The sequence below is a fragment of the Microchirus variegatus genome (genome assembly GCF_963457635.1).
Source record: "Microchirus variegatus genome assembly, chromosome: 10".
Classification (NCBI taxonomy): Eukaryota; Metazoa; Chordata; class Actinopteri; order Pleuronectiformes; family Soleidae; genus Microchirus; species Microchirus variegatus.
This window is the reverse complement of record NC_139811.1, coordinates 21,389,839-21,461,927: the sequence shown is the minus strand read 5'-3', so window position 1 is coordinate 21,461,927 and position 72,089 is coordinate 21,389,839. Positions and strand designations below refer to the sequence as shown.

Genomic DNA, 72,089 nt, shown 5'->3' with positions numbered 1-72,089 from the left:
TATGCCCACTCATTTTATTTTACACTCTCTTTTTCCATTTTTAAATACTGTGTAGTGGTTTGTTGTTCAGTATTACTTCTGGTTGAGCTTGATCAGTTAATCCATCTCACAATATAATGATTAAACAAACATTTATTTTAGCAGGAAATGGCTCCTTCAGGGGTTTCCTGAAAGTGTCAACATTGTGTGCCAGGCTTCTTTACCTGAGGTGACAATAAAAAAGATGCTTGTTGCTCGTGAAACACCTCCACAACGGACGTAATTCTTCTTCTGCGGTTCAATGTACAATGATGTGCCCGGACTAGTGCCCGGAGCAGGAGGATCCGCTGTTCCGGAGAACCATTGTTTATGTAACCGGACAAGGTTTTTTCAGAGATCTCGCTGAGCCCGAGATTACAATAAAACACAGCGTTCTCAGCAGTGGCTGAACTGTTTGTTTAGAACCTTCAGGGCTTCAAAAACAAGGTAATGACGCAGATACACACTAAAAAACAGCGTTAATTGGAACTTCCGGTCTAGGTCCACTTTAACAGATGAGCTGCAGTTTAGGGGAGGAATTGTAATTTATGATAAATGTGCAACAGCAAAGACATTTAAGTGACATTTTGCTTAACAATTAGTTTGTATGATCTAAAACTAAACGTGTGTATATTTGTTTGGCAAAAAAAATTCCTGATGCCAGTGGCTCTGCATTCAAAGACTTTGTTTATTTATGAGATACTTGATATGAATGTTTCATAACAGATGAACTGACCCATTTTTGTCATTTTATTTTTCTGATGACAGAAACAGTTTTGACTCAACTTTTTGTCATTTTCTTTTCATTTTCTCGTCCATTTGGCTTTTGTTGGATTTGTTTTGCAGTTTGCTGTCGATAAATGCCGTGGCGTAAAAACAACAGAAACAAAACAGAACAGAAGAAAGAAGTAACAAGAAAGTGAAACAAAATACACGTGGAAGTGAATCAAATGTAAATCAAAAGTGAAGTGCTTCTTCTGACCTTGTGGTCCTGCAACAGCGTCCCGGGAGCATGTCACAGTTCTGTCTTCAATGCAAGAAAAAGTATAACTAATAACCAAAATCATCTGTTGCTGCTTTTGTACTTTACCTCCAGACCTTGTTGTTTGTATTCTGACTCTCCAGTGCATTTGACAGTGGAGTTGGAAGAGGCGATGAAAGATTGAAGCTTCCCTCCCTTTTTTTCTCCTGTTTCTTGATATAGCGGCTTCCACACTATCTCCTGTGACACTGAATGTGGTGTGTTCACCCTCAGAAAAGCTGCAATTCACAGTCAACCCTGTGTGAAACAGACAAACCAGGCAGCAGCTAAATTGAACACCAATAAAAAACTGCAACACTATTAGTTTCAATGAAATATTTTCACTGATTCGGAGGCTCCGTCTCAGTCGTGTATGTGGTTCAAATTTACCTGAGATGTGATAAACGTACAAGGCTCTAATGGGAACATAATGTGATCCCCCCAAAAAGGGCACTGATAGCCTGTTGTACAATTAAATGATTCACCGACTTCCATGGTCATTGCCCAGCACCTTCCCTCTCAAATTCCGCTGTCAGTTATTTTTTTTAGAATTTGAGCGAGATTTCTGGAGGATAAAAAACTAAAAAAGGTGACAAGTCTGAATGGATAACAGTAAATGCGATGTGAATATGTAGCAGCGACCGAGACGGATTTAAATATAAATTATGGATACCGCGGAAATTTAGAGTGCTCTAAAAATTCCCCCCTCACACTTCAATTATAGATGTGGTTCAGTGCTCCAGCTGATCCACATTCATGCACTGGTGTTTGTGAGAGAAACGGCAAGTATTCACACCTCTGTTTTACACTGTAACAAATACATTTCCAGAAATGTATCTAGGTTTTACTGGTGAGTAGAATAAAAACTGTGACCCCTTTTGATTTACAGGCTCCGTGCTTACAACAGTCATTAACCTTCCTCTGGTGTTCAGTCTAATGTGACCCATTTTACAGCTGTCCTAAATGTTGTGGTTTTCATCTTCCACACCAAGCATCTGAATAAATAGAGTTGCCGATCGCCACGTCATTGAATTTTGAGTGGTTTATTCGACATAATCTCACCCAGTTTAAAATGACCACAGTAGGAAATGGTCAACAAGCGAGGTTGTGAGAACGAGGTTGTGAGAAGTGAGAAGTACAAGCTCAAAAAAATTTGAAACTCGAGATCTCGACTTTGAAACTCAAGATCTCGAGTTTCTTTTGACAACCAATTGTCAATTGCGTCCTGTTGAGGGCTTCTTTGGTTCAGCACCATGGACAGCGGTGAGAGAGAGAGCGCGAGAGAGATCCTCCTCATTAGCAAGAGGCATTTTGCTTATGCAGCAGCTGGATTTTACAGCCAGGGTCACTACTAGTTGTGTGTGTATAGGCAAACAAATAACAACCACAACGACCGTTACTCATTGCGTTGTCACAAAATTATAATATTGACAGTTGAAAGCGTGTTTCGTGTGTAGTAGGCAGTGGCTAATACATTTGTTGAATATGTATTACATTGGTGGGATTATTGCAACACACGTATCTGTAAACACACAAACAGATAAACACACTAGTAAAGTTGTAACAAGTATCCTGTTAAACTGTAAACTTCACCGCGACTACTGCTAGCTTGGTTGTAAACTAGCATAAATAAAACAACTAATGATGATTTCAAGAAGAAAAATCAATGCCCAAGAGACATTAGCTCTACTTCAGAGCATGAATGAGGCTGAGTCTGACGGAGATGGAGATGTAAACACACTAGTAAAGTTGTGACAAGTATGCCGTTGAACTGCAGCAACTTTGATCGTGGTCGCCATGACAACGGGACAATCCAGCTGCCTGCTGCTTGCGTGCGGAGTGCTACGTACACTTGAACGGGGCGCACTTGAAAACGTTCGAGCGGCTGGCAGTCAAAAGAAACTCAAGATCTTGAGTTTCAAAGTCGAGATCTTGAGTTTTAAAAAAATATATATATTTTTTTTCATAATTTTTGGGAAACTCGAGATTTCAAGTTTTTTTTTCTCGTCATTTTTTTTTTTCTCATGTCACTTCAGGGGCTAGTAGATACAAAAAAAACAACACATTTCTAAATATAATCTATGATATCCTGTGGAGAGTGCTGGGGATAAGCAGTGAGTTGCAGGAGTTACATATCTGTGATATGCTCTAACACATAAAGTTGCTTTTTACAAACACGTTCTCCAACAGCTGCTGAGAGCTGAGGTCTCACATTTGCTTTCACAGTGGGACAATCCTCAAGTGTAGACATGTGAGCATTACAAAAATGATTGTTCCAGGAGGCGCATGCTGGAAGTGAGTCAGTGTCAGATATTTTTAAAATAAACAAGTGAATACATGCAGATAGATGCTCAGCCACGTCAGACATTACAGGTGAAATGTTCAGCCTTTTGGAAGGGGAAGTGGAAATGACTTATGTGTCATTTTTAGCACACACTCATCATCTATACACGACGCGTTAATGCTGTAATTTCCCTTTAATGTGTTTTTTTGACTTTTTAAATGAAGCCACACAGTTTAGACTCCCTGTCAAGGTGAACAGCACGATACGAATCTGCTATTTCACTGCGTAGGGAAAGAACACAGGAGCCGATGACCTGCTGAGCTTTTCATTTGCTCAAAAAACAAGCAATAAAAGTAAAACATATATAAATATGTGTGAATTAATAAAATACCTATGTCTCTGATGTAACCCATGTTGCGGATAAATCTTAATAAGACTATGGTGACTATAGAAATAAAGACCTAAAAACAGCAGCTGTATGTGACTTTTATTCCTCTTGCAAGAGGGACAAACAGAATGGAGCATCAAGGCTGTCTGAGCAGTATCACAAGGTTTTATGGAAACACTCTTATGATTAGTTCATACATATGAGTTTTTTTCTATAACTGAAACCACCTTGCAGATTCAAAATAAAGAAACTGTCAAAGTTCTGGTTTTCTTCTTACTTAAGGAATTCCAAACATGTCAGTTTCCTTCTGGGTGAGGCTAAGAACTTTTTAAAGTAATCCTGTAGCCTCAGCTGATGCAGCTCTAGGGCTCTAAATCTCTTTGCACCTTTTCTAATTTCCTCTCCACAATTTGTTCGTTTAGGAAACCATTTGATCAAAGAGGGGGAAGGTTATAATACTCTGCTTAAAGGGACAATATGTAGTATTTATGGGTTTATATAACCCAAAATCCACTTTTGTATACATATTATGTGTGCCTGCATTGTCTAGTCGCCGTATAATAGTTTTTGTTTCATTTTCGTAGTGTTTCAAAAAGTCATGTTAAATAACATGGTCGCGGGCCGCGGTTGCATAGCCACTGTTAGCAGTGAGACGCCATGTTTCTACCGGAGCCTGTAAGGACAAACGCGAGAGAACAAATCAAGCGTCTTTTTACTTGTAGCGGAAGTCCCGCCTCCTCTCTCTCCGCTTCGTCTGCTACGGCTGCGGTAGGTCGCAGAGCATTATCTGTTAGACAAACATCCCGCAGTTTTGGTTGAAGCCAAATATCAAAATGATGCAATCACTTTTCATTCAAAAAGTATGTCATTGAACATTTGAATCAATATTTGTCTAGGCTAACGCTCTCTCAAGGCCTCAAATGGGACAAGTAAAGCTGAAATGAGTTGTTATCGACTCTGAAAGTTAACCAAATTTTGACAAGCAAGAGTTCAAGTTAACATCAAATCAAAATATTTACAGATATAATAGAAACTAACACAGGCTGAAGAAACATGTTGTTCTAACCAAGGAATGGCGACATGGAGTGTTTGCAGAGACAGTGCTGTGTTGTGTGTCATTATTATCTATGCTTTTTCCTATTTCCCAGCCCAGGGCTGGTCTGAGATAAAGACTCCCACTGAGACACAGTTCTCATTTTGTCTAGATTCACGAGTGTCGAGCGTTGGAATAACAGCAGGGATTAGATACGCCCTGTTTATGGGCTTTTCACGAAGCACTGGACATCGAGAATAAAGAATTTGTGGAGATACAATCAAAGAGAATGAATTCTAACGCCACTGAAAGGACATTGGAATCAACTTCACAGGCATCAATCGACTCATGTCGCGTTTAGGAATCGGAAACTGGGGTGTAACCATCTATGCGTGGTCAATCAATCACTCGCCGAAGCAACCCTTTGTCCCCGAAATAGAACGCACACAGAATCCATCAGCCATGCGGTTTTGTCTCACTCAATAAGCAGCCATGTTCAGAAATTCTTCAAGCAAATAAACTGCATCATTTTTCTCTAACGGCAGCTGTCCGTCATCAGCTAATCAGAACAGAGCGACTTTAACTTGTAACAGTGACAGACATGTTAAAGGGATTGTTCGGAATTTTGGACATAAGACCTATTCTCCAACTCAGCCGGTGTGATGGAGACTTTTTCAAGAAATTTCATTCAGTTCTTCTAGTTGCCGAGTTCGCTGGTGCTATGGCTAGCGCAAGTCAATGGTACAATTGTAACAGCAGACTATCGATGTACATATCTGTGTTGATAGAATAATATTTGAAACAAAAGTAACCTCGCATCGCATGAATTTGAGGGACTTCTTTCTCAGCACTATACTTCCGTCATACTTCCGCCGCTGCCGGAAGTATGACGCGCTGCTGCTGCTGAGACATAAATCCTTCAAATTGCAAGGTTGGTTTTATTTCAAACATTCTATCAACACAGATATGTACATCGATAGTCTGCCGTTACAATTGATTTGCCTCGGGTGCACTGTGGAGTCAGTATTTGTGTTTCTAATGCCATGCTAGCAGGTACCATTGACTTGCGCTAGCCATAGCACCAGCGAACTCGGCAACTAGAAGAACTGAATTTCTTAAAAATGTCTCCATCACACCAGCTAAGTTGGAAAATAGGTCTTATGTCCAAAATTCCGAACTATCACTTTAAGATGTGTTTTATGATGCAGGGACATTTTATATTTAGATGCTGTGTGACATAAAAGCCCTTAAACTGACAAATATTTAAAATCAGGCCACTATTTGGAATCAGTAATTTCTATTTAAAAGAAAATAAAAATAATTAATCTTGGATACTTACTTAGCCTACCAATTTGAGCATGAGTCACAGCTGCTTGCAGTTTGTTGTTTTTCCAAAAAGTTCTGTCTCACCGGAATAGTTTGGATTCTCCCTGACAGTTAAGACTTCCTTTACTACCAAGTGACAGATCTGTGAGACTCGGCGGACTAAATCCTCATCATAAGAGGATCGGAATCCGTTTTCTCGCTGTTTCCAGAAAACTGCAGAGTCCTGTCAAAACTGACGGTAATTAGAACGTCTTGTCAACGATCAAGACACTCTGCAGACGACAGAGAGGGTTGGCATTTCTAAACCATGTCCTCTTGTTGGGAGGAAACAAAAGGAAGCAACACACAAAAATAGTTTGGGTTTACACAACACAGGCAAAATGTCAGCAGCAATTAGCTGACACCATGGTTGGTGAGGAGAGAGGTAACCTGCTGTTCAATGGCCTTTAGTCAGAGCTTGACTTTTGTTCTCGTTGCATCTTTTCTCAACAGATCATCAACAAATACACTCAGGAGCAAGACGAGGAAGGAAGAAGAAGAAAAGGGCAAAAAATGCGTAGTTGAGTGGTTGTTGTGGCAGCATACCATGATTTTGATTGAACTAAAAATATTCAAAAGTAGAAGTTATTGGAGCAAAAGGCCCACAAAAGAGAAAAAAACTGAAGTTCATCATGTTGCAAGTTTCATAATAAAATGAAAGCCACTATATTATCATAATCTCAAGTGTCTGACGCAGTGCAATCACTTTTTCTCAGTTTTACCCAAAGTGCACCAAGCATTTTGTTTTGATACACGGAAAAAAATAGAGTCTGAAAACAAAAGGCAGCAAGTGACACAATTTTATTCATCCTTGTGATTAGACTGAGGAAGAATCATGAAGATGGCTTCAAAGAGGAAGGAGTGATGTATTCAGACTTTTCTACTCAAACGAGACAGAGATTGTTTTTCTCTTCTCTGTAATCTGTCTTTTTTTAAGTGCAAGAAATGTCTTTGCCTTCCATTAAAGCTCAATAAAGAAATGCTGATGCCCAGGCAAGCACAAAGGAAGAAAGATTGCATTAAAAAGTGAACAAATAAAACTTAATTTGATTCATTCAGACTTATGAAGGCTCACGTGAGCTGCAGATAAAGGACTGTGGATATCAATTACATTAAAGTGTTGTAAAACACAAAGACCTTTCGTAAATCAGGCTAAAACATTCTCACTGTAAAGTAATAAAAAAAATGGAAGTGTTTGTTTCATGACAAACTTGAAAAATTAAAAACCTTATCGTTCAAACTTTTTTAATCACACACTTTCCTACTTTCCTGCTACCAAGCACAGAGGAAGCTCCAACGCAGTCACTAATTAGGTGAAAGGATGTCAATGACAATGACAAGTGATGAAAATGAAAAAATAAAGTGAGTGAGCAAGTCAGTGTTGTTGTTTTCTTTGTCCTGTCCTTACGACACCTACATAAATCCTGAATATCATTTAATTTTCAGATTAATTTCAGCCGCACAGTGTATGAATGAGGTCTGTTGGTGTGAAGGCAGCTTCTTAACTTTTTTATTCCGTCAGTCTGTGGGCCCAGTTTAATTAATGAAACAGCGCAGAAGTGACTGACACTCAATTAAAAAACCTGGAGACTAAGACTCAATTAAAAAAAACGGGAAACTACTGTTTTATGTCTTCTCACAGGAGCGGGTTGGCGGCGGCAGCAATAAGATCCTGTCACTGCTCGTGTGTTTATAGCGAAGACGTTTCACTGAACTGGGTTTGTTATGAGCCGCGTGACACTGTTACGGAGTCAGTGGAGGGGGAAGAGGCACTGTAAACCTATGTCGTGCCTCTAATCAACAGCACTTAACTTCAAGTCTTTGAGGATTCTGAGTCCGAGTCGAGCTCAGAGGTGGAATGCAGTGCTCCTCCTAGAGCTGAAGTAATAAAAAAGGGTTTACTTTAAAGGTCCAGTGTGTAACATTTTAGAAAGGGTTTATTGGCAGAAATTAAATATACTACCCATAGGTGCGTGTTTGTATTAGCTTATTAGTCTATAAGCCTTCAGGTAAGGTACTTGCTTTATGGAGGCTGCCATCTACCCCCACCGTTGTTCTAAAGGAGCCTGAAATGGACAAACAATCCGTCAAACAGCCAGAAGCTTAATCTTACCCCACAGAATGCTGCCTTGCTTCCCTGATGTGCTCGGGAAAGGGAGGGCATGAGAGGAGTCTCACCATTAGGTGTCACTCATTCTTGTACACTGGACCTTGAAGGTCCGGTATTAAAATAAACCATGTGTGATTCTGTGTGAGAATCATTACAGAAACAGTGACATAACAAATATAAATTCCTTGCCGTATGCCTTATTAATATGGCAATTTAAAGGTGAAGTAAGTAGTTTATAGTGCCATCTAGAGGAGAGGCTGAAATTTACAACAAAGAACTGCTCCTCTGCTCACCCCCTCCCTTCCCTGAGCGCTACGGTATGTTTGTCTGTACAGGCTCCGGTAGAAACATGGCGTCGTGGCAATGCAGTAGCGGCCCGCGACCATGTTATTTTACATGACTTTTTGAAACACTACGAAAATGAAACAAAGAATATTATACAGCGACTAGACAATGCAGGAGCACATAATATGTATACAAAAGTGGATTTTGGGTCATGTAAACCCATAAATACTACACAGTTTCCACTTGCAACTGAAATGAGTGCTCTAGTATTGGAGTGAACGCAGACCTTGGTTGACATCAATCAATTTCCTCAAATTCAAGGACCAAATGTGCTGACGCAGCTTAACATGGGAGGGCAACTCGTAAGAGCCGCTTCGCCCGTGGCGTCCAGTTTTATTGATTTGCAGCAAGCTCTGCAGCTGGAAAAGTGATTGTGATTGGGATCTTGGGCAAAGCCAGTTTTTTATAATTTTCTTTGATGAGTCCGAGATGTCACTGTCCAAAAACATGCAATATGGGGATTAGGTAAATTGGACACTGTAAATTGACTGTGAGTGTGAGAGTGGATGGTTGTCTCTAAGTGGTCCTGTGATGGCCATCTGTTCAGGGTGTATACCCCACCTTTCGCCCTATGTCAGCTGAGATTGGTACAGTGCCTCCCACGACCCTCACGTCCCGCTAGTCATTACTTTCTTGCACACAATTCAAGCACTTTCAATGACCCATGTCTTTTTAGGGTGATTTTTGAAAACCTTTCAAGCACCTTGAACTTTCACAAACTTTCAAGGAGTCAAACTTGGGGTCAAATTGAGCCACGAGTCCTGAAAACCTCAACTATTATATATAAGAGCTTCTGTTCTGAAAGAAACAGCTTGTTGCGAGCGCACATGCAGTTTGTCACTAACTGACCTGCTTACCTATGCACATACAGATGCGCCACCCACTGTCTGAATGAAAGTGTTAGTGATGTTTTCGTACAATCAGTGTTACAGACACTGGCCTATTTTAATCTTTTCTTGCAGACACATTTAAATAAAAATAAAAAGTGATGATAGCTTCTGTTTTCATATTCATGAAGCTTTGAGTTTTATTGTTTCCTTGTTACATGTCCATTTTGATCTTTCACACGCCTAAATCTAAAAACACTTGTGGTGAAGCTTTAAGTTCAGAATCAACTCACTTTTGGAGTTGTGATGATACAGAGTTTACTCTGAGTACCAGCAGGCAGATGGGAATCTGTAGGAAATAGTGAGTGGGTGTTTACCAAAAACAAATAAAAAACAAAGATGAGACATTTTTTTCCCAGCATCATGAATTCTGTAACTCAACTTTTTTTTTTTTGTCAAAGAAACAATACTTTTGTCCCTTTTTTTGTTTTGTTTTTTTGTTTTTTTACATAACAGCCTACAGCGTGCCACATAATTTAGCAGTATCATGTCAGGTTTTAGCACATAGTGTGGGTGGAATAACTACATTCTGTCAAGTCCTGATATCATACTGAGATCCTATATTCTCTGAATTAATTGATAAATAAATAAAAAGAAATTAAAATGTAAGACATCAAGATAATGTGGGCATTATAGGGCATTTGCAAGAAGGAAAAAATGGAGAAGGTGTCTCGTTCCCTGCAGATGCCTGGTGAGGTTACTTCTTCTCAGCGCCTTAAAAGGAGAAATTATTATTTTGGATCTGCTGGGACAATCCTGTGAGATCCAGCCAGAGCACAGTTCAGCCGTGTTAATGTGCCACAAAGAGACGTGGGTGAATTTAATTGGCACAGTGAGCAACACGTGGTCAAAGTGGAAAATGTTCATCCCTGCATGGCGTTGAGTTTGCTTAAGATCTAGTTTGTGACTAGGTCATGTTTGTGTTTCCTGTTCTGCAGGATGTGTAACTTACAAAAGCACTGACAGCACAGCGGGAGTCACGTCGTTGCCCTACAAACGTTGTATATTCTGAGGGCTTGCTTCATGACAAACTATCGCACAGAGCAGGAGCTTGTAATATGGAAGCAGAATCTGGGATTTCTGCACACATCAATCACTTTATCTTTCTTTTTTTATATAATATTCTTCTCTATTCATCATCGGAGTGGGACTTTTTTTTGTGTGTGTGAAATACATAAAACTTTAGCTTCATCAAAGTTCTCCCAACTGGGTATAGTAAGAACAAGATGTGCCCTCATTCCTGATATTTTATGGTGCACACAGTTGACGAGTAATATCAGAGCTCATTAAAACCTAAAGCTGTCCCTTTTGACTCTTAATGACAGGGACGTCTTTAGACAAGTGCAATGTTGTCCGCAAATGTAAGTGTAAGGGGAATAGTTATGAAATAGCTCCTGCTGTCCCTGTGAGTAGATTTTAAAGTGTAACTTTATCACAAGTTGTGAGCCTAATACCATTTATGTTTGTATGGTTGTGAGGGGGTCGCGAGTGTCAGTTTTGTCACTTGTGTTTGTGCACATACTGTATGAGTGGGCACTTGTGTGATTGACAGGCTGGTGTCTGGTTTCACAATGGGAGTTCAGATTCTTATGGGTGACGTCACGATCAGTGGTAACTTTCCTTAAAGGTGAAGTAAGTAGTTTATAGTGCCATCTAGAGGAGAGGCTGAAATTTACAACAAAGAACTGCTCCTCTGCTCACCCCCTCCCTTCCCTGAGCGCTACGGTATCCTCAGCCGGTCAAATGTCGTCCTCGTCGTCTTTCTCCGTGTCAGCAGATGAGGTTCGTGAGGCGAGGGAGAGGGCGAGCTACCGCGGCCGTAGCAGACGAAGCGGAGCGAGTGGAGGCGGGACTTCTGCTACAAGTAAAGAGACGCTTGATTTGTTCTCTCGCGTTTGTCTATACAGGCTCCGGTAGAAACATGGCGTCGTGGCAATGCAGTAGCGGCCCGCCACCATGTTATTTTACATGACTTTTTGAAACACTACGAAAATGAAACAAAGAATATTATACAGCGACTAGACAATGCAGGAGCACATACTATGTATAAAAAAGTGGATTTTGGGTCATGTAAACCCATAAATACAGTGTCCCTTTAAATGACTGAAAAATCCTTTCAAATCAACACTTTGAGACCGTAATCCATGCCTTTAATGTCTCGCCTGGATTACTAAAATGCACCTCATTTTTGAGTGAGGCAGACAGCCGTCTCATGTCTCCAGCTCGTCATCTTTTAACTGGAGCACATAAGAGGGGACACGTAACACCCATTTTAGCCTCACTCCACTGGCTGCCCAAACACACATTTAAAAATGGTTGTATTTATTTTTAAATCCTTAAATGGTCTTCCCCCGCCTTACCTCTCTGAGCTGCTTTATCCTTACCCTCCTGCCCCGGTCTATGAGGTCAGCTGATTAGAAGAGATGAGAAGTTTTTTTATTATATATTATATTTGTTTTATTTATTACAGCTTTGTTTTTGTTTTTTTGTTGTTTTTAAAGTGCTTTATAAATACAGATTGGATTAAATGGCTGAACAATGTAGTTTGTCAGTCATAGTATTATTAAGTTTGGTATGGTATGCAGTAATTGTCTGTTATTATAGTATATTAATCTAGAATTATAATTATAGTCTGATATCTAAAGGCTGGAGTTAGACACACTTCTGACACAGTTATTGCTATCCAATCTATGAAAACAAGGGCCGTGTGTGGTTTTTATCTTTTCACATTTTGCTGCTAAATCAATTGTGCAGGTGCTTTAAAAGTGCCTGGACAAAATGTGTTGGTTTCATTTTGTTTAAATACAACTCAACATATATCATTGAAATAACATCAGACTTTGTGATTATAAGTAGGTGTAAAAACAGGGTCAAACATTATTCAGAGAGTGGAAACTTTCAGTACTTATTTTTACCAATGGATAAAAAATATCAATAAATATTTAATATTTTTATATTTGTATTTGTATATAAACTTGGGCTTTAAAAACGTCTATATCCTTTATTTCACAGTTGCAAACTAAAGTAATTAAATCAAACATTACAGTAACAGTTCATAAGCGAGCAGGGGGAAGAGTCTGCAGACTGGACTACAATAAAATAACAATGAACTCTTAATAGAATAGTTAATAATAACCAAACTGTAAAACACTGTGATGTGGATGAAACAGTCGCTTGTGGAAACAGCTTTAACACCAAAATGAAGCATCTATGTTTGCACTTGACACCGTTACCTGACATACTGACATAAGCACTGAGTTTTGGGTATCAACCCTAGTGGAAGTTCAAAACCACATTGCGGTGAGCTGAACTGGACTGGGCTGCTTTGTAAAAATCAGCAAGAAAATGCACTAACGATAAATCACTTGATTTATACCAGTAAACACTTTTCTCCAGACTTAATGGTCTTACTCGGTAGTTTCCGATTATTCAATAAAGTATGATGTCCAGTATGTAAGTTATGATCAATCAGAGGATTGAGTTAGAGAGTAAAAGCCTGGCATGAGTGTGACCACGGACCATGGTTTCAAAATAATAACATGGAGCCGGCAGAAATCTTACAGTCAAGGCTTTAAAACGGCAGCGCACAAACCAATTGGTGATGTCACGGAGGGTTAACACTCGACACCACAAAATTCTCTAATGAAGTGGAGGACTTTTTTTTCCCTCCAGAATCCCCTCGGGTGGAAATTAGTGTGGAGGAGTCATTGAATCCAGCCCCCAGTTGAAAGCTCTCACAGCCATGGAATGCAAGTGCAAAATAATGTGGTGACAGTCTCTGAGAGGCAAACGCTAATTTAGAAGGTAAATGTTAGACAATGGCTGAATAAGTTGTAGATCTGTGTACTTTTGTGTGTAATTTTCCCAGTGTTTACATGAGCGTCTCAATTAGTGTATAATTGAAAACGAGAAGCTTAACAGATTCTCACTCTTGCGTCTTTTGCTTGTGTAAATGTTATGATGTAGAGGAAAAATGTTGACTCAACATAAGCTGCTGCCTCACAGGATTCAGTATGCTCGACAATAGGTGGCGCCATGAGCCATATTCAGCCCATAAAATGTGCATTATTTTATGACTTTCATCATAAATGTGATTTGTTGCAGTCATATAATTTAGTTTTCAGTTCAAAGTGTCTCTTTAAGTGGATCCACTCTTTAAGTGGATGATTTAGTTTGTGTGTGTATGTGTGTGTGCGTGCGTGTGTGTGTATTTGTACCTCTTTGGAGACTTTTCTGCCATAAACACTGGCCTTGTCAGGACCAGAGACCAAAAACCTGGTCCGAATGAGGCAGAACCTCTTTTCTGAGAAACTGGTTAACGGCTACAATGGGAATTGTGAGGTAAATTTAGGCATCAACTGGTTACGCTATGCTTTGTTTAGGCTGTCCTAATGAATGGAAGAATAACCATGCAAGTATGCACGTGTGTGTCCTTTATTCCCCATTTATCGGACTTAAAGCATTTTGCAGTGATTTGTGGTGCGCAGGAGACCTATTGATATCCTGTGCAATGGATGGCAAAAACGAGAACCATTCATTAACGGAGCAAAAAGACAAAACATTTGCAACAAAAGAACAAATGCATTATTATTTCTTCCGTCATTGAAATTCAGTTCTGAGTCACCATTCACTCACGCTACAATCAAGAGTGTCCTTTTGGTGGAGTTTCTCATGCATGTCACAAACCAAAAAAGCATGGAAGTATTGAAAGAGGCTTCAGTCTGCAGTTCCACATATCCCACAATTTTTTGTGAATTTTAAAACAGTTCCAGGTGCAAAAACCTGATTTTGACCTTGACATGCACCTCAATATGTATCAGCAAGCATGTAAAATATTATATTATAATATTATAAAATATTATTTTATGATAGGAACTCATTTATGAGCTTGATAAGCCACACATGAACAAATAGTTTAATTCAAGACTGCATTTGCAAGTCTGGAAAAGGTGGCAGTAGCAGGCTACAGTGAAAAAGAAATTGCAACCAATACGTCCCACCTTCTCCTGTCAGCCATATTGCTTAAGCTCCACCCCCGAAACATGGGGAGCCTATGTCTATCTGCTTGAGTAGTTTATGACTCAACGCTGGTCACACAGCTCACAATCACAGGTAGAGTGCACATGTGCAGGTATGCTGGTCACTAATGTGTTTTGGCTGAGATGTAAATTCCTGTGTCATTTCTGGTGGACGCACATTTATCTTGTGGCCGTTAGCCATGAATGTTTTTATCTCCAATTTGTTTTTACAACTTGGGACCTTATTAAAGCCTCAAAACCTTTCATGCACTGTTTCGTTTGAACAAGGGACTGAAGTGAAACATACAACGTTGTTTTCTTCTTCTTTCATCTCATTTTGTTTTTGGCATAATGTCATATTTCATGCACTGGTGATGTGGTAATGAAAAAAAAAACAAAAAAACAACACCACAAGGCAGACCAACCACAGACAGGTTCACATACTGTCAAAAACAATCCCATGTATACCTGCTAATTTCAGGTTGAAAGTGTCTTTAGTGACAGCCAGCGATTTGGGATTTCATGTGGTCTGAATGAAATGATTGGTTGTGTTTACGACAGCCGTGCGAGGGCTACAGACACTGGCTCTTTTTTTTCAGACAGCTTTATTGATAGCTATCGGGACGTGAAGAGGGTGTCAACAAATCAGATAAAAGCATTTCAAAACAGAAATCAGAGACCGTGGCTTTAGAGCTTCAGTAATCTGTCTGACTGTTTTCATTTATTTTTATTCATGGATTTGAATCTTTGAAGTGAATGTGCACGACAGACAAGAAATATAGGGGAAATTCTAACCCAAAGGAATTGCTTGTGTCTACGGAGCCGTTCATCATCAGACATTTTTGGACCGGTTACATTTCCTGACATCATTCAACATGAGCTGCAGGTGAAATGATGCTGTCGGCTGGTGTGCGGCCCAATGGGCCTGACAAATGACTTCATAAAAAAGTGCAGGATCTTTCGTCGTGCTTGTTTGTTTCCTGGAGTACAGGGCAGCAGTGTGGCAGTAAAACCCCAGGAGCCAAGGCTGCTGTCTGTAAAAGCAGCATTGAGTATCAGATATATACAGTAGTGCTTGTACATTGTGACACTCACAAAGCAGTGTCCTTCTGAGGGAATTCACTTCGCCCCATTAGAAGTAGTTAGTCTGTGAAGCTTTAAAGGGGATATATTATGCAAAATCAACTTTTTAATCATCTAAAATCCTTATATTTGGGACTCTGGAGGCCCTATCAGTCGGAAAAGTGTGAAAAAAGATGACTCACTCATGTTTTTGTGGTCCTCCTCAGTCTAAGTACAGGAGATCAAACACGCGATGTTGACTTCCGCACTCACTGGGACGTCACAATGCGCTAAATTCATGGAATTGTTGTCTCGCGGACCGCGTAAAACACGCAAGGATGCAGGCGAGGGCAACGGTATCTGAAAACCGGAAGTCCACGAAACGTTCGATTCTTGGCTCCACAGTGCAGCACAGAGTCCTACACACACTTCCACCCTCAGAGGATTTATCTGTCCAGTGGATACATGTTATATATGAAGGCAATGTGGCTGCTAGAGCCTGCAAATGATCACTTTTCCAAATGCTAACTGCTGTTAGCTCCCAGTAGCCTCTGTGGCTGATGTCATTTCCTGATCCCTTAAGTTTCATTTTCCTTTTCTTTTTTTTCTTTTTTTCTTGTAAAATGGACCTAGAGATCAGGGCTGTTTTTAGGATGATTTGAACTGCTGTGGTGCTTCACCCTTTTAACCAAAGCATGCCACAGACATGTTCATTAGGACACCAGGGAACTAGGTTACCTTGAAGCAATAAGATATCATATGACTCATTTAAACTGACTTGGATCACACTTGTAAAAAGGTCCAGTTTATAAGACTTAATGGCATCTAATGGTGAGACTACAAATGGCACTTTTCCATTTGACGGTTTGAGCACTACTGGGCGCTACTCGGTTTGGTATCAGAAACGTCGTTTTAGTAACGTTGTCGGGGCTGTAATAGCATGGCAGTTTTTTTCAGTGTACTGAATCTTTAGAATCAGTTTCTTCCTGCATGACCAGAGCACAGACTCAGTCTGACACAGTCACTGAGCTGAAATAAATACACCAGACTCCTCTGATAACGATTAAGATTTTAGACATTCACTTTTCGGATTTTTAAGTTGTTTTTTTTTATTTGTTTGTTTGTTTTTTTCTACAGTTTGGCGTTGCCTTGGTTAGATTCTTGTATCAGACGTTGCACTCGTGACTCTTCCAGTGACAACACTCTCTGACCAATCAGTGGCATTTTAGTGTCGCTCAACTCGCTTGGAACCTAAAATGCCACTGATTGGTCAGAGAGTGTTGTCACTGGCCAGAGAGGGTACCAAAAAAGAACACCAGGTACTATCCCTAATGGAAAAGCAAATCAAAAACAATCCTCAAGCGGACTCTGCTGGTCATATTGGCAAGTGCAAGTGTGGAAGCGCAAACACACCGACGGACAGACACACAGAGCCACTAAACACTCTCACACTAAAAACTGGGAGTAGAGTCGAGTCAAGCCTAGCTAGAATGTAACAAATGGATTCCTCTGCTCTCCCCTCTTTTTTTCTCCAAGTATGTCAAGGAAGCACATACCGGAAAGGATGTTGTTCTCCTTTGTTTAGGCAGTCAGCTCCCGCTTCACAACACAAACACCCAAACTTTGGATGCAAAGACCCTTACCTTCAGTAAATGTTAACGCCGTATGTCACATTCCAGGGAACGCTCCCTGAACTTGGATTTCCAACATGCAAACACCCAAGTCCGACTTCCAATGTAAATGGAATGCAGCATTTTTCTAAGCCTACAGAAACCAAAGCAGGTATTCACTTAAACACACATACTCATGGGTAGTGTGTAATCCTGAATATTACACATTAGAACTTTAATTTGCTATAAGCAAAACATAATGATTGTCGTTGTTAAAATGAAATCAGTTCAGTCTTATTGCCAGTGTTCTAATAATCAAGGAGATTGCTTTTACCTTCAGCTCCCAGCATCCACTCTGTTTATTTCCAGCTAATAGCTAACAATTCAAGGACACAAATCATTATAATCCTTTTGCAAAACCAACACACTTCAATTGTGTGCTTTTCCCCTTCTCAAGAACCGATTACTGCCACTTAAGTTTGCTCCAGTTTACACAAGCAAGACCATTGCAAATGAAAAATGAAACGTCAAATGCCTCTCTGCACGGTCCAGGTCAGGAACAGACAATTTAAGTGACAATGACAATATTAGTTCACACTTCATTTAAAAGTGAAAGTACAGGGATATTGCATCTGCTGCGTCTGATTCACCACATTCCTCTGCAATGAAACTTACTTCTACTATGACAGTGAAAGAACCGACTCTGAAACTTTACCTTCTCGTCTGCATGCAGAGCACATCATGGCAACAGAGAGGATAAAGTGAGATCTTATAACATTCGGCTGCTGAAAACCAGGGTGTGCGTGTGTGTATATGTGTGTGTGAGTGAGTGCAAAGAGAGAATATTGCTCAGCCTTGATAAATCATTCTGTTTCAAGTGAAAAGCAAACGAGTTGCACGCAGAAGAAAATGTATAACAAAACTGTTGATAGCTTCTATAAAAATGTATGTGACTTAGTCTGAAAAGAATCTCCTGTTTGTAAAAAAAAAGCATATAGAGGATTATGAAAGAATGGATCATTAGGGTCAGTTAACATGCCACCCGCAACACTAACATCTTTTTGGTGGTTGCATTGTTGCTGCTGTTATTATTCTGCCTTTGCTTAGTCTTTGGGTGAGAACGGGCTCTGTTAAGCAAAACTCTGAGGGAGCATTTGTGTGTATACAGCAGCAGCACTGGGGTAAGAAATCTTTAGGCCATCAAACTGGTGAACAACCAGCTTTTATAGTGGTATGATTCACTTTTGACACTTTTCTCAAGTGTGTTTCTTTGTGTTTTCGCCCAAGCTTTTTTTTTGCAGCTGCCTCGCTTTACTAGCACAATGTAATGCTACCTACATCTGTCATAAATCACTTCCCATTGACACTAAACACTGCTTCACAGAGAAAAACAGTTGTGTGGAGCTGATGAGCATTTAGAAGAGACTTGAAGGAGTGCTGTTAGTAGTGTTGTGTCGGTCAGGAGTGATTCGTTCGAAAGTACGAATCATTTGAGTGAACGAACTGGACTGGGATCACTTCATCAACTGATTCGTGTCTTTCTTAGTTCAGTTGAGCTCAGCAGCGAACTGCCGTGTTCTGTGAATCACTCGTGAAGTCGTTCGCCGACGCCGTCACTCTCTCGTTAATCTTCGGCAAACGACGCCAGCCAACGTGCGCCGAGCGGGGAGGGAGTGACTAGTAAGAAGAACTGTGACTGCCGTGCTGCTGTGATTCGTTCGTGCCGTCAGTCACTGACTCAGTCATGATTCGCAAACGAACTGACACACAGAGAGCTGGTGAACTGCGGCTGAGGACGTGAATCTCGTCCGCGCTGTCACTCACTCTATGACTCGCGGCGCGAACATACTGCACTCAGGGAGGAGGTGAGTCACGTAGCAGGGCACTGGGCTCCTGCTAAGCACTGAACGATTCGGTGAACAAATCTTTTTGAACAAATCATTTTAATGAACTGATTCAATTGATTCAGTACACTCAAATGAACTGCCGATCCCATCACTAGTTGTTGGGGTCCACTGGCCCTTGTGTGCCAGCCCTTGCTTCTGATTGGTTCTTCTGGTTCCTGCTTGGTCTTCGTCCACCATTCACCTGCCTGCCTCGGTCTCCCTGCTCTTCTGCGCCGTGATTGGGTTGCCCTGCTCCTGCTCACCTGCCCAATCCTCTCCTTCACTCGTCATCCTCACACCTGTATAAAAATCAACAGTAGACAGTCACCTGTGGGCACTGTGCGTCACATGAGAAGTTGACCCCATTGTCGCGCTGTCTTTACGGCTTAAGCCTTCGTATCGTGACTCGTTTTGTGTATTGTGAGCATTCGTGTGCACTAGTTTGTTTGTTAGTTGTATTTTAGTTTGGCCTTAGTGCCAGATTTTTGAGTTGTTCCTTTTGTTTGTATCTTGCTCTTGTTGAAGGCCCTGAGCCTGATATAGGGGAGCTATTCCCTTTTTTTGTATTTTGGTTTGTGATTTTTGTATTTTGTTTGGGAATAGCCTCCTCCTCCTTTAGTTTATAGTATTTGATTTGAGTTTAAATTTACCCTACCATATTAATAAAACTTTAATTTAGCTAGACCAACAACATCTGGTTATTTTATGTTATTTCCAATTCCCCAACGAGCTGGGCTCGTAACATCATGTCATTTATTTAAAACTATCTGTTTTCTGTGCCAATGTCTTTGATTTGTAAAGCTACACACTACAGCTTGAAATGACCACCCAATGATGTTTCCCTAAAATATATTACAAATATCCCTTTAGAGGATAACACCTTACTGAATTATGGATCATTTACGTGACGTCACATGTGTTGATTAAATATGTATAATCCGTAGCCTGTAAGTGAATATATCTTCATAAGTTCGTAATGAAAGGAAAATGTGGGCTCTTCATCGAAATCCCCGCAGAGAGGAAGAGAAGAAGAGACGCGCCACTGGTGAGAGTTGAGTCTTTTTGGGGACAATAAGGACGCACTGGACCCCCCCCCCCCCCCCCCCCCCTCCCAAACTACTTCTGAAGAACTTAAAAAGCAGGACTGCGCCGCTTTCCTGTGCGAAATCACACGATGCGCCAAGATTCTGCGCACAGTTCAGCAGCCTATGAAAAGAAATAACGCGAGTTGCGCGCACTTGATGCCTCCAAGAAGCCACCCCTATATGCTCATATTCCAGTCTGCCTCACTTTGGAACCTGTGTTATTGCCAGTCTCCGGTCGCAGACCAAGAGAGAGGAGGCTGACTCCAGATGGAAAACCATGCAGCACTCTGAACCCATGGAGACATGGCACAGAGGTTCCTCTCATCTACGCACAGATTCAGCGCCAGATTCGCCTTCATATTCACCGTGTCTCTGTCTTGCACTTACCTGTGCTACAGTATCATTTTTTGCCGCGGCACAATCATGACAAATCAGGGTTACGAGGGCAAACGATGCCCGCCGAGTAAGACCGCGGGGGGGAAGAAACTTCTTGGAAATGTAGACAATTGCGCGTCCCTGGAAATGCGCTCCGCCCTTGACGAGACCGCAGCTGCCCGGCGAGGATCGACTGATCCCCGCGAACAAAGCAAAGTCCCCGCCGCGTCTGGAAGTCACTGGGCTGACATGAAGTTGAGGAACATGACTGTGGTGCAGAAATATGGGAATAAGAAGCTGCCTAATGCGTTGATAGTCGGGGTAAAGAAAGGAGGCACCAGGGCGGTGCTGGAGTTCATCAGGATACATCCAGATGTGCGCGCACTCGGAACTGAGCCACACTTTTTTGACAGAAACTACGACAGAGGGCTGGACTGGTACAGGTGAGGAGAAGACGAGCCTCAGAGTTGATATTTTATCGTCATGTTTTATCATGTATTCATGCCCTGTGGCACCTTCCACACGCACTGTGATTAGTTCGGTCAGTGCCAAAGCAGAGTCCTCTCCGCGTCCCTCAGAAACTTGAGGTCCTGATGTTAAACGATCATCACCCGAACATATGGTTAATGTTTTGTGTCCGTTTGTTTATTTGTCAGCACGATTATGTAAATGTGAGAGAGACTGGGTGAAGGGATGGGCCAGGAATAAATCTTTGTCTTTGTTTCAATACTACCTTTGATTCTGTAAAGGGGGATGTTTTTTTTATATATATAATTTACATGGGTTTCACAGCTCAATGGATCTTGACATAAAACCCCAGTGTTAAAGTCTTTGTATTTAGCCGTATTCATTTGATGATTTTCATATGTCATTTTTATGTGTCAAACATGATCAATAAGGTCATGTTCTCAGTCTGAATGTGTTTCACTATGAGCTCAAGCTCTTCCTCTCTCTCGTCTACAGGCTGTGCAATGTCATATTGTGATATCATTGTATTCAGTGTCAGTATGACAGAGATACAACATATGCATCGACATGTGTATGCACTTTGAAACAAATCACAATTGATAGGTTTCCTCAACTTTCACTCAGGAGCAAAACTAAATATTTAACTGTCATTTCATCTACATTAACAAAAAAATAATACTTTGTATATTGCACAATCCTAGTTCAATCTAATCATTTTTTTTATATATATTTAAAGGAACAAGGTTGCCCAAAGTGCTGTCTAGCAATATTCATATCCATACAAGACATTACAAAAACAACTAAAAGCAGCATTTTACACAAAAGCCAAGGGAAAATAGCTGTATTTTAAGAAGAGATTTATAAACAAACAGTGACATGTCTGCTGGAGAGGTTTGTTTGGGAGACAAAACTAAAAAGTCCCAAAATCTCAAGCGTCAACCTTTTTTTTTCCGGGACAGCTAAGAGCAGCTGATAAGCAGACACCAGACTTAGGGTGGGGCAACACCATTCACGGAGATACAGCAGCAAACAGGAATATTGGTAAGATGTAAGAAGTCTTACAAAGACACAGTGAAACTTTTTTAAAAACACTGTCTATAATTTTGCACCCACAAATCACACCTTTTGACTTTGTGTGATGACGCTTTGCGGATGATGGCTGTCATGTCCACACAGCGACTTAGTGCTGAACACACAGACGGCGCCATGTGGCTGATGCAGGATCAGTTCACACAAAATCAGGCAGCAGCACAGATGTGACGAACAGCCCCAGGTTACCAGCTGCCTTCAAACAGGCTAAATATGCAGGGATTCCAAATGGTGTTGACACGGACACCTTTTCTAAATCATACTTTTCTACCGTTAACCTATTGTGTGCCAGTAAAACTTGAATTAAAGTGACTTAAATGAATTATTAAGCAGGCAAGATTATTTGCATATTGATTGCCCACTGCCTGAAAAATGTTGCGCAATCAAGTCTTCTTGGTCTCCTCCAAGCAGATTTGATAGTATTGTGATACATTTTCCCACACCCTTGAAGCTTTTTGCTCACGTAGCAACACTGTCACTATAGAGTGGCAGGAACAGACCACATAGCGACGCTTCCAGGAACATTGAACAAGTGACAATGTCTTTCCTTGGGCTGCACTGTGAGAACAAACAGCACAAGATGAGTTCCTGCCTTCCTCGTCTCAGCCGATGGTTTGCTCAGGTCTTCCCTTTCCTCTGGCTTTGAGCAGCCTGAGAGTGGTGCACCTTTTTTTTTTTTTTTTTTTTTTTCTAAACACTTATTTAGATGCTTTTAATCTCTGGATATGCATGTTTTTATTTATTTTCCAATCGTGCACATGCATACATATTTTCTTCCGCCACAGAAATTAGTTCATGAGGAGACGGCCATTTTTAAACTCTTATCAGATCGTTGGTAAAAATGGTAGTTCCTTCTGCCGATTCTTGGACTTCCTGGATTTTGTGTATCTGACACAAGACCATGACACACCACATCTGTGGTGGTTGCTAAGTTGCTAAAATGTCATTGTTAAAACTCAAAGTAATTCATATTTGATATTTTACAGCTCAAAATCATAAATAAGAACATGAAATATACATATGTACAAACAGATACCACAACATTTAAAGAATGTGAAGTGAGAAAAATAATACTTGCATTAAATAAAAAAAAAGGGACATCTTTTCAGTTTTTAATCATCTAAGCACATATTGACAACAAATCAAGATCAAAGATTCACTTTGCTAGAGTATGGGGATATCTGGCAGTGTATGGTTTTGTCCATATAAAGATCCACTGGATCCAGAAGACGTTCTTAATCTGTATAAAACTTTAGCTTTACCATCTTACATAACCATGACAACATTAACGCTGATCTGTTAAGATGTTGCTAATACACACATCTCTGCTGTAAACTTGATCAGGTGGATGGTGGAGTTTCTGAACTAGAGATGCAACTAGCAAGTATTTTCATAATCGACTTATCTGTTGATTATTTTCACCATTAATCGAGCAATCGTTTGGTCCATAAAATGTCAGAAAACATGAAAAAATATTCTTAAATGTCTTGTTTTGTCCACAAACCAACGTTCTTCAGTTTTTAATGATTTCTTTGTTATATGGAGCAAATAAACCACAACATATTCACGTTCAAAAAGCTGAAACAATCAGAAATCGTTTTTAGTCAAACCAATAAATCAATTAGTTTCAAACCAATAAATCAATTAGTTTCAAACCAATTAATCAATTATCAATATAGTTGCAAATTAATCTAGTAATCGATTAATTTAATATTTGTTTCAGCTCTTTCCAGAACCTGCATTCACATACCTAATTTTGTTCAAAAACGATTATTATTATTTATTTACTTTACAGTTTTGCCTATAACAAAAGACAAGGATTACTTCAGATTTTTGTGAAGTCATGAGTGTGTAGATTTGAAGAGAATTCTTAGCGATTCGTCAAAAACTGTAGACAGGAAGTAGCTAACAGAAGGCAAATGTAAAGATACACCCACACCAATGAAAACATAACCTCTTGGCGGATCGGAGGTGAACATCATTTTCAATAGTCGCTGCATTGTGCATCACATTATCCTTTACAATAAATGTGTCATTGTTACACCAAACCAAAAATATTCATGATAGACTCCTATCTGGTGATGCATTTTACCAGCCAGATGTTTCAAGGTGTCAGTAAAAGCTATTTCCTGGTTGTCATGCGGATAACAATGTTGTTGTTGTTGAAACAGAAAATTAGCAAAATAAAAGGACAGTCATCCCTTTGCATCTTGAAACTAATCCACCTCAGGTAATAGTTTTATAAAGCTGCACAAATGACACCAAAGTCTCCAACACCGCCTGGTCAGAGGCTAAAAAGACACTTTTTCAATCATTTGCATGTTTATTTTGGTTATTTGTCATTGCAAAACCTGTCACTACTGATAATTTCATTAGAGTATTTATCCTTTTATGAAGCCTACACAGGGCTTTCATGTTTATGAAAGTTTCTGTTTAAACTGTATTAACAATTAGGCTTTATTGTTGTCACATTGATTCAGAAACAATGCAGTGACAGTGGAAGGTGCTGGCCTTTGTGATAATTAACTGTGTGAGCTGGAGAGCCTGTTGAATAGAATGCCTTGGCACATGGAGATGGACTCAGAGGTTGTTTTTTTTCCCCCTTTTCAGTGGTGAAATGGTTGATTAATTTATGGAAACACATGCACACATCAGGCCAAATAAAGACAGTTTAAAAGGACTCAGTTGTGTATTCACTCACACAGTAGTTGTTCATGTACAAGCATCAGTGTATCCTGAAGTGAGCTCACCAAGAATTGTTTTTATGATCTCAATCACGGCACATTATTTCCCTCATGCAAAATTATGCTGCATTACATCTGATACTAAAACACTGATAACGAATAAGAATGAGAAGCCGAATTTGATGTGTGATTTAAATCAAAACACCAACTTTTGTTCCTGCTTCTCCAACACGCAGGAGCTGCACCATCAAACATCAGCACATCAGATTCCCTTTTGCCCACAATATTATCCACTGACCACAACCTCCACCTTCCATGCAACTAACATCTTAAAGCAATTTAATTAAACAGCTGCAACTGTTTACTTCATCAATAAGCAGACTATTAACTCAGGCTTTACAGAAGTTCGATTTTGTTTTCTCTCCGTGTCACTTAAGTGAAGATAAATGAGGTGCCTCGCTGATATAAAGGCAAATTGAACACTGTTTATGTGTTTAACATAAACAAACAACACCTTGGACACAAACACCGCAATAATTCAGGCTGAAGCAAATGTTATTCAATTTGATGACGAGCTGAGTGATGCTCATTGAAGTAGACTGGCCCGCAGTGATTTCCTGTCACATACGTTTGGGTCGTTGGCAGCGAGTCACATAAGGTATTCTTCCATTTTGATTAACTGTCACATTTTTTTCTGCAGAAAGTCACATTGGGTGTATGTTTCTCTACTTTGCTGAGGTAAGCCGTCTGTAATAGCCCCATTTATACTGTATATCGCTATATACAGAATATCTCTTTCTATCACTGGGTTTCACATCGTAGTTATCTTTTTTTACCTGCCGACTGTTATCAAGCATTAATAATAATGAATATTTTTTTAGATTACAACCACACAAAATAAAATGTATTTTAAAATACATACAATGTAACATAAATATGAAAATAGTCTGCAGATTCATCAGTAATTATAGTAACTATAGTTGGTATATATATATAATTTGGCTGATTGTGGCCACTTAATTAAAGGGATACTTCACCGATTTGAATGTGGCTTTGTATTGCTAGAATAGCAGTAGTATTTTTAGAAAATGTGCTTCCCTCCCTCAGTTTTTCACTGAGTTGTAAAAAAATCTGTTTTCCATTTTCAAAATGTGCCCTACTGTGATGCAAAATGCGTCATTTGACTCGCAGTAGGGCACCTTTGGATAAGGGAAAACTGATTTTTTTACAAGTCAGGGAAAAACTGAGGGAGGGAAGCACATTTTCTAAAAAATACTACTACTATTCTAGCAATACAAAGCCACATTCAAATGAAGTGAAGTATCCCTTTAAAGGCTGACCTAACACCACCTGCTCAGTTCTATCATAACAGGTCCACTGCTCTTCCTCTCCATTGGATGGCCTCTTCCAGCTAGAAACTAAAGTTTGTCAACTGTTCACTCTCTCAGCAAAGTTAAAATCGCGTCTCGTAATCCCTCACAATACAGGATAATTGTCGGAAGGTCCAGATCGAAACCAAAATCTGGACAATTATCATCTAGTGTGGGGCAGGCTTTAGGTACATTTGAACACAGGACTTCAAACGAACATGTCTACTGTATGACATGATATTAAATCACTCATTTTCACTGGACTTTGGTGCAGGAAGGTGAGCTGTTTCCAGTTGTCAAAGGCTGTCACAGCAAGAAATAGTGGTACACATCATCTCAAAGTATTACAGACTTAAGCAGGCATAGATTTTATTTTTTTTAGATTTGTTTATATTTATAAGTATGCCTTTTGTTACGTAGCTAAAATCAGTTTTGCCCTTTTTTGTCCCTGATAGCAGACAAGCTAAAATATTGTACTCAAGTAAAAGTACCAATACTTTGATGAAATATTACTCAAGTAGAAGTAAAAGTAGTCATCTGAAAATGTACTCAAGTAGAAGTAAAAAGTAGTTAATTTGAAATGTACTTTAAGTAATTTGCGTGGGGTGTGAGGGTAGTAGAAATATGACAAGGGCTCAGAAATCAAAAACTATTTTGGAGCTCACGCGCCCGGCGCGACACAGGAAATTACATCACTTTTGGCGCGCGCCCTCTATGTTCACGCGCCAGTGCTGGTGCTAATCACATCATCATTGGTCTGGTTCTGGTGTATATTTTCCCCCTGTAGGTCTTCATTCTGCTGAATTTTTATTTTTACTCACTAAAGGATAGGATTTATAAAGTAACTAAGTACAATACTTAAATCAATACGTACTCAAGTAAAATACAAAATCCTGATTTTAAATTGTACTTAAAAAATACAAAATACAGAAAAAAAAAGTATTCAATACAGTAACTTGAGTAAATGTATTTAGTTACTTTCCACCTCTGGAATATGGACTATGCAGATTATATATGACATGCTAGAAATTAGCATTCCACTACAATATTACTATACCAATTATGATTTACAAAGAACTTCATGGAAGTAAGGTCAATTTTGACCTTGAGAAAAGGAGATAGACTATTAGAAATACTTCATTCTTGTTTTATTCACAGTTATAGCCGCACAGGGAAGAAATGGTCATCTATCTATTTCTGCTGATGCTCTATTTAAGAGCAATGCTTCATTATTGACCTTGGTTCAATTACAAAGGTGTAAGCATATCAGATAAAAGACTCAATAAAAGACATGCCACATTTATACTGCATTTATATTTGAAGTTTGAATGAATCAACTTTTATTTGGACAAGAATAGTCAAAACTATTGCAACATCACAACACATAACTAATATTAAACAGAAAGGGGGAAAAAAAGAAATATTTCCAGTTGCTAATATGTGTCAAACAGACAGAATTAACTCTCTGATAAGTGGCTGCTCGTTCATTTGGGCACTTGTTCAGCTCAGTTTCCACAGTCTGTCCTGTTGCATTAGTCATGTGACACATCATTTAGGACCAGAATAAAGATGGTGCCGTGTTCATTAACCGCATCTCCTGAACAGAGAAACTCACGTGGCCTCCTTTAATTTGCACCCGGGTGCTCACACAACCACACACCGCCTGATAATATAAGACATTTTGCTGCCACCAATTTCCTTGAACTTTTTTTTTTTTATTATTTCCCCACACCATTCTCCACAGCATCATAAAGATCAAACAAAAACATGTCGCTGTACACCATCAAGACTTAAAAGGGCATCTCGGCTCTATTGATTTCGCAGGAGTCACCGGCACTTCCAGTCGATTCCCCGAGAAGTGTTGAACTTGTATGAGAGGCTGCGGTGACGGATATTCTCCAGGTCCGCATTAATTGGCTCGGGGAGGCATGGGAGCTCTGGAACAGTATCATCAGAAAAGGTTGATGAGGACACAAAGTTAGACGGTTCTAACATTAACATAGAAAAGTGCACATTACACAGCGAAGGATGGTCCGGCTTTGCTCTGCATTATTAATGAGTTGTCTTCAGCTGCTCGGGAGACACGATGTAGTGATTAACATTAATTACAAACCAAGTCTTAGCACGAGAGACTGAAGTTCCTTTGACAGAATTGTTCTGATAATTTTAAATCATGCGTACGTTCTATCAGTAAGCATGATAAGTATTTTGCAGCCAAAGTTCAATCCCTCATGTTGTATTCAAGACTGTGTGCAAAGTTCTTAAAATGATAAAAATCCATGGGTTGTGATGGGTGTTTTTTTTTTTTTTTTGCTGATGTTTTCAAAAAAGGCAGAGCTCGTGGAAGTTGAGAGTTTGGTGCACGGCGAGTTGATATATTGAAATTCAGGTCGTATAGATTTGGGGGGGGGGGAAGTTTTTAGAGGAAGTGCAAAGTAAGTCAAAAAGTATTGGGAGGAGAAGAAGATTGAGCCTTTCTTCTGACCTGTTGTGTTAAGAGCTCTGGAGAAAGTGTGAAGTGATTAAAAATGATAAAAGTGGTTCCTAAAATCACTAATATCTCTCCTTATGGATGTTAAAAAGTGTGAGTCATGGTTTCTCTTACATACGTGTGCCAGCATTGTCATCGTCAACATGTTAGCATTCAAGTCAGAGTCAGTGCCACTGACTTTTACACCCCATCAGCACAAAGTATTTGAACTTGGATTTTATAGTCGCCCGTCTCAACAACCTCATCAAATGCTCAAATTGTGTCAACTGTAGAGCAATTAACATTCTTATCATCTTTTCAGGCAAATCAAATTTAAGTTGACTTCCCGGTTTGGTGCTAAATGTAGGTAGAGGAAAATGAGACAGATAGTGGACAGCGATGGGACAAGTAGACATGTACAGCCTTTGTTTAGTAGGTTTTGTTTCCATCGCTTCTCACTTCGGAAACAAAGGTTGTCAACAAAGTCATCAGGATGATACCGTGTTTTCGTGTCGTCAGGAAATTTGCCATAGGTCCAAGCAACAGATGACTGATGACTATCATTTGCTGTATCTGTAAAAGTCAATGATCCTTAGCAGGCATTTAGACAGTGTCAGCTTGTTCATTTTCCCCTCTTGGCAAACCTTAGCATGTCCCCACTGAGCTGGGATCAGATCCTGTCTGAGCTTTTCCTCCTTTGTCTCCTTTGGTACTTTTTTTTTATCATCAGAGTACAGAGTGAAACAACTAAAGACAGGTGGACTGTCCACACTTCATTTATAAATATCCTTGACTGTCACATTGCCAAAGGCGATCTCGTACAGAACTTCTAAAGGTTGCAGTGTTGATGCAAATTCAAGACGTCTTCATTTATGACAGTTGAAATGCTGCTGTGGTAAACGGAGGAAAAGATGTACTTATTGTATGCAGGGGCAGGATATAATCTGCCCATCACTGATGCAGACTACCATTTATACCGTCAATGTTATTAAAATAGAAGTTTCATGCTGCCATGCACTGGATTTCCACCGGGCGCGTTACAGCAGCGGAACTTCAGCGGTGCAGTCGCCGATGCTGATTGCTTCCATTCTAATCAATGTCAGCATTTCCACCGGGCGCGCTGCGGCGCGTCACAGTAGCATCCCAGAAGCGGCTCGCCATGCCGCAGCGCTATCGATAGCTAGCAGTTCTATTTTTCCCGTTGCCGTTGCTGAGTCAAGCTCAACAGAGCAGATCGCACCAGACAGCAAAGTCTGACACAGAATCAAAGTATACCACTTCCGCTCCCCTGTCAAAATAAAACACAACACAACACAACATCACAAGTTCACATCAACATTACGTCGTGACCGGTGCTGCCAGGTCAACAGTCAATTAATCAGAGCGTCTTGGAGAGTCATAATGTACGACGAGAGACTGATTGTTGAAGTGGAGAAACATAACATCATTTAATGACGCAAACATCAACAGTTCGGAGAATGAAAGAAGCTGCATTGTTGTTTCCTTTATACACACAGTCTACCGTGAGATCTCGCGAACTCGCGTCCGTTCAGGATTAGCGCGCGATCTTCCGTGAATACCGCTGGCACTGCTGCGCTGCCTTAACGCGCCCGGTGGGAATCCGACTTAAGAGTATGCTTTGGCAAAAAAGACAGCATGAATTGATCAAATTAATCAATAAATTGCACAAAACAAACCATTTAGAATCCACTTAAGGTTTTTAGAGGCTCTCCTGTCAGTCAGTCTGTCTGTGTCTTTATTTTGAGCTTCCCTGGACACTTTCCCGTGCCATATGTTAATGTGACAGCTCATTGCTCAGATCAATTCAACGTGTTATTGCTCAAGGAGAGCAAGTGTCAGTCACTTCCCTCCACAGACCAGGCCATGAATAATTGTTATTTCAAGGGAAAACAAGAGGCAGGAGTTGAAATGACGGCGATTAAATGGGATTTGGTCCAAGGTGAAATACATTATGCAGCTTTTGTACAGTACTCTGTTGCCATGCTATAAATAATGTCTGAGTAAAAAGAAGAAAAAAAAGAAGAAAATAGCGAGTTCAATTGCAAAACATCTGGCTGAGGCAGTCTGGTATTTGCAAGCAATTTGTCTCCTATTAAATAAGAGAAATAGATGCTTGACTCAGGATGTTAAATTGTTATTCACCTCTGTTCTTCACTGTTTTCCTCGGGACTGTTCTTGGTTAACTCTTAATGGACTTTCAAGGCGGCAGGCCTCTGTTGCCGGTGATTAATGATCGGATGTCATCACAGCTGTAATCTAAGTGAGTGATACTTTAATAATGGAGCAGCCTCTCCGGTGGAGACTGGATCTTTATACGCCGTCATATCAGGGAAGAAAGAGGAAGATGACATTTTTTTGGTGGGGGAGGGGGGGAAGTGCAGCGGCTCAGACATTATGAAAACCACGCAGCATTAGAAGAACATTTTCTCTGCACAGTCTACCTGCGTGAAATGAGCAGTTAATGGCTTTGGATGGCAACAGGAGAGGGTCTGTGAGTGGTTTTGGCTTTTCAGGACATTTCAGGACAAATGGATTGTGGGAAGCACAATTTTCCCAATGATGATTCCCCCAAAAGAACAGACAGAAAGTTTGCAGACAAAGTAGTTTGAACATCTGCAAAACAATACTTGACTAATAATCAAAACATGTGTAAATAATATTTTAAAAAAAATGTTGTGCATCTCAAAACTCCAGATTAAAAATAAAATCTTTAAAAAAAGCAATTACCGTGATGTTGTGACACGTTCGCAGGACATGATTTTAATAACCTTGTGGGTTTTTGTCCCCAACAAAAAAAAAAAAGATTTTAGTAAATTAGTCGAACTCTGCAACAAAATTTGAATACTCTTCATATCCATATTTTCCCACGTTTTCAGCCGTCCACTTCTATTACTGCTGTTTTCTCTCCATTGTTGGGCGTCTTTGTGTTGCTGTAATTAAGAGGAGATTAATTATTTCATGTTATTTGACCTTTTGTGTCTCTGATAAAAATGTTGCTCGGTGTTGACTTTTGTCGAAGGAGCAGGTTTTTATCCGTACACTAAAGCTTATTTTGTTTGTGTGTACAATATTACCGAAGCACTGTGAGCATCATTACTCTGCATGCTGCTTCCTGTGATAACACACTGGCAATGAGAGCCCAGGAGCTTTCTTCTTATAATTTACTGTGTAAATGTTTTGTTGTTAAATTACTCCAGAGACTGGGCAAACAGAGCGCCTCGAAATACTCTGATTTGAGCCTCTCTCTCTCTGGCCCCAGCCTATGTATATGCCTGCATATTGTTTAATGGCCGGGTTCATTATTAGTCCTTGTAGTGATAAACATTTGTTGTCCAGTGGGAGCTAAAGGCCATTCTCTAAATCCCCCTGCCCTCTCTGGCCTTGTAGAAACTCTTCACATTGTGATTAATGGCTTCAAAGTAAAATCCCACACACTGGGTTCGTCTGGAATCTTCCAACACGGAGCTCTGCTTTATTAGTAATGGACCGTTTCATTGCTTAATCAATTATAATTTATGGGAAAGATGATGTGCACTTAACACTGGTTTGATACTGGATGAGTGTGAATATTGGTTGTGATACGGGGAAAGATCTCATCATACATCGTTATCATTTCCCAGTGATATGAATGATAGAATATATTGGGGTTTTATTGTAAAATCACTGTAAGACAGGTGTAGCTATTGTCCGTACTGGGTGAGGGATCCCTCCTCAATGGCTGTTTATGAGTTTTCTCCCAATTTTTTTTTTCCCATACAAAGGTTTTTGTGTCGTTTTTCGTCACTCAATGTGAGGGTGTAACTTGGGCCAAATGGATAAAATTGACTCGGTTTGACAAACAGAAATCTCCTCTAAAGTGATTTTTTCTGAGTGAAATGTATAGTTAAATAATGTATTGATTATTACATCATAACATGGCATCACTGAAGTTGCAGTAGATAACAGTATTTGAACAGACAATATTGCTAAATTACCAATAATAATAATAATAATATGGTGAATTTACAATTTACAGTGGATTACGATAATTGATACCAGTAATGTACAATTACTGGTATAAATCCCTTTAATGTGTCCCTAGAATCAAATCAGGCATGAAAAAGTGTTTTGTTTGCACTGCAAACATTTACTGGGAGCTCGACTCAAAACGGGCAATATGCAACATTCTGTTTTAAGTTCAAACCAGGCTGAAATGACAGTAATAAATTCCGAGTTCATTGATTGTTCGGGAGAAGATGATTCAAAGCTGACCTTTATTTGTTCTGATGGTCTGCATCCCTGATGAACCCGCGCTGCTCTTTAGAAGTTGTTCTATGAGACACAATGTCTGAAGCTGAAAAGTTCAGGGATTTATTGTTTCCGCCTCAGTGGTGACAGAAAACACTATCACGCTTACATAATCAGTGGACTCGACTGACAGGCTTTCAGTTTGGCATCAATTGTCTGCATATTATTATTGTTATTATTATTAGTATTACCTTTATTAATCCAGAGAATTCCAATTGAGTCCCGGCCAAGACAGTACAGTACAAGTGACACTGAGTGAAAAAAACCTGTTATACTGAGAAAGACACACACACGAGAAACAATATCAAAAAATAGTGCCTTTCAAAGTAATGATGTGCATTCTGACTCTTTTCCTTATGATTCTCACTTTATTAAAGTCATAAGTTTGAGTTTTTTCTCATAACTGTGACACATATGCCTCTAATCCTCATCTGTTGTGTGTCATCTGGAGCTGATTAGACTAACATTTAAAAGTTACGCACTACAGCTTTAATTTGCACTGTTAATTTCCATTGAATATCTCCGTTTCATTGATTTAAGCGTCCTTCTCTCGGTCATTCTAATTGTTTGCATTAATGCTGTTGCTGCCACTGAAGCTCGTTTCCCAGTGGAAATGCACACTGCATTGGAAGTACATGGAGTATATAGGGATATAGGGAGTTCTTGCTGTTTGTGGCTCATTCCTGTCTAATGATACAGCAGCTCTAGAGGGAACAGAGCTTGAACTCCAGACCTCCTGCTTCCACTGTGCCAACACAGATAAATTGTTCAGTGAGATAGCCAGCGTTCTCTGGTCATTGCAATATGTAGACGAGCTTGTAGCAATGTGCAGCAAATTAAGGAGTAACAATGACCGTTTCCATCATTGACCCAAGCTGCCTGTAGATAAGCGATGCAGAAGGGAGCTTGTTTTTTTTTTTTTTTAAATGCTCATCTGTTTCTCAGACATGACAAAGTTAGCTGACCACACAAATAAAAATATCCAGAATTAACACAAGGACTGAATTTTTCTCTCTTTTGATCTTGTGTTGAGTTGTCTGCCATTCCCATCAGTGGCGATAGATACTCGATGAACACTACACTTTTAATTGTTTTGCTTTAGTGCAAAACTGTTGTTGTCATTTTTTTGTACAAAAACAAACAAGCAAAAAAACAAAAAACAGTGGCCTGCAGAAATCTATGGTGAATCCAATGCTCACTGGGGTCCACCAGTGAGCAACAATGAAACTATGGCCAAAATACTGGGCATTTAACTGCTTACTATATAGTAAATTATAGTGTGTTATTGGGTAATTACTGCTGGTAATAAGAAGGTAAGTACAATGAAACTATGGCCAAAATGTTGGGTATTTACCTGGTAACTATATATATATATGGTGAAATTTAGTGTATTATTGGGTTATAAGCTGGTAATAAACAGGTAGCTACAGTCCCCTAATTACTAGCTATTTGCCCAGTAAATATATGGTAACGGAAATGTTACCAGGTAAGAAGGTAAGAACAATGAAACAATGGCCAAAATACTGGGTAATTACCCAGTAAATTATAAAGTGTTATTGGCAATAACTACTGGTGATTAGTGGGTAAATACAGTGAATCTACAGTGGAAATACTAGGTATTCATCTGGTAAATTGTATTGTGTTATTTAAAAATTACCACTGGTAATAAGCAGGTAAGTATTTCCCTGTTACATGTATTGTAAATTAAGACGTATATACCTTCCCTTTACCATTGAATACCATGAAGGTACCATGTAGGTTCTGGTATATTACTATGTAATATATTATCATTTACTCAGTAAGAAAAGCAAAACTGTACTGTAAAAGAAAGCCTTGTTTGTTTTCATGTAATTACCATGTTCTTACATACATCATTTCTAATAGATAACTCACCTCACTGGTAAATAAACACACACTTGTACCATGTAGGTTCTGATATATTACTATGTAAAACTGTACTCTAAAAGAATACAATATAATTTACCAGATGAATACCTAGTATTTTTGCTGATTTACTGTATTTACCCACTTATCACCAGTAGTTATTGCCAACATTACCCAGTATTTTGGCCATGGTTTCATTGTTCTTACCTTCTTATTACAGATTAATACCTAGTAACACATTTCTCTTACCATATAAATATTGGGTAAATAGCTAGTAAATAGGGAACTTTTGCTACCTGCTTATTACCAGCTTATAACCCAATAATACACTAAAATGTACATATAGTTACCATACCCGACATTTTGGCCATAGTTTCATTGTACTTACCCTCTTATTACCAGCTGTAATTACCCAATAACCCAATATTTATCCAATATAATTTGATATATAGTTAGCATTTAAATGCCCAGTATTTTGGCCATAGTTTCATTGTATTTACTTTCTTATTACCATTGATAATTACCTATTAACACTTTTGTGTTACCATGAATTTACCAGGTAAATACCTTGAAACCAATTCAGTTTCCCAGTTTCATTTGTGAATCTGCCAATTAGGTCCCCCTATGGTCCGTGTGATGTAAATGCTGTCATTCACCCATGTCCATCAGTGGGACTTCTATAAGATAAGACATAGATTCCAAGAAAGTACAATATAGAAAGATATTAACAGTACAACTATAAACATTTAAAAGAATGTACACATCTATAGACTGTTTCCAGAACAGTATGGGCTTGATATATACAGTATGAACTTATAAACTATACTTCCATACAAAATGGCTGACTGTGTACATTTACTGAATTTGATCCACAATATACAGTTATGGAATAGAATATAAATCAAGTATGTGCAGTTCTGTGTAAAAGTTTTTGACAGGTGTGAAATAAGACTGCTTTGTATTTTTGTTGGGTATTAAAATTGTTATTGTTTATTGTTAATCAGTTTACGAAATGGAAATTGAGCTAAAAAATCGAAATGAAAACAACGTGACCAACATTTGCATCATTTCTCCATGTACACTTGCACAAAGTTGTGTATATTGTAGTCAGGTGTGTGAGTAGCCAATTATACCAAACAGGTGCAAATGATCACCATGTTCATAGCAGAGAGAAACGCAACCATTAACTGGAACAGAAACAGCTGTGTAAGAAGCTTCAAACTGAATGAGGCGCAGCCAGACTCTGCTGCCAAGGTTGAAGTCACACTAAATGTTTATTTAATTTAGATTTTACTTTTGGTAGCTCAATCTGCATTTTCTGAATTGATAGAAATGTGTAATATTTTGTGATAGCACTCTTACTTTGTGCATGTATAGCATGTGGACATGGAAGTGATGTGGAAGAAAGAAAGTATGGAGACGTCTTTAGTGACTGCTTCACAGCACATGCTTTTATAAAATCACATCTGGATTACTGCAACAGTATTTTCAACTGCCTGAATAAAAAAAGTGCCTCGACATGTTGCAGCCAGGATTATTTTTATATAGACTGCGGAACACTAACTGAAAGTGGTAGTAAAAAAAAAAAAAAAATAGTATGTCATGAGGTCTTGAGGCAAAAACATGTTTGTTTTTTTATTTAGGAAACTTTAAATTCAGATTGGACTGAACACAGCTGGGAAAAGTGTTAACTTCTTTTGAAGAATTAGGCAATGGTGCTACAGAAAAAAAATACACGTGTGGTTGATAGTGTTGTGTCGGTCATGAATGATTTGTTCGAAAGAACGAATCATTTGAGTGAACGAACTGACAGGGATCACTTCATGAACTGATTCGTTCCTTTCTTAGTTCAGTTGAGCTCAGCAGCGATCGTGGCGGCCGGGAGTGGAACTGCCGTATTCTGTGAATCACTCGTGAAGTCGTTCGCCGGCGACGTCACTCACTCGTGAATCTTTGGCAAACGACGCCAGCCAGCGTGCCCCTAGCGGGGAGGGAGTGATAGTAAGAAGAAATGTGTCTGCCGTGCTGCTGTGATTCATTCGCGCTGTCAGTCACTGACTCAGTCGTGATTCGCGAACAAATTGAGACACAGAGAACTGGAGAACTGTGGCTGAGGACATGAATCTCGTTCTCGCTGTCACTCACTCACTGACCCGCGCACGTACTGACACACACTGAACTGTGGCTGTGGACATGAATCTCGTTCGCATTGCGAACGAACTGATACACGGAGAGTTGGTGAATTGTGGCTGTGGACGTGAATCTCGTTCGCGTCGCGAATGAAATGACACAGAGAACTGGTGAACTGTGGCTGAGGACATGAATTTCGCACTGTCACTCACTCTATGACCTGCGGCGCGAACGTACTGCACTCAGGGAGGACGTGAGTCACGTAGCAGGGCACTGAGCTCCTGCTAAGCACTGAACGAATCGGTGAACGAATCTTTTGAACAAATCATTTTAATGAACGGATTCTAGTGATTCAGTACACTCAAATGAACTGCTGATCCCATCAGTAGTGGGTGATAAAAATAGCACCCAGATCTGTCAATTAAACTGAATGCATGTTAAAATGTCAGCTTATAACATAGTGTGATTTCAGACATGACTTCATAAAATAAGTGTTTTGTCTTACAAACTTCCTTCATGAATTGTATAATTATAGCTTCTAATGCAAATAAGCTCATTATTCAACCAGGAACTTGTCTTATCCACAGTATTGAGCTGGGCTTCCACACCTGAGTTAATTTTCTCAGAGTGATTAAAATGTCACCTCTGAAGCCTGTAATGCATCCTGACTTAAACTTTCACTGAGAATGGCGAAGAATGCTGCAAATTACCCTCAAAGAGTTTAGTGTAGACTCTGCACGAGGAGGCTGTAATCAATCAGGGCACTTCACTCAAATGTCAGTTAATCAAGGATTGTGTTACAGTTTGTGTGTGTGTATCTTTGTGAGGACCAAAGAACATATAACCTATAGGGAGTGAGGATTTTGTCTGGTCTTTAACCCCCAAAAAATGCCCTTTGAAAGGTTTTATGTTTAGGTTAAGGATTATATTATTATTATTATCCATTACATTTCTAGAGTGCTTTTAGACACCCAAAGCGCTTTACAAATTACCCATTATTAATTAACCCATTAAGGCCTGAAGCGCCTGGAAAAAATTCAATGCTTCAATGCCTACTAAATGACTGATTTCTCAGCCTCTGTAGCAGATATAGGAACACAATTCAAAAAGTATTTGAGAGCTCACACCTGTGGCTTTCCTGTGACATTTAGTTTATTTAGATACAAAAATGTATGCAGCATCTGCAGGTAAATCCACTGTAACCCCTGCTGCGCGGTTGTAAACACATTACGGTGGTATTTATCGTCATTATCGCCGACCTCGTTGTCTTCAAACATAATTATGTCTTAACCATAAATCCCGGTCAATTTGTTCAACGCGTTCGAAGTTATCAGCGATGACGTCATCTATGACGTCAACTGTGGCATGTATTTAGTTGTGATGGTTAAGGTAAGGGGATATCAGTCATTTCAGAAGCTCCAGTGATTACCCTGAAACATCATGTAGATTTCGTACTTGCAAATAATTCTTATCAAGCAGCTTTCAGAAAAAAAAAAACTGCTGCACGAAAGACCCCACAATTTTATCTTTTAGTTTCAGATGTCGTGTGCAGTGCCGATTCTTTCTCCGGGGCATGGGGCACCTCCAAAAGTATATTTGTGGCTAAGACTCCTGCCTCAGGTGTCACGTTTTTCCCTTGGTCTGATTCATGCCATCGCAGTAATGAACAGATACATAAATGAGGCTGCCACTGCTGCTGCTGTGAGCAAGTGAGCAAAGTCAATGTATATTAAAAATTATGAATTCCTGCTCTTCATTTGCATCCTTATTTTGTATATATATATATATATATATATATATATATATATATATATATATATATATATATATATACTTAAAAAGACACAAATGGCCATTAAGGGCTAATGTGTAGCCATTAAAATGCGTTTCTTTCCCCCTCCTTGGATAAAGAACATGAGCCATGACTGTGAATGCGACATTAAGAAAACATGTTTGTAGATGTGACCGGTGTCCCTGTGGTGCTCCTCATTAACATCACTGAAAGAAAGGTGACTTGGAACTAACCGACATGAGAGCATTCATCATAAATAGACCGGATTTCAATAAAAAATGACGACCAGCGTCCTTTCATCATCATACTGTACTCTGTCCTCCTGGGCTCCAGTCACAGATAATTAAACAATCCTTTTAGTGGACGTCTGTCAAGTGGTAAAACATTAGTGTCCTGCACCACAGGGTACATGATGTTTATCTGTGTTAGTGGCTGTATAGAACAGCCTCATCATATATAACATGTGTCAGTGTTTAATGTTTAAAGCAGAACTATGCAGGATTTTTAGTGATGGTTAAATGTCTTCTCGTGGGGAGATTGGGAACCATCTCCACATCTCCCTCTACTGCCTGTTCTTGCCAATCTTGCAAGATCAGGGATGTCAATCCAGAGTCCTCAGAATTAGGAGGTTGAGTTGCTTCATGGCACTAAACACAAACCCTAACCAGGTACCAGCTATAACATCAAGGCAGCGGTGGCATTTTTCTAGACATTCATGGCAGAGCTGGACCTCAGACCGCACTCGGAACAGGAGGATAAAGCACTAAGACAATGGATGGATGTTTGCGGTGGTGTTGTGAAAATAGCTCCATAAAGAAAAGGGTAAAAAAAAAAAGCAAACAAGATTTGCAAAGATCCTCTTTATGGAACTAATTTGTATTAAAATTGTACTGACCTTACATTTGAGGACTGATACTTTTCTAATTATTATTTAAGAATAATAAAGAATGAGAAAATAACCTACGACAAGGCTACAGATATGAACTGTGTAGTGAGCCAAAATAGTCTCAAAGGCTAGCGACAGTTGGCCTTCATATTTCTTATGATTTCCACCGGCTCTACTCGCATCGGTTAAGTTTCCATGAGCATAGTCGCATTGTACTAGTAATATCAACTGCTCGTTGGTCAATTGGTCAATAACATACCAAGACTTTTTTTGCATCTCTATCTATAGCACTTTACAGACTTTAGGATTGTCCATATAGAAGTCCACATGGAATTCAGTCCCCAGGGCTGGACTGCCTTTGCCCACAGGATGCACATGGACATGCCTCCCTGAAGAGTAATAGTGTTAATCCAGCTGTGAGGTGATTAAAAAAAACATGGATTACCCTCTCCAGATCTTTTGACCTTTGACCTTCTCTAAAACTCTAAGTTGGTAAAAAAAGAAAAAAAAAAATCCTGAAGTACAAGAACTTAATGATATTCACCCATGATAAAAACAAAAAAAGAGAAAGAAAAAGAGACACACGTGAAGACAGATACAGCAAACAAGCTGACAGAGCTGTCTGGAAGTCTGTGTTTACTCGATGACAACTAAAACTTTTCAGCAGAGCATAAATTAAATAAAAACGTTGTGTGACTCATTAAGCTTTGTCGAGCAATAATTACCGAAATTGTTGAGTAATGGAGTGTAAACTGGACATTATTCATTCATCACTGAGAGAAAACTGCAGAATCGTCCCATTCATCCCGTTTAATGCATCCACATAAAGCCACTGTGCAGAAACACCAAGAATTCTAAAACATTTATAAATATATATATATATATATATATATATATATATATATTTATTTGTTTCCCCCATTTTCTATGTAAACAGAAGAGCTGCTATGATGAGTACCAAAAAACACAATCTATTTGCAAAACAAAATAAAAGGATGTGTCCATTGTTGGCTTCACTCGCAACTGATTCAGTGTCATGAAAGCAAATCAAGTACAGAACACATATACAATAAATATAGAGAACATGAATGTGCTCTTTACAAGGGCAGACATTTAGACAGGTCGTAGTAGGAGAATCACGGGTGTAAATCATGTAAAAATGAGTTTGTGTGTATCCATTCAAAAGCTGCGAGCACAGAAACACATCAGCATTAGTGATGGGATAAATAATGAAACTTACTTATAAATAAATATAATGGATTAAAATGGGATTTTTACCTGATTACCCAACGAACACTTACATGCTTTGCAAATATGCATAATGAATGAATGCAATACATGCAAATAAAGACAGGTACTTTTAATTCGTCGTTTGCCAAAGATTCACAAGTGAGTGACGGCGTCGGCGAACGACTTCACGAGTGATTCACAGAAAGCGACAGTTCCACTCCCGGCCGCCACGATCGCTGCTGAGCTCAACTGAACTAAGAAAGGAACGAATCAGTTCATGAAGTGATCTTAGTCAGTTCGTTCACTGAACCTCCAGTTGGATTATGACCTTACTGAGCTACAGTTGCACAGAGTGGCTTCTCCTTTACCCAAGTACAATATTCAGGCCAAAAATAACCAACAGTGTCAATGAGGTCCAAAGATTTGTTCAGGAAACTCAGATTTTCTACAAACCTTTAAAGGTGAAGTAAGTAGTTTATAGTGCCATCGAGAGGAGAGGCTGAAATTTACAACAAAGAACTGCTCCTCTGCTCACCCCCTCCCTTCCCTGAGCGTTACGGTATCCTCAGCTGGTCAAATGTCGTCCTCGTCGTCTTCAGCAGATGAGGTTCGTGAGGCGAGGGAGAGGGCGAGCTACCGCGGCCGTAGCAGACGAAGCGGAGAGCGTGGAGGCGGGACTTCCGCTACAAGTAAAGAGACGCTTGATTTGTTCTCCCGCGTTTGTCTGTACAGGCTCCGGTAGAAACATGGCGGCGTGGCAATGCAGTAGCGGCCCGCGACCATGTTATTTTACATGACTTTTTGAAACACTACCAAAATGAAACAAAGAATATTATACAGCGACTAGACAATGCAGGAGCACATAATATGTATACAAAGGTGGATTTTGGGTTATATAAACCCATAAATACTACACAGTGTCCCTTTAAGTTGTCTCAAACAAAAAGAGCAAGACGGATTGAAATGAACACAATTATGTAAAAGCTGTAGATTGTCTGTTATATGACAACAAAAAGCATGAATCTTATTAAAAGAAAAAGAAATTACTAACCCTTCTTTACACATTTCTGATCCCATTGGAAACAAAATGGTGCACAACAGATGCGCCGCTCAGATTTTAACACCTCTATTTCCATTTCTCTTATTCAGTGTTGTTCAGCCTCCATCTGACAGTCATGTCATTTATCCAGTGTCGAGACTCGGTCTGAGAACAAACGAAACAGATGTAACAATCAATAACTCAAGGTAAGTTAGCATAGGCTGCAACTTTCTCTGATGGACAGGCAGACCTGGGTTTTGTTTTTGTTGTTTTTTCCAAACATTTCAGTCTGAAACCACCTTTGTATTATTGTCATTCCAAGCCCTCATGGCTGCTGTATGTCCTAGAGATTGTTCTGTATATTTTATAGTTGTCATTTAGCTGTACATCTGCCACCTCTCAGTATACACGCTTGGCGTGGTTCGAACCGTTTTTGCGGTTTTGAACAAGCAGATGCAGGGTTTTCTTCTCACAAACGCAATCTTCATCTCGGAGGACAGTGAAAACATACAGAACTGACAACTCAGATAACGAAGACAGTTTCCTCAGCACACAGCACGAGATGTGTTCAGATTCTGCACCTACTGGAAGGCTTTTTTTCCTCTTTGTGTGTGTGTGTGTGTGTGTGTGTGTGTGTGCGCGTATAGCAAAGCTGTTTACTCGAAAAAGGTGGTGTTCTCATAAAAGATTAATAGTTGCCTGGTGGCCCTGAGGCACCCAAGCCAGCAACTCTGGATTCATAAATAAAGCTAAATGGATCAATATTTCCGAGACTTTAGAGGTAACCTTATGGCTACCTATACCTTGAGAAAGAAAGCTGTGAGAAAGGTTAGGTTTTAATCGAAGCCTTCCCACAGTAATAATAAAGAAAGCAAGGCATTTAATCATCAGAACTGTAGTAACGCACCTGTAACCCAACAAAAGATTCTGTGAGACAGAAATATATCGGTGGTATTCTCTATAATCATAAAGAAGGTATAAGGGGGGGAAAAGGACTGTTTTAATAGTATCATTTTAGACCTTTTCTGCAGCGCTGTTTTGCTGACACTGTGTGAAAGAGTCTCTGTTCTATTTTAACCCTGAAACTGACTCTGGGAAACTGAGAAATTCAGCTGCTACACTATATGCACCATAATGGTGAAGGGGGTAAATGTTTTTAATCCATTTAAAGTTTTTTTCCTGCAGAGTTGTTGCGCTGAAACTATATACAACAGTGTCTCTCTTCTATGTATTTGTCTTCTACGTGAAACTGAAAAATTCAGCTGCTGTTATCTATCTATAAACATAAGAACTGTGTGTTTATTGTGTAACTTTCCAATGGCTTCAAAGCCTGGCAGATGGTTTGGTACAGTACTGTATGGTTTGGAACTGGGTCAGACTGAGAACATTATATTGACTTGGTAGGTGGGGTGTGGACTGTGACACAGTCAACACCACAATGGACAATCTCATTTTTTGCCGTGCTCAGTTTGTCTCAACAAAGACGTCAAGCTTTGTATAAGTAGACTGCGGGTGTTGAAGCCCAATCAGACGCCCAATCAGGTGACTGTCATGACTGTCAAGCTCCACCCATACTGTTCTGCACCATTACTCTGGTACCGCAAGGGAAACGGTTGGGTGCAGTTATTTTGGCCAAATGGAAATGCAAAATACCAAGATACATACCTTACCAAACAAAACCTTTCCACTGGGTGGACTGTCTGGATAAGAAATACAAGAGATAGTTCCCAGAAAAAATAGGCAGAGGGACGATCTGTTGACAATGATATTGACATTCTACCAGCAAAATTTCATTAAACAGACACCACTCTCTTCAGTTTTAGTGTCTAGGCTGAATTTTTAGCAGCTGTATACATTCTCTTCCTCTCTCTGTGCGAATAAACAAACAAAACAAAAAAAACACTTGTCGTTTTCTTCCAGAGATGAATTTATAATCATATTGGTGAGAAAGACGCACATGTGATGCATCCAGTGTGAGTCTTGCTTTAAAGCGGACCTAGACCGGAAGTTCCAATTAATGCTGTTTTTTTAGTGTGTATCTGCGTCATTACCTTGTTTAAGAAGCCCTGAAGGTTCAAAACAAACAGTTCAGCCACTGCTGAGAACGATGTGTTTTATTGTAATCTCGGGCTCAGCGAGATCTCTGAAAAAACCCAGTCCTATTACGTAAACATCGGTTCTCCTGAACAGCAGATCGTCCTGCTCCGGGCACTAGTCCGGGCACATCCGGTTGCGTACATTGAACCGCAGAAGAAGAATAACGTCCGTTGTGGAGGTGTTTCACGAGCGACAGTGTCTTCTGACTCTGGGTCTGACTCCGGCTCAAAGTCATAAAAGGGACTGCGGCGAGGAGTCGTGACGAAGCCCATTTTAAACATTGTTAAAACTGAGAGTGGGTGTTGCTGATTATTATCACTTCCGGGTATTGGCCAATCACAAGACAGTTGGGAAGGCTCGACACTGGCTGGCCAATCACAACACACTCTGTCTTCTCGGGCGAGATTTCTGTCTGAAACACCTGAAAAGTTTGGAGCTCAAATCTCTCTGCAGGCTTTTGTTTGCGTTTCCATTTTCTTTTGTCTCTCTTTTTTTCCTAGCTTCATACTATATGCATTATTTATGTGTTTTGCTGTTTATGTTTGGCACTGGTAGTAAAAGAGCTTTTTAGTTTCATACAAATTAAAAAGAGGCAACAGTTTAAGGATCTATTTACGTAAAGATGGATTGCTAAGGGGTGTTTAGTAAATGTAAATTTATCATGATACACATTAGTAACAAGGTTGTTTTCCCATTTTGTTTGGCAATGTGGGTGTTGCTGATTATTATCACTTCCGGGTATTGGCCAATCACAAGACAGTTGGGAAGGCTCGACACTGGCTGGCCAATCACAACACACTCTGTCTTCTCGGGCGAGATTTCTGTCTGAAACACCGCGGCTGAGAAGAACTTCAATAAGGACAGATTTCTATCGGCTCGTTTACAGCAACTAGGAGGTTTTTGACCATAAAAACAAGTTAATGTATGTAAGTAGACCTCCATAACTAACATATATGTGCAACAGGACCACTCTATGTGAGCTTTAAGGGCACCAGTGTGTGCAGTGCCAACTGTGAGGTTTGGATGAGACGAGATATGTCGGTAACAAAACAGTGACACATTGAACAGGTCCTGCACTATTGCTCTATGATCATATTAATAGTAAAAGGGGAAACTTCAGTTTGTGCTGACATTATATGAAAAAGTGTCTTCCAATTTTAACCCAGAAACTTACTGTGAAATTCAGCATCTGTATCCTCTATAATCATAGAAGCGGAAAAAAAAAGGAGAAAAGTACTGTTATGCAGCATCATTTGAGTTGTTGTGCTGACGTTGTACGGCAGTCTCTTCTGTTTTTTTTACGGAAACAAGAAACAAAGTTCGGGTGATCTAAGAGCTGCGGCGCCGTCTCAGCAGCCAGCAGCAGATGGCTATTAATCAACTCTTACTCTGAGCTGAAGTGCCAGAGCAGAATGACATATTACACTGGGAAGGGAAAACACACAGGACAAATGTAAACATTTGCCCGCAGTTTGAGGAGCCATTATGTCGGCCACGTGGCGATGATAATGATGATGCATGTATTTGTTGTGCAAACTGCTATCAATGAATCTCCAACAAATACATTAACACAGTGTTTATTGAAGCTTGGTCTAATCTGCACAAATAACTTTGTGTTGGATTGACGTAACGTGGCATGACTCCATTAACGGCATTAGATTGTTAGTGTTATTTAGTCAAGAGAGAGACCATACACAGGGTGAGACAGTTGGGAGAAGACATGCAGTAAACGGTCCATCCAACTGGGAGTCGAACTGGTGACCAGTTGGTCAAGACAAATGTGCTGCCATGCAGAACAGGCCCAATCCAACTGGCAATGAGATGCACTGACAGATCTTAGCATCTATCTTCATTAAGGAGTTTGTCCTCATTCATGTCTTTGTTGGTGAGTTGTTGGTTTAGTAAGAACAAACTAAGATAGTTTTACACCAAACTTAGTGAAAAGATGAATCTTAGCATGAATACATGAATTTATGCTGGAGATAATGAATTGACCCTTTAACACCTAAGCCTCAAAATGTATGTGTCTGGACTTTGTTGCTTATTTTAACCATAAAGGGGCCAGAAAGTGTACTGAGAGTCAGTGATATTGCCCATGCTTCCAGAATAACTTTCAATATCTGGCAGTTATTAACAATTTATTGCATGTTTTAAAATAGTGCATTAACAATTTAAAAAGAAGAAACACAAAAAATGGAAACTATGTATAGGCGTTTTTCCAAATATTTCCTCTCTGGCTACAATGATGCTGATTTGACAGCTTCCCGCAACACTTGCACCTCCTCAGCTTTCAGAAACTGTTGGGATTTTTCCCAAAGGACAAACCATTGCACAAACACGGTAATGCAAATTGTGCTTGTGCAAACATTTTGTCTGCAATATGCTCCGTGTTAAAGGGTTAAGGTTGGATCCAGGAATTTCCTTGCATTTGTTATTAGTATATAAGCCAATAATACACATTGTTCTTGATTTTTTTTTTTTTTTAAATCAAAAATAATATTTAGCAGGTTGATATTCATGGGGTACATGCGCTAATAAGTACAATTTGTTTTGTTTTCCTCCTGTAATTCTCCCATTTTCACACACACCCTGTCTCATTACTTTGCTGGATTGCTGTTTGGGTTTTCAAATGTCATACAATCAATCAATTAGACAACAAAACCTACTGAGGGCAATTCATTTGGAACATTTGGTAAACAAAAACAAAGACAGGTGCAAGACACATGGAAGTTTTATGATAATATATAGTAAACATACAGTATAATAAATCACAAAGTCATTTCGACATAGGTCAGGAGACATGTTCAAACTTGTATGCATGTTCATGCTGTTCATGAGTGTAAATCATGAATCTCTCCTTTATAATCATCTTTTAATGTCATTATCCCATTAGGAGAAGTTTGATTGCAGTCACACAAAGGGCAAATCATCATAAAAGACCATTGAGCAAAATCTCAATCTAAAGTTTGGAGCTCAAATCTCTCTGCAGGCTTTTGTTAGTGTTTCCATTTTCTTTTGTCTCTCTTTTTTTCCTAGCTTCATACTATATGCATTATTTATGTGTTTTGCTGTTTATGTTTGGCACTGGTAGTAAAAGAGCTTTTTAGTTTCATACAAATTAAAAAGAGGCAACAGTTTAAGGATCTATTTACGTAAAGATGGATTGCTAAGGGGTGTTTAGTCAATGTAAATTTATCATGATACACATTAGTAACAAGGTTGTTTTCCCATTTTGTTTGGCAATGTTCGCTTCCCCAAAGTAAAACTGTCCCTGTCACTTCGTTTCTACATCCACCATCATCGACAAAAAAAAAAAAAAGAAAAGTGAAAGCTATGTGAAATGCCCCTGGGCAGGAAAATAACAATCCCTTGCTGACTCATCCCTTTGTTTCTCTCCCAAGGGCACTGATGCCACGAACGCTCGACAGCCAGATCACTTTAGAGAAGACTCCCAGCTACTTTGTCACCAGAGAGGCACCCAGACGCATCACAAGCATGTCCCACGAGACCAAGCTGATTGTCGTGGTGCGAAACCCGGTCACCAGAGCCATCTCTGACTACACGCAAACTCTTTCCAAGAAGCCCGACATCCCTACGTTTGAAGATCTGGCCTTTAAGAACATAAGTCAGGGCCTTGTTGACACTTCCTGGAACGCCATTCGCATCGGAATGTACATCCTGCACCTGGAGAACTGGCTGCAGTACTTCCGCCTGTCGCAGATGCACTTTGTGAGCGGCGAGCGTCTCATCACGGATCCAGCGGGGGAGATGGGCCGCGTTCAGGACTTTTTGGGACTGAAACGAATAATAACGGACAAGCACTTCTACTTTAATCGAACCAAAGGCTTCCCCTGTCTGAAGAAGCCAGAGAGCAGCAGCCAGCCGCGCTGCCTCGGCAAATCCAAGGGGAGGACTCACGTACAGATCGACCGGGAGGTCATAGAGCAGCTGCGAGAGTTTTATAGGCCATTTAATATCAAATTCTATGAAACAGTGGGACAGGATTTCAAGTGGGATTGAGAGAGCCATACAGAAACTGTGCTGCTTTTAAAATGGCTACCTCTAGAGATGTGTTAATATAAAAAAAAGCCTGGGGTATCAATAAAATGTCATCACAAATCTATTTAACTTAAAATATAAAAAGGACAACCCAGTGGAGTACAGTAAAGTGATGAACAAATACAGAAGTTATTTATGGTAATACCATCTTATTCCTATAGTAATGACCAAGTAAAAGCTTGGTAACATTACAAGTGTGGGTATAAGGTATTATTATTACACTGATGATAGCCCATAGCAATTCTCATTACCAAGCTATTACCTGGATATAACTGTGTCAATGAGATGGCGTTTACAATATAATCTCCTTATTACCACACATTACTATTGTTATTCCCAAACTGGAAAGTGCATCATAAATCAGAGGAACACTAATATCACCTCCCTATTACAAATGTCATTGCTGTAAAGTTGTTACCAATCAGAACATTAAAATTATATTGTTTCACATAATGCTGGGTTGTTGTTGTGACAATAAGTGCCATTTCTTAAAAAAAAAAAAAAAACTGTAAAACAGGAGACAAACGTGATGTGAATTCATCGGACAGACAGACAGACAAGACAGTGTTAATCCATCAACAAATGTTAACACGCAACCACCAGGACCAGATCTACGTCAATGACGTAGATCTGCTTGAATATTCATTGCCTATTTATTCATAATTTCCACTTAACCACTGGTTTATGGTTTTTAATGAGCTCTCAACATGACACTGCAGCAAAATGTCAAATGAATAACAAAAATCAGTTATTCTGTACTGAACATTTTTATCCGTATTAAAAGCTCATATAAAAGGCAACAGTGACACATTTACTGAATAAATGTGCTATAATACAATATATTAAGAGACGTGATACAAGTTGTTGGACTCACCTCAGCTTTTTCTGTGTTCGCTTTTTTTTTTTTTTTTGTGACCACCACAATAAAAAGGCAAAATTGTTCCAAGTATTTATTCCAAACATGTATTGTTTTTCTTGTCTTTATGAAGCAGAATGTGTGGGATTTACATCACGGACACACTTGAAACACAACTGTGTGACGCATGCACAACACACACAAAGATAATACCTCAGAATATATAACAAAGTGGCACCAAGAAGTTTGTATTGAGCCTCTCGGGTGTTAAAACTTCCCTTAACAAACTCTGCCATGCATGTCATTGATCTTATTAACATTCAGGATTCCTTTTCCGATGAACTCAATCTCACTCTCTCCGAATGGGTCTCGTTGCTAAGCAGCTAGATTAACTTTCAGAATTTGAACCCAAAAGCCTATCAGAGTTGTCATTAGTAATATCCACAAAATGCTAGACACGCAATAGGAGAAACGGTGCCTTAATACTGAGGAATCGGAGCAAAAAAAAAAAAAAGTGGTGTTAATACAAAGAAACCTCATATTAATGCAGGGTGAGGTAATTTTTATCTCTTAAAGGGATAGTTCGGAATTTTGGACATAAGACCTATTTTCCAACTCAGCCGGTGTGATGGAGACGCCGGAGACGTTTTCAAGAAATGTCATTCAGTTCTTCTAGTTGCCGAGTTCGCTGTTGCTACGGCTAGCACAAGTCAATGGTACAAGTTAGCATGGCATTAGAAACACTCATACCGACTCCACAGTGCACCCGAGGCAAATCAATTGTTACGACAGACTATCGATGTACATATCTGTGTTGATAGAATGTTTGAAATAAACCCAACCTTGCAGTTTGAAGGATTTATGTCTCAGCAGCATGCTGAGTGTCATACTTCCTATTAGGCTATGTCAGCGGCGGACTGATATCACCTAGCAATTATAAGTTACCGGTTCTATAATAGTTTGTTTACCTGCTGTCATCGCTACAGACGCAGAGTAGCCTGCAGTGCTAGCTTCTTCAATCTCACAAAAATGATACTTTTGAAGACTCTTGTTGAGGATTTTTCCCCCACCCAAACCCAGCCGCACCTGTACGAGCCTGAATATACAGAGGAAGAATTGCGCGAGAGGGATGCTCAAAGGGCAGAACGCGAACGAGCGTCTGTGGAGACCGAGATAGCCCTCCGCTGAGAAAGTAGTCCCTCATAAATGGATGATTCATGCGATGTGAGGTTAGTTTTGTTTCAAATATTATTCTATCAACACAGATATGTACATCGATACTATGCCCTTACAATTGATTTGCCTCGGGTGCACTGTGGAGTCGGTATGAGTGTTTCTAATACCATGCTAACTTGTACCATTGACTTGCGCTAGCCAAAGCACCAGCGAATTCGGCAACTAGAAGAACTGAATGAAATTTCTTGAAAACGTCTCCATCACACCGGCTGAGTTGGAAAATAGGTCTTGTGCCCAAAATTCTGAACTATCCCTTTAAGCGTTCAGCTGAAATTGATACATGTTTTATTGCTTTTAAGGTCCACATCTCTTGGAATCGGCTTAGAGAATGCTAGAATAAATTACCTATCCACTGAAATGAGGCATATAAACGCAGCTGTGTAGTCGAAAAAACAATAGGAGGCGCCCTCTCCGAACTGCCGTGTGATTGGTCATCATGGACAGATTTCCGAGGCTTAAAGACAATCTAAAGGAGGTGAAGAATTATATTTATGTCTTCATGCACCTGGTCTACATTACACTGAAATATTAAGATGGAATTATTGATCAACCGTCCTCCAGCGTTTGGTCTAATTTGACCCATTTTCCAACTTTCCTGAAGCATGATTATTGTGTTTTTCATCTTATTGCCTCAATCTCTCATATCTTCCACACAGTCTGTCTGAAAAAAAAAAAATAGCTAATCACGGCTTTCATTTAATTTTGAGTGGCTCATATAGTCACACTTTTGTCATACCTGCTCAAAAATATATGGTAAAGAATATTATGTTTCTAAAAAAATTGAAAACATTCAAATAAATATAATCCAAGATGCCTACGCAAGCTTTAGTATTCTGTATCATGCTTGAACACATGCAAAGCCTCTTTCACTCTAAAATGAGCTGGATTTTCGAAACTGGGTGAAATAACCTGCTAAAAAAATGCCACAGGTTGGTCTGTCCAGTGAAAAGTGGTGCCACAAATATTCCAGAAATGAAACAAAAAAAACAATACAACTGAGCTGCGTGGGGATGTTATACTTGTTTTCAAATTGATGTTTTTCAGACACTAATGAAATTAAGTTAGATGAAATACAATACAATATGTAGTGCATTCTAAATAAGTTGTAAGAAGTAAGGTTGCTTACAAACATTCATGGCTTAAGCTTTAGCTATAAATACATTAGTTATATATAACTGTCTTGTTGTCTCAGGGTGTATTCACACCAGCCCTTCTAAATCAAACTCTAGTTCATTTGCTCGGAAAGTCCGGTTCATTTGCGGAGGTGTGACCCAAACTCTGATCCACAACAAAGAAGCGAACTCTGGTCCGCCTAAAAATGTAGGTCTGTATGCAGGAAGCGGACTACAACACATGGCATTGTGGGTAAACAACCAAAACATGTGCGTGTAGAATGATAGCCGGGAGAAATGTCTGGGTCCAGTGTTTCAGCGTATATGTGTGTATGTATTGTTGTCTCGTCTTCTCCTTCAGTAATTCTTGATGCAGCGCCACCTCAGGTGAGGAGGGGAATACGCTATCAAGAGGTTCAGTTTCTTTCACTAAAGTGAAAAAGCGTGAGCGTCTATTAGGTGTGAAAACGACCTCAGAGTTCCAGAGTTCGCATCACTGCCAAAAACTGAGGGTGTAAATACCGATAAAACATATTCGCACAGGTGAAAAACCTGTTCAAACTGTAGGAATGGGGTAATAGTAGTAGTACTGCCTTTAGTGACACACACCGTAGTACATGAATACATATTAGATAAGTGTTATCATAATCTGAGGAAAGAATATCCCCTCAACAGCTATGTAGAGATTCTAATCCCTGTGACTTCTTCCACTTTTTTTTTTTTTTCATTCGTTGCCACAGGGCTGTGAATTAGCCGCACTATCGAGTCACACTTAGTAATGTCCATATATGACAATGCGACTTTCCATATTAAGGAAATTACACATTCACTTGCTTTCCAGCTGCGGCCCTGCAGCATGTCTGTAGGCCAGCAGCAGTATTTAAAACTATCATTTGTGATATTCTCCATTAATTTTTCATTAACCTGCCAATTCCGTGTGCAGCCGCCTGCTAGACTTAGCAAACTGTCACCACACACACACACACACACACACACCAGTTTAGCAATAAGCTCAACTTTATCTCAGCTCGGTTAATTATAACTTTCCCCCAGAATGCTTGAGGCTTCATGACATGGCATTGAGGGGAAGCCTCCCACGCTGCTGCCAATGTATAATACCCAATGAATATTTTGATGTTTTATCTGTCCTGCATCTGGCAACCGTCCATGTCGCTTCTATTGGAAAATATAAAGGGTTTTTTTTTTTTTCTCTCCAGGAGGAAATCTTAATTTCTCCTCAACAGAATGCAAAAACTGCAGAGAGGAAAGGGGGACCTTTCAAAGTTCTGCACATATCTTCCTCTGGTGCTTGTGATGATTAAATCTTAATGCTTTATACGGTATCAAAGGCACCCTACATCTGTACTGTGGCGTATGCAGCTTCAGCAGGGCAAACACACCAAAATGTATTTACTCCTCATTAGGAAGAAAGAAAAACATTTGCAGGGTGACTAAAAAGCTGTCAGACTGACCATTCCATAACCTTCCAAGCAAATACCAAAGAAGCTGCTGTAAATGTCATGAACTTTCAAACTGACTGAGGTGAATGTGACACTCTTCAGAACTGTCTAACAATAAAAATCAGTTACTGACAGGCCCATTTATTTGAACGTTTATTGAATAGAAAACAAAATAACGCCATTGTGGCATTCGTGAGTGTGTTTTGCAGTCGCCTTTGTCGAGGGCTTTCATGAGGCCTGCCTTGAAAAAAGTGATTGAAATTCTACGGAGGCACCAACCCTGATACTCCACACACTTTACAAGCTTGTGTCTGTAATCTCTGTATTGTGGCGACAACATCTAAAGAAAAACACCTGTGAGTGTGCTATATCCCAGAGAAAATGTTCAACCAGAAAGAGCTTGAAAAAAACAAAAACTAAATTGTACATTATTTATAGGCTTGCTGGATGTATTGTAGGAAGTTTGCTGCATTTTCCACCATATTTCAAGCTGGTAAAAAGGGAGCACCACCATGAAGACTTGTTTTCAATTTGGGGGACAGTGTTCAAGTATTTATATGAAGACACCGCCTTGTCCCTCTTAATGAGCCAAGCCATGGAGGATAATGAGGATGCTCCTTTTCTCCAATGGACAATGACGAGAGCCGACTTCTCTTTAGATGATTTGAAACTTGGCTGCCAGAAACCCCTCCAGAGGAAATCTCATTAAATCCTTAAAATGGCATGCAAGCTAACCTCTACCTGCATCAGTGCACCTTTAGAATATGTCATCCTGGTTTTCCCAGGAACATGTTCCATCACCGACTATTGTACTCAAAGCTGTTTCTCTAAATTAAACTATGTACGGAAAAAAAGTATAGTTATTTCATCTGCAGCAGGAGGTTGGGATTCTCCCATGTCAACGTCCCTGCAGTGCTGCTTTATATTTGATGAAATACGACCGATGAGCTGTGCCATACTAATGAAAGGTTTCCCATTAAAAAACGGAGCCATGTATTCGCTGGGAAGAGAAAGAAATAAAAGAGTCACATATGCTCAACTACTGGATGTACACACACAAGACTAACCAATGTGAAAACCTTTCCCCTCACCTCATTTTCTCTGGTCTGCCGAACATGTGCTGCTTGCCTTACCTTCAGAAAGGTCAAGTGCAAAACAGGTCTCCCGGCACATAGTCAACTAATTAGGCAGTAGTTGTGGAAGATGCGTAACCAGCTCCAGGGATGGCGTAGCAGTCTGTAGCCTCACTCTAGGAATATATTGTATCATATGCAAGTGAGGTAATTTTGCATTTGCATGAAAGTAGGCGGTATGCATTGTGACAGGAAAAATAAAACGTAACCACTGGATGAGACTCCTTTAGTTCAGAATCCAGTTTGAAAGCACAGATCAAATGAAACATTCACTGATGAATATATAATACAACACTTTTGAATGTGTAGTTATGAAATGAGGCCAGTCTCATTTTGTCATCTGGTCTCTCACAAAAGCAAAGGTGTCTTCACGAGAACTTTGACATCACTCCAGTGACGTAGCCAGGATTTTTCAATAGGGTGGACTTTTGTGAAGTAGAGTGGGCGACTATTTTTACTCTTTTTTTTTTTTTTTTTTTTACATTTCTAAAAAATCACATTATAGTCAGCAGGCCTACAGCAATTGTCCTGAAATTAAACAGCACATTATTTCATCACATATCAGACAATTAATGGCAAACAAATAGGCTACATTGATTAAAAACAGCTGACGCCGGCCTCCAGGCCTGGATTAAGCCAGTGTTTTTCTTTTTTTGTTTGTTTGTTTTTTTTAAATAAGCCAGTGTTTTTCAACCAGTGTGCCGTGAGAGATCGTCAGGTGTGCCATGGGAAATTATCCAATTTCACCTAATTGGTCTAAAAACATTTTTGGAAAACAAACCAAAAATTTAGGGGGGTCACAAGGAGTGATTCATGCCTTTGTATTATTATTAGGCAATATTTGTCCCAAAATTAAACAACATTTGATTTCATCACATATTAGACGATTAATGGCAAACAACAATAGGGTACGATGATAAATAGATTATACTTTATTCGTTGTTTTTTTTTTTAGGCACAAAATGCATGCATTGTGATGTTAAAAATCGAGTGCTTTGTTAACAAAAAAAACAAAAAAAACTGCCTGGTCAGACAGCCTGAACGCAAAACATTAATTCTGTGGTAGTCTAACAAAACAGAAAATAACAACCACTGACCAAGAAAGGCTATAGAATTTAACAAATTTGAGTGAGTAAGTGAGTGAGTGAGTGAGTGAGTGAGTGAGAGAGAGATGTGCGGCGCTTTGGCCGCAGTCAGAGAGCCGGGGAAGGAGAAGGAGAAACAAGTTCAGCTAAAAAACAAACACATGACTGGGCGTTTATATCTTCTTAATCTTTAATCACTACTTCCGCCGCCAGTAGAGTGTTCCTGACCGGAGACACCGGAATGTGCGATGCGTAATCTCTCACCATCCAATTCAAGTTAATGCTGGGCACTTCTAGGGTGGGCTAGCTGTCAATCATAGTGGCACTGGCCCACGTTGGCCCTTATGTGGCTACGCGCCTGCATCACTCAAACTTCATTATTTTTTTGCGGCAGCAAAAAATAATCCTAGATGAAATGATTTATGATAAACATATAATATGTCATGTAACATTTCTACTTTAGAATATGTATAACCTGAAGAGATTGATGGTAGATTTGTTTTGAGTGTTGTGTTTGCCAAAACTTTACCAACATTCATTAAAACCCATAGAAATCTGTATTTCTATTCTATGTTTAATTTCGGTTGCCTTTTAATGGCGTCATCTGCTTTACTCACCTCTGCCATAACTTCAAGTACAAACTCCCTATGAAACATCACAATGAGGAAGAAAATATTCAGTAGTAATACTTAGTATTACTACTATTAGTAATTATTATACAGTAGTTATTTTATTTTCTCAATCTGTTGTATGTATTTGTCACTACTAGATCATGACTATTTATTGCCATTTGCTGTGCATTCTGCCACCGAAGTTCATCCAATGAAGCACAAACACACAATTCTCATGATCCCATGCTGCTTCCTGACAGCAAAATAAGTAATTTATTATTGCTTCAACTGAAAGACCCCGAGCATTAGTAATTCCATAGGACAGAGAATTCCAGGTGCTTGAGAGAAAGTGTACACTGCTATTGCTAGCTTTTCCAGGCTTAAATACCCTAGCTTTAGTCAGCTGGAACTATAGCCTACTTTGCATTTCTAAAAAGATCACTGATCAAAGAAAAAAAATCACAGAACAGAATTTGACAGTATCTAGGACATCAATCATGTGCTGCACAACAATTATATCCCAAATGTATTTTGTTGGACTGAAAACCTCAAACTGGAAGGCACATGATGACATCCAAAGTGTTACTGAGGCTGCAGCTTTGAAAGTCAAACAACTGCTCAGTTTTGAGGCTGAGAGCTGCACTGCTTTTCATTTAAATGTGGGATCACAGTGGAAGTCATTTCGGTGTACAGGACTGTGCCCGGGGGACACCCAGAGGAAGAAGAAGAGGTACGCCGTGATAACAGACACCCTCTCCAGGATGCCTGATAAATGTAGTCAGTCTGAGTCTGTAACTTAGATAATTAAGTCCTTATTCAACTGAGGGAATGTGCCCAGCAGCAAGTTCAAGAGAGCAGAACACAATAAGGAGCTGCCAAACGACGACCACTTACCCAAACTTCTACCACTTTTGTCATTTCACCAAAACCCCAGAGCCCATTGGCCTCGGCTATAAGAAGCACAAGATTACGGATGCTGAAGCTTTTAAAATCCCAGCAGGTGGTGAAAATGAATAACACTCCGTTCTAAACAACACTGTGAGTTCACTTATGGGTAAAGAAAGGAAAGTAGCAAGCACAACTGCTGCTAGTCGCTGCACTGAGCCGCCAGGGTCAGTTCTACAGAAAAGTGCACTTTCATTTGTTGTGCATTTCATCATTGCATGACATTTCATACATGAAATCTATTTGTTTCCATATAAAATTGCTTCATGATAACCAGTTATTTTTAACATGAGTTTTTTATTTAGATGAACGTGTAGAATCTCAGTTATCCACATTCTAGTTCTCTAAAATGTAATTTAATCAGTAGCAACTCAAGGTTACTTCAAGAAATCCCGTGATATTTGGAGTTCAGTTTGTATGACAGTGAATCATATGTATCATGAAAGTAGCTCCATTCACGCCGAAGCTTACAATGAGATATGTTCAAGGCTTTCCTCTGTCTCACAGTTACAGCTTGCAACGGAAATAATTTGTGCATGGCCTCATTTTTTTCTGGCAGAGCAACGTCACTGGCTCTGCTTCTGTTTGTCAGCGACACAAAGGCATTGAAAACCTTTTGCAGAATGTACAAAAAAGCAACATACTAGTCTCCAAGGACGTCATGATGTGATAATGGTTGGCCATTTTAACATACAACATTCCCCACATCTGATGAACATGGGTTGTTTCTCGAACCACGTGTAGCCTGATGTCATCGAGCATATATCTACTGTGTATCTATAAAGCAAGTTGTGTCTGTGTGTGTGTCTGACGGGCATATCTTGCTGAGCGTTAGTCAGATCTACCTACGATTTTAGATATGGGTTGAACACGATGGTGTGCATCCTTGATTTTTCACGTTTTTTGGAGTAATTTTAATTTTCGCTGATTTATCACGCTACACCAGGCAGGGGCCGTCAGGATTGTCTTTCATAGTAAGCACAGCCCCCCCCCCCCAGGCTACTTTTAAAACAATGCATCTGCAAACACCGTGTCCAAAAATATGTGTTTGTTATACAGACATCGTCTACAAGCTGATAACTTTAAGGACTGATGAGTATGTTATTGTGACAATACATAGTTTAACCGTGAGTGAGTGTTTAAAAAATGCATGGATGTGGCCACAATAGATGTGGTCGCGATTAGCCAACTGCTCTCTTCATACTACTACCTACTGCATCTTCTCAATGCACACATCATTTTCTTTTTCTTAAAATAACTATTTCTGTCACTTTAAATCTCAATGTTCATCCATGTCTTACCCAATATACACTTTGTATATTAACACTACACAAGAGTACACATCTTTGTACCCCTCATTTAGCCATAACTGAAAACTTCTTAAGCTCCCACTATAGGAACACATAGTTCCTACTGGCACTGCACTAGTAATATTAACAAAACATTGTTTCCCTCATTCCACTCTGTAAACAATAGTTGCTTATAACACAAAGAGTGGTAATATGTGTCCCGCCATGGCAAAAAGGGGAACAAGCTTTCTTTGATTGAAGTGAAGGTCTTTATAATTCAATCAAAGTGAAGTTGCTTCAAACAAGAACAAAAACATCTCAATAAAAATCATCACTTTAATCAAAAAAAAACTTTTTCATTCATAGAAAAAAAGTTTTTGAATGCCAAAAAATATTTCAGACTAAAAAAAAATTGCATTTTAACACTTTGTTTTTGATTGAAAATATTTTTTTTTTCATTTGAAGTTGTTTTTTTTATTGAATCATTTTGACACAAATATCCCGCAGTCTCCATTGATCAGACATGTTTCAGTGACAAGTGTCATGGAAGTATAATATGAACTGGATAGAGCACCGTGCCCTCTGCCTTGAAGACAATTTTTACATGGTGGCCACTGTGGGTACTGCAACAAAAAAATCCCATGGGTCCCAAAAAGCAATTTTCCTATTGACCGCAATAGTAAAAGAGACGCGTCTAAAAGTGTCCACAGGACACCTCGAGACATGGACACTATGGAAATATTGACATTTTCATGGAATACATGTGCCATAAAATTTTATCGCAGAACCAATAATTGTGAGCTTTAAAAGAACTGCACCTTTTGTTTTTACATTTGATTGATCAAGGTCAACTGTATTCAAGTGCCTCTCATACTAAGACACAGTAGCATTGAGGAAATCTAATATTCATTTTCATATACTTGCAAAAACATCAGTTCATATTGTTATATATTATATATATATCCATCCATCCATCCATCATCTACCGCTTTATCCTCCACCAGAGGGTCGCGGAGGGTGATGTGCCTATCTCACCAACAGTGGTGTAGTATATATATATATATACATATATACACATATAAGTATATATACACATATAAGTATATATATTTACATATATATATATACATATATGTATATATTTTAGATTATTCTAAAATACATATATGTATATATATAGCCTCTATGTTACAGTTATGTATTACAAGAATAATGCCTTAGTTTGCCGTTTTTGATTGATGTTGCAAATTTGTGTTCCCTAATCAGTTGTAATTATTAATGTGAGTTTAAGAGTCCTGCCGACACTTCTAATGAAATGCAACCATAAATCTGTCGTGATCATTTTCACGGTGGTGAATAAACTGCTGTCGGTGTCGTGAACATGGATGGAGGACGTGCAATGTTGATATAATGCCTCATTGACCCTTAATGTGTTGGCATTTTGGGATAAATAATGGTGATTCATTCTTAAATGTAACTCTCTATAATTGGGGGACTAATGCCCTTACTTTGAAAAACTGGAGACAATAATGTGAGCAAATGCAAAGGCATGAGATTGCTTCCGTCTGCCATGGATAGATTCTCAGAGGGAAATTATCAGACTGTCGGGAGGCTCGTTGCAATCACATCAGGTCTGGTTTGGTATAATGTGACTTATCAAAGCATTTCCATTCTGTCATTACTCCCGTGCTTTCACAGAAAATGGGCTCATTCAGTCAGTTCCACTTCTCTTGTCTCTCACTGTCCTTGCTTTCAACAGACGCCAACTAACAAGAAGAAGTTATTAATCAAATTAATTATAAAAAATTATTTTTTTAAGGTTGGAGCTTTATTAAACTCAGTGGAAACTAACTGTGCCCAGTTATTACTAGAGACATTTGAACAGTTAATGAAACTGCTAGGTTTCCACATGATAACCAAATTAATCTAGGGTCTAAGAAAGATTTTTTACCTTTCTTAATATCAAATGTTTTTGCAGTCAGAAAATGTATTATTACCCGAAAGTAGAGGAGTGTTTTATGCACTGTCATCCTCCTGTCAGCACAGTCAATGAAATATTCTCTTTCAAAACCGTGTGCCAGAAGAGACAATAACTGAAAAAGTGGTATGTTAATGCTCTTTTACAACATCCGTCAGGCGGCCTGTCAACCTCTTGATAAATTGGAGGAAATCACGACAACATTTACCTCAGATTTGCACAGTTCTCTTCTCATAAATGTATCGTAATTTGCATCTGCACGACTTCACACACACAGTCTTGAAAAAAAGTTAAAATACAAAATGAGTCTCTTCTGTACTGTCAGTCTGTAAAATGGGCTCAGCTTAATGGCCTGAGGTTGGCAAAGACACTCTAAAGCTATATGAAAGCAACAAAAGAGTCAATCTGAAACCCATGACGAGTTGCACTACATGGGTTAAAAATGTAAGAGGATTAATAATGTTTGCTGACTTGACTGGAGACTTACAATGAGCCCTGTCGGAATTGTCAGCTTTTGTGTTTAAAAAGCATTACATTTCTTTTACTACTGACTTGCTAAAGCCATTCTGTCGCTGATCTTCAGTTCAACGTCTTAGATTCACCCTTAGAAAAAGTGCTACACTGTAATGTAAAAAAAAGGGGGCCCCTGTAATTTTGGCAGTTTGTCCTGCTTTGGTGATGAAATGACTCCGAGATCAGAGTTCAGACTGTAATAATTCATTTGAGGACATGTTCGGTTACAGTGAGTGATTACAGAGACCTATGTCACCCAAATAAATATTATACAGAGAGAGAGAGAAAATATACTGCAGGGCCTGAGCACAATCACATTATCTGGTGATTTATGTTTTCAGTCCAGGTGGCGACCCACAGTGATGTGACCCAGTGGTTTATGAACTGCCATTTTGAAGGCTTGAATGTAGTATTTTGGCCAAGCACCACATTGTTGTGTTTTTAAAGTAGAACTAATAATTCTTGGAAAAGGAAGTGTGAACCTGACTGAGACGTTGCTCTCTACCAGCTGTCAATCACATGATGTCCATGCTGTAATGAAAAGACCTGTAATGAGGGATTGAGATGATGATCCCATCATAAAAGTTTACCGATGTTATAAATCAAGCGGGAATTACGGTCATGTTACATTGGCCCCGTGAGCCAATAGTGTGCAGATTGTGCTAAATACAGGCCTGAGCGCATCCAATCTCTCCAGAGTGTGTCCTCGGATCCAATCGGAGGAAAATCTGTCCTCACAATGGATTAGAGCCTGCCTCCTCTGCTGATATCCTCTGACCTGCTGCCGTTTCACGGTGGACCACCCACACAGTGATTTATTTGTAGCCACCTCCACAATATTAACACCAATTGTCAGATGTTTTTTTCTCTTTTGAAAGATTAAAATCGTATTTCATGTGGCAGCAGCACGAGTAGAGATTTGATTCATTCAGCTCCTTCCAACCTTTGTTTCCCTCTCACTCCTCTGTCATTTGCACAGACACATCTGTACACTCAGACTCATCGTGTTGTGCTCATGCACAGATATGATGTGTGTGTGTTTAAATACAGTATGATACAATCACATATGGTTAGATGAGACAAAATTCATATGCATTTTAATGCTAGGTGGGAAGAGTTGTACTTAATGCTGTCCATTTGTGGGTGAATCACTCAGATGTTAATGCCATGTATGAATGCGTATCATTGGAGGCAGAAGAGGTGCCCCCTGATGGCCGTTTAATAGAATACTGCTCCCAAGCACTTCCTCATTGGCTTTATCCTCCAAACCTACAGCTTGTGTCCAATTTTTATACAGTTAACCCTCTAACACCGAGTGTATTGTAGACAACACGTTTGCACAAGTGCTGTCACAGAAATTCCAGCAGTTTCTGAAATCGAAGAAGTTGCACGTCAAAGCCAATATGTGGTTAATATACTGTAATCTCACTCGAGCTGTGGCAGGAAGCCGGGGAATCAGTGCATTTGTCACCAAAGAGGAGAGAGTTGGAAAAACACATTTACATAGTTGCCCATTTTTGCCCATTTGAGATAAAGACTTATTTTAAATATTCATTATACTGTTCAAATTGAACATGCAAAACGGTGTTCACGTACAACTACATTGTTTTTTGTCCATTTAAATTTGTGTTGGGACCTAAACCATGTGGCTGTAATCCATTGTTCTTTGTCTAAGGCGCCAGTGTGTGAGGGTGCTCGTCTACCTCTGTGGCTTGTAATACTGTTGTTTTTGACCATTGTCACTCCGCAAATCAAATCTCTTCTGGTGTATGATGGTAAAAACTCTCTTGGATCTTCGTCTCTCTGCTGTGGATCAAGTTGTGTTTGACTATAGTGGACAGAAAACTTTGCCCCTGGTCCTGTCAGGAACCCCTGTACAGGGTTTCAGTTCCACCCTCCCGGCGGAAGTGCCACCGTCGCCGCAGCACATGCAGCAGATGGCTGGTCAAGCTAAAGGTTTGCCTGGCATGCTCTTCTACCGCTTCCAGAATTGATCGTAGATCTTTTTGTCGCTTCGTTGTGTCCCAGCCTTACATGGATCCTGGTGATGCCTGTCTGAAACCGGTGACCGGCTTTGATGAGGGGTTCTGCCGCTCCTGCTCTCCCCGACCCCACCAGTACGGGGTGAATCCCCACAACCTGAAGCCGCTGTGCCGGGCTCCCCGGTCCAATGAACTTCAGGTCCAAATCCCCGGCAGGATTGGCCTGGTAAACGCTAGATCACTGGCAAACAAAACTTTTTTTCTTCAGGGCCATCTTCATCTGGATTTTCTCTGCGTGACGGCGACATGGCTGGGTGTCAGTGAGTCCAGCGATCTTTCTGAACTTTTACTGACTGGTTGTCAGAAAAGAGGAGGAACGTTAGCTGTGTGCCGTCATCTGCAGACCGCCCAAATGATAAGAACTTTTTAAACAACTCTGAACTTTTGCCTGGAACAGTAGCGATTTTGGTCTGGAAATTCTGGTGGGGCCATGCAGGAAAATCGTATAATGCAATCCAGAAATACCACATTTTACTCTCATACCCTCACAACAAAAACACAGTGTCACAGTGTCCCCCCACACACCCACACACGTATCGCCAATTACACATTACAGAAAGTACAGCATAATTCAAACAATACGTAAACTACATTATCAATTCCACTAGACTCCACATTAGACTCACCGCTCACTTCTTGAAGAGGAATGACACTCTGTGAAAACTTCTCTGTGACCCTTTCTGTTAAAATCCAACAGTCCATGGATGAGTTCACGTTAGCCTAGCTAGCCTTGTTTATACTCGTGCGTGGCGCGGGGCTCCGCAGACGGCACGCGACCGTACATGCAGTGCCCGCCCTTGCTTCAAATCAGCCAAAGAGAAGCGCTCTGGGACCCTGAACTTAAAAGCGTTTAATCCTGCCCTACACGGCAGCGCCCTCTGGTGGGAATCGTTCCAAACTATGATTGTGTCCTTATTATTGGTGATTTTAATATCCGTGAGTGCTGTTCTAATAAGCCTCTGGTGAAGGACTTTTTAAGCCTTATTAACTCTTTTAATCTGGTTCAGTCTGTCTCTGGCCCCACTATAGGCTATGTTAAAGATGTGGGTTATCAGTCTCACATTAAAAGTGGTGACAGAATCTGACTCTCTGACTGAGAGTGGGAGTTGTTTCCACAGGGGAGGAGCCTGGTAGCTGAATGTTCTACCACCTGTTCTACTTTTATCAATTTTAGGAATAACCACTAGACCCAAGTTCGGGGAGCGGAGCGATCTGTAAGGTTGATAGAAGGTGATTAAATCGCAGATACGTATAAGAAGGGGCTTGATTACTTAGGGCCTGTATGTAAGTAGTAGTATTTTGAAATCGATTCTACTTTTTACTGTGAGCCAGTATAGAGAAGCCAAGACGGAGTTATATGATCATGTCTTCTGGTTCCAGTCAGCAGGGGTGGATTGACCATTGAGAGTATTGGGACTTTTCCCGGTGGACCAGTCACTAATGGGCCGGTGGACGGCCATATTTTTTTTTGTTTTTAATTTATTTAACTTTTTTTTGCCAAGCCCCTCCTTGCCTTCAGACTGTATCTCAACAGAGTTGTAACTCAAACACTAAACTACATTTGGGCATTAATCCCTTACACCTCCCTCGATGCCTGTCATAGCGGGCTGGGGTTGCCAGCTTGGGCTCCTGAATTAAAATGGGGCCATGAGGGGGAAGTGGAGGTGCTTGGTGTGTTGTAAGGCTTGGTGTTTGTATTTGGGTTGGGACTGGCCTGGGTGTCTGTAAAGGTGCAAGTATCTCCCTAAGCATCTTGTCATGAGACCTGTTACTCAGCAATCGCCCACAGCGTTTGCTTATGAGAGCCTAAAAAGACTCCTTGTGCAGTGATAGCATGTCCATGTAAAGCTAGTTTATCATCGAGGTCTGAGAAGCACTGGCTGAGGGGTCCACTGTGTCCACCATTGGCTGACTCATTCTGTCAGAAAATGGGGTGGGGGGGGTGGGGGGCGCAGTTGCATACCCAGTGGTGTCTCAAACCACAACATCCAAAAAAATTGCAATAGCAATAGATTGGAAAGGGGGAAATAACAATGAAACTGTATAGACCCACTAAGGCTTCCTTAGTGAAATAAAGCACTACAATGATTAATTAAACCACCGCTACCAAGCAGCTGACTCAAAGCCAGAATTGTCCAGGAGACTCAGAAAACATGAAACAAAAGGCAAAGGCTGCCCGGGAGACCTTTGACAAGCCAAAAGGCGGAAATCACAACAAACTCTCCAGCAACACAAGTTACACACTGGGAAACAGGCAAACATCAAACACACACAAAGTTCTAAGCTGGTGTTTATACACCGACAACTTAAGAAGCCACAGGGCGAACCACGCACTACCTCGAAAGGTGAGACGGCACAGACCACTGGAGACTCAGGGTATATGAACACTCCCCACAGCTGGGCTTAATCAACGCCAATCAGTGCCACACAAACACCTGATTGCAGTGAGTTGTCTACATAGCCGAAATATACAGGTTTGTATTGACTACATAGCCAAAATTGTCAGTGACAACTGGGTGAATGCACTTGTTTCCTTTCTTGCTTGTTTATTTTGGCCCTGAGTCTGAACGCTGTGACATTATACCACATACTGTTCAAGCTTCGATCTAACATTGATCTGTCACTTCTCAGTTAAAAAGAGGGACTGAAGTGAAAGATATAAAAGTGTAAACAGTGTCATTGGTCTCCATGGTGCCGCCGTCTGATCTGTGTTGTGCTTCCTGCTTCTGATTTGTTGTTTTTCACTGGTTTACCCACTCATTTTAGAGTTAAAGAGGCATTAATGACATTTAAAGACACGTCTTGTTAAATCTGAGGCATGCAAGAGGGTGATAGTTGAAAAGCCATGATTATTGAATCATACCAAGTGTAAACAACAACAAAAAACATGCCAACACATTCCAGTCATCAAGGCCTTTAACATGAAAAAACTAGCATTGGATTTGAAAAGTGTGATACAGTGTTATATATGATTTTGAGATTTAATTGGTAACTTGAACTGTAGAACCATGGCTTTTAGAAAACAAAGAAACAACACTTCCACTAAAAATGCCACTTGTGTTTTATGTGTTTATCCACAGACCTCGGGTGCAACAGCAGAATACGGCAGAGATTAAGGACATTGGCCAAACACAAAAACTACACTACAAACAACATGTTAAAAAGAAGTGCTGATGAAAGAAAATTAGAGTGCAAGTGCAGAGATAAAGAATGCCTCCTCTTTTGTCTTTTGTTGGGTGACATGGGTGAGCAGATATGATGCATGGATAACTGAGCAAATATATTGTGTCCTGGCTGCTTGATTAATGCTCTGGAAATGGATAGTGGCCTTTCAAAAATCCCAGAATGCTGTCATGCATTCTCGCGCGCCGGAGAGTTGAGCCTCTTAGCCAAAGACTCCCAAGACAAAACGATATGTCAGAACTGCAGCCACACGTGGTTCATCATGCAAAGGTCACTCATATTGCAGCACGGAGGAGCATCCAAAGTCAACAGGAACTGCAATTTGATACAGAGCTTCACTTTGATACTAACCACTTCTCGCTCTTTGAGTCTAAACAAAACCATATTTCACCACATAAAAGTCACTTTGTGGTGTCTACTCAACTCCAGGGGTTTTCAATACCCGTTTTTCCTTCTCAGGGTTCTGATGAGAGGTGGGCGTGGTTGGCATCAGCTGCAAGAGGGAGTGGAGGTAGAGCAGCCAGGTGAGCTTATTGACCAGCTGGCCTTTCCATTTATAAGCAGCAGCTCCAGCAGACCTGTGGCAGAAGAGTATTTGCTGCACATGAGGGCTGGCTGAACATGGGGAGTTGGGGGTGGGAGTTTCTTTAAGCGGACCTAGACCGGAAGTTCGAATTAACGCTGTTTTTTAGTGTGTATCTGCGTCATTACCTTGTTTAAGAAGCCCTGAAGGTTCTAAACAAACAGTTCAGCCATTGCTGAGAACGCTGTGTGTTATTGTAATCTCGGGCTCAGCGAGATCTCTGAAAAAACCCGGTCCCGTTACATAAACACCGGTTCTCCGGAGCAGGAGGATCTGCTGCTCCGGGCACTAGTCAGGGCCCATCCGGTTGCGTACATTGAACCACAGAAGAAGAATAACGTCCGTTGTGGAGGTGTTTCACGAGTGACAGTGTCTTCTGACTCGGGGTCTGACTCTGGGTCAAAGTCATAAAAGGGACTGCGGCGGGGAGTCGTGACGAAGCTATTTTTAAACATTGTTAAAACAATGTTTTGATAATGAGTAGCAGTGCATCCACCGTTCCAGAGGGGGGAGCTGTCCTTCTGAGAGCGGGTGTGCTGAATATACCGGCCAATCACAAGACTCTGTCTTCTGGGTAAGAGAGTTGAGTCTCAATTCTCGCGGCTGGGAAACACCGTCAGAAAAGAGGATTTCTATCGGCTCGTTTACAGCAGCTAGGAGGTTTTTGACCATAAAAACAAGTTAATATATGTAAGTAGACCTCCATAACTAACATATATGTGCAACAGGACCACTCTAGGTCCGCTTTAATGTGTATTTAGCTGTAAAACAAGTAGCTTTGTCTCTCGTGTGTGAAAAAACCCCACAGTGGCAGCAAGACATTTCATTTCATAGCCTTGTTGACCAATTAGAAGGGAGATGTGGAGTAGGCATGCAACAGCAATACAAGAAATGAACCCATGAAAATCTAGCAAGGAAACACAAGTTTGACTAGGTCTGACACACTGTGCGATATGAGTCAAAAACTCTTGTTTCCCTGTGAACATTTTCAAATCGGCAGGAGTTTTTCTAAAATGCACATGACCGGTTCACTTCAGACGAGTGGTGGCGCCGTATGTAGTGCATCTGCAATCATAGCAACAGCATTCGAGATCATGTTCTAAAACCATAGAAATGCAAAATGCTTTCGGCCATTTTAAACTGAAGTCTCGCGGAACAAGATTTTATGAGAAATCAGATGTCACGAGACTATGATAAAATACCCTTCAATGGAAATATGAAAACATGCAATGGAAACACACAGTTGTGATTTGTATTTACTTTTCTTCAAACTGCAGATTATACAAAACTGTTTTAGATGCGTTGTGATTTGTTTTCGAGTGTGCTGGATTAGGTATTGGGAAAATAACTCTGATTATAAAATGTTCCAATCCAGGATCCATCTCCCACAGATTATTAAATCTACTTTAGTCCATCAAGGCCAAACTGAAATGGGCCATGAAGGAACTGAGAACAGGCATTTAAGGTGTGTTTTTTTTTGCCAAAAAACAAACTGAAACTATTCCCCTTTTTTATGAATGTGCTGTACTTACCAGGAAGATTGAACAATATCTTTTCAGAGATGTATGTTCTCTCTTCACAGCAAACAGCAGCTGGTTTTGTGGGACTTGGAGCAACAAAAGTATCTGTGCTTTTCCAGGAAGAGATTTTTGGGGGAGATGTCGGCGTCAAACAGAAATATGATAATTCACAGAAATTATTCAACACTGTGTTCACTGACAACTTTTACCAACTTTCCACATCCACTTTTACTGTGACCGGGATACATCCTGTTCTCACACAAAAGAAGACTCCAGAAAAGCCTCCTACCTGCACAATATCATAAATATTAAAAGTTCTGTCTCAACAAGAAGCTGAAGAAATGTATATTTATTTATTTATTACATATAACAAAATACTAAATTGCTGTCCATCCAAAGATGGATGTCAATAACAAACTGATTCATATCTCCATTTGCTCTAACCCTAAATTGAGTCACTTTTTAATCATTAACCCATTAAGCCCTGGCCATATTTCAGAGAAAAATGCCTAAAAGAGAGACCCAAAGTATATGAAGAATTGCCCTACAATATTACGGTCCATATGCATGTTGGTGGTGTCTAAGGACATCAGAACGTATAACCAGTGATAGAAATATTGTGTTTGTTACTATGCCTGATTAAATTTGAGTAAACCAAAGGAGAAAAGTGAAATTTCTATCCTCACCAGGATAACAACAATGTTGCATTGATCCCCTTCAGCAACTCCTTGACCACAAACATATCAAATATGGTGGTAATTCAGTAGTTTCTCCCCTTTTCAGAGGACTACAAAAATGGCTCATGGATTCACAATGGTATAAATTGTTTTTGTCTAATCCAACATTCGAAATGAGCCCAATAAAGATTAAAAGCAACATGTTTGCACTTATAAATAAATAAATAAAAAATAAATGTTCAGCCTTGTTTTCTGAGTATTAGGATCTTAACTTTGAGCAGCAGTTACACTTATTTGAAGTGGATGAATATGGTAGTAATTTAGGGTTAAACTACTGAAGTCCATTGGAAGATTGATTGGGGTCATCTTTAATAGAACATGTCAATTATTGTAATATTTTATGATAGTATGACATGACACATGAAAGCTGCTAGACAACGCTTCTGTCTCTGTGTTCCGCCCGCCCCAGGCACACCAGGGGAAGAAAGCATGTTTGGGATTGCTGCAGACCGCCAAAACGTCGTCCTTGCCAAACAGATCTGCAGAGCGAAATCAAATGGTTGGCAGTTTCGGCCCGGGTTCACCAAGGCTACGTTAGACGTACCCTTTCACTCGCAACTTTGAGAAAACACTTCAGTTTTGCCAAGAATCGCCACAAATGACAGGAAGCAGGCACTGAACAAAGAGCTTATCCACCCTTATCTGCATTTCCCTGCTATATATATATATATATATATAGTTTGTTTATGAATGTTTTCAAATATCTAACATACACTTTGTACTAGGCAGAACAGACTGCAGGGACAAACTCAAAGTGGAAAGTTTCTGTGTGCATTTCAACATCACGCAAGAATAAATAGTGCCGTATTTGAAATCAATGTATAATTCAAAATACTGTACATTAAAAGCATGATGATGCACTGCAGGGATCGGGACACGTCACTGAATCAGCGTTGTTTTGAAATCAGGAGCCTTCAGCAGAACTGCCTGAAAACCTCAAAGAGAATCAGTGCAGCGTTGTAGTTTTTGATCATTGGGAGACAATTGATCCTTAGTGTTCAAAGAGTATTTATGCTTCAGGCTTTCCTGGGAAGCATTTCAAACAACCTGCCACGAACAGTGTGATTGCAATACCAATGGTGAGAAAGATGCAAATAACGCTGTTTGTTTGTACAGTATAATAGCTGCTGGTTTGTCTCTTTCTTTTGTTTGTTTTCAAATGAAAATTGGTAAAATAATCACTTTGTAACACTGACAGATCATGAGTGATTTAATGAAGAAAAGGTGATGGCGCTGATTTTTTTTTCCTCCTTGGCTTTATACATCTTATTAATGAACTGAAGTTTAGAATAAAACTTTTAATGCATTGTGTGTATAACCAGCCTGATTGCAGCTGTAGTTCAAACTGATCTCTCACTGATCTAATTTCAGTGTGTGTGTGTGTGTGTGTGTGTGTGTGTGTGTGTGTGTGTGTGTGTGTGTGTTCTTGTACCTGCGGCATACTGAGGACCAGTGAGGGTTTTTAACCAACAAAGTGAGGTCATTTTTACGGAGTGAGGACATTTTGGCCAGTCCTCACTTTGTTTTGATTGAAATCACTTCCTTAGGTTGCTATAACATGCTGTACTCAATTTGTCAAAAAAATTATTACAATTTGGGACGACATAGTATAGTATGACTTTTTTGTCAAATTTCGGACCACTTTTTTTTTTTTCAAAATTTTGTTCAACTTTTGGACTACATATGACATTTTTGTCAAATTTTGGACCAAACATTTTTGTTCAAATTGTTTTTAATAATTTTGGTCGACATAGTATAGTATGACTTTTTTTGTAAAATTTTGGACCAAAAAGTAAATAAATAAATAAATCAAAAAAGTTTTCCAGCCCTTTTTGCTCTAGGGCTCCACCTGCAGACATTTTATGGTACTGCAACCAGTAGTTCCTTGTAGATGTCATTCATGAAGTAGATATTTGTAATTGTGTTGATTTATAAAGTGGAAATGCTGGTCCTCACTTTGTCAGCAACCCAGTCCTCAGTATGCAGCAAGTACAAGAGTGTGTGTGTGTGTGTGTGTGTGTGTGTGCGTGTTCTCCAGCTTCCTTCCATGGTCCAAAAACATGCAGATTTGGGGACTAGGTGAACTGGTCACTCTAAATTGACTGTAGGTGTGAGTGAATGGTTGTTTGTCTCTATATGTGACCCTGTGAATGACTGGCGAACTGTCCAGGGTGTACCCCACCTATCGCCGTGTCAGCTGTGATGGGCACAGCACCCCCACGACCCTCCGGTGGAGGATAAATCAGTAGATAATGGATGGATGGATTTACACCTGTCATTTTTCCTACTCTGATGTCTCAAGCAGGCTGCTGTTCAAGGGCAGACTGAGTTTACTGCAGTACTGTGAGCGCTACAGATCAGGTATTTTTCCACACAGCTTTTTGGAATGTAAAGAGGATTTCAGCACCTGAGAAGTGTTTAAAAAAAAGTCGCATTCCAACCTTCTGTTCAGTTTTCTTGCCGAATATAGATACTGTAAGTTTTCTGTGAAAAATGCAGATGAAGAAATGCTTCCTCAGGACTCCTGCAAGAAGAAGACATCTCACATATTCGGCTTAGCTGTCATCATTTCCATTTTTCCTGATTTATATTTAAATACTTTCCCTCATACGTATTCTCTCATATCTCTGTGCATACATGCACATAATGCGTAATGCAATCTGACATGTTTTTTTATTTTTTTATTGCATCAAAGTCTTCAACATTTCTTACAAATTCATCTTGTCTATTTGCACAAAAGAGAAAAAAAAATGCAAAATGATGCTGTATATTTGTTGAACAAAGTGACAATGAAAATTCTGGTTTCACTCGAGGTCACCGAGGTGAGGTCTGTCTGAGTGAACCTCACACAGCCAGCACTTTCTGTGTTCTTTTTGGCAGGGACTCGCCCGGAGCCTCAGAAAAACCCAGCTGGTCCTTTTGTGCCAAACGCACAGAGTCACTTCATGTCCAGGAACAAAGAGGGTCTGGCAAACTCTCACACACAGCTTTATCATCACAATTCAACATGTTGTGGAGAGACTGTAAATCCACCCGACAGCCTGAGCACCAAACCTGTCGGTGTGAAAGAATATGTCACATGGACAAAAGTTGAATGGGAGTCTGAATCAAAACATTTTTCAAATAACTGAAACCAATTGGTGAATTAACTCATAATAAATTGGACAAATGTCATATTATGCAGAAAAACAATGACTCAAAATGATGCAAACCAGAGTGCAATTCAAATTTGCACTCCCTGGCCACTTTATTAGGTACACTTCAATGGCATTTAGTTGCAAATATCTAAGTAGCTAATCACATAGCTGCAACTGTTTGCATTAAGGTGTATATAGACATGGTCAGGATGACCTACTGAGCATCAGAGTGTGGTTAAAAAGGTGATTTATGGGACTTTGAATGTGACACATTCGGGGCTGGTCAGAGTAGTTCAGAAGCTGCTGATCTACTGAGATGCTTGGTTTTACCGAAAATGGTCCAAAACCCCTCCCACCTTCCAAAAAACATGCAGATTTGGGGATTCAGTAAATTGCATACTCTAAATTGACCGTAGGTGTGAGTGGATGGTTGTGTGTCTCTGTGGCCCTCTAATGGACTGGTGGACTGTCCAAGGTGTACCCCGCCTTTTGCCCTATGACGGCACAGTACCCTCCGTGACCCTCATATGGAGGATAAAGCAGTAGAAGATGGATGGGTCCAAAAATGAGGAAATACCCAGTACAGCAGTTCTCTGGACAAAAAAAAATGCATTGTTGGTGTCGAGTCCCTTTATTTGGAGTTGTGTGTTCCTGATGAAGTGGCCGGTGAGTGGAT

At 39.9% G+C, this 72,089-nt stretch overlaps 1 protein-coding gene across 1 annotated transcript; it reads left to right on the top strand.

The window, feature by feature from the left end:
- Positions 1-20,415: 20,415 nt before the first annotated feature.
- hs3st2 (heparan sulfate (glucosamine) 3-O-sulfotransferase 2) lies at positions 20,416-47,954 on the top strand (the record flags this gene model as incomplete). Its single annotated transcript, XM_083896408.1, has 2 exons — positions 20,416-20,930; positions 47,336-47,954. The coding sequence occupies 2 exons, from the start codon at positions 20,416-20,418 to the stop codon at positions 47,952-47,954; spliced, it is 1,134 nt and encodes a 377-aa protein (XP_083752534.1).
- Positions 47,955-72,089: the final 24,135 nt, after the last annotated feature.